We start from the raw sequence: 72,089 nt of genomic DNA on the forward strand, positions 1-72,089 counted from the left end.
AATGTAAGTGTTTGAGTATGATGGTGGGAAAGGACCCATGAAGTCAATACCCATACATCAAACAACTCAATCTCTAAGATCTCTTGTTGAGGCATGGCATAACCATGAGGCAAGTTGTCAGCTCTTTGGCAACTGTCACAGTTACGCACAAACTCTCGGGCATCTCTGTGGAGAGTAGGCCAGTAGAACCCATATTGGAGGACCTTAGTGGCTGTTCGCTCACCGCCGAAATGTCCTCCATACTGTGATCCATGGCAATGCCATAGGATTTTCTGTGCCTCTTCTCTAGGCACGAATCTGCGGATCATTCCGTCTGCACATCTTTTAAAGAGATATGGTTCATCCCATAATTAGTACTTTGCATCAGAAATTAGTTTTTTTGTTTGCACCCTGCTGTACTCCTTGGGTATGAACCTCACAGCTTTATAATTTGCAATGTCTGCAAACCATGGTGCTTCCTAAATGGCGAAGAGTTGCTCATCCGGAAAGGTCTCAGAGATCTCAGTAGGAGGGAGGGACGCCCCTGCTACTGGCTCTATCCGGGACAGGTGATCAGCTACCTGGTTTTCTGTCCCTTTTCGGTCTCTTATTTCTATATCAAACTCTTGCAGAAGCAACACCCATCTTATGAGACTGGGTTTTGAATCCTGCTTTGTGAGTAAATATTTAAGAGCAGCATGGTCAGTATACACAATCACTTTTGAACCTAATAAATAGGATCTAAACTTGTCAATGGCATAAACCACTGCAAGCAACTCTTTTTCTGTGGTTGTGTAGTTTTTCTGTGCGTCATTTAGAACACGGCTAGAATAGTAAATGACGTGCAGAAGTTTGTTATGCCTCTATCCTAATACTGCACCAATGGCATGGTCACTGGCATCACACATTAGTTCGAATGGTAATGTCCAGTCTAGTGCAGAAATCACTGGTGCTGTAACCAGCTTAGCTTTTAGAGTTTCAAACGCCTGCAGACACTCTGTGTCAAACACAAATGGTGTGTCAGCAACTAGCAAATTGCTCAGAGGTTTTGCAATTTTTGAAAAATCCTTTATAAACCTCCTATAGAATCCGGCATGCCCCAGAAAGCTTCTGATTGCCTTAACATTGGCAGGTGGTGATAATTTTTCAATTACTTCCACTTTAGCTTGATCCACCTCTATTCCCTTGTTTGAAATTTTATGCCCAAGGACAATTTCTTCAGTCACCATAAAGTGACATTTTTCCCAGTTTAAAACTAGGTTGGTCTCTTGGCATCTTTTCAGAACAAGTGCTAAATGGTCAAAACAGGAGCTAAATGAGTCTCCGAATACTGAAAGTCATCCATGAAGACTTCCAAAAATTTCTCTACCATATCAGAGAAGATAGAAAGCATGCACCTCTGAAAGGTTGCAAGTGAATTGCACAGACCAAAAGGCATCCTTCTGTAGGCAAATACTCCAGATGGATATGTGAATGCTGTTTTCTCTTGGTCTTGAGGATCTATTACAATTTGGTTGTAACCTGAATAGCTATCCAAAAAGTAGTAATAATCATGACCTGTTAGTCTCTCTAGCATCTGGTCTATGAATGGTAAAGGAAAATGATCCTTTCTGGTAGCTGTATTGAACCTTCTGTAGTCAATACACATACGCCACCCTGTAACTGTTCTTGTGGGAACCAGTTCATTCTTTTCGTTGTGAACCACTGTCATACCTCCCTTCTTGGGGACAACGTAGACAGGGCTCACCTAGGGACTATCAGAAATAGGATAAATAATCCCAGCCTCTAGTAACTTAGTGACCTCTTTCTGCACTACCTCTTTCATGGCCGGATTTAGCCTCCTCTGTGGTTGAACCACTGGCTTAGCATCATCCTCCAATAGGATCTTGTGCATGCATCTTGCTGGGCTAATGTCCTTAAGATCACTTATGGACCACCCAAGAGCTGTCTTGTGTGTCCCAGTACCTGAATTTGTGCTTTCTCTTCCTGTGGATTTAAAGCAGAGCTTATGATCACCGGAAAAGTGTCACCTTCTCCCAGAAATGCATATTTCAGGGATGGTGGTAGTGATTTGAGCTTGGGTTTAGGAGGCTTATTCTCTTCCTGAGGAATTTTCAGAGATTCTTTTATTTCCTCTGGTTTCTCCAGATCAGGCTGAACATCTTTAAAGATGTCCTTGAGCTCTGATTCGAGACTCTCAGTCATATTCATCTCTTCCACCAAGGAGTCAATAATATCAACGCTCATGCAGTCATTTGATGTGTCTGGATGCTGCATAGCTTTGACAACATTTAACTTGAACTCATCCTCATTGACTCTCAGGGTCACTTCCCCTTTTTGGATATCAATGAGAGTTTGTCCAGTTGCTAGGAAAGGTCTTCCTAGAATGAGAGTTACACTCTTGTGCTCCTCCATTTCTAGCACTACAAAGTCAATGGGAAAGGCAAATGGCCCAACCTTGACAATCATGTCCTCAATTATGCCGGATGGGTATTTAATGGAGCCATCAGCAAGTTGAAGACATATCCGGGTTAGTTTTACCTCTTCAGTCAAGCCAAGCTTTCTGATAGTGGATGCAGGGATTAGATTGATACTTGCCCCAAGGTCACATAGAGCTGTCTTGGTACAAGTACCCTCTAATGTGCACGGTATCATAAAGCTTCCTAGATCTTTAAGCTTTTCTGGTAAGCTTTTCAGAATGACTGCACTGCATTCTTCAGTGAGAAACACCTTTTCAGTTTCTCTCCAATCCTTCTTATGACTTAAGATCTCTTTTATGAACTTAGCATAAGAGGGTATTTGCTCAAGTGCCTCTACAAACGGGATCTTTATCTCAAGAGTCCTGAGATAGTCTGCAAAGCGAGCAAATTGTTTATCCTGTTCCGCTTGGCGGAATTTCTGAGGATAAGGCATCTTGGCTTTATATTCTTCAACCTTAGTTGCTGCAGGTTTATTCCCTACAGAGGTGGTTAGAGAAGCCTTCTTAGAGGGGTTACTATCAGCACTTGCAGGTGTCTAATCCCTCATTGGCGTTTGAACGCCAGGATTGGGTGCTGGATGGGCGTTTAACGCCAGCTTCCCACCCTTTTCTGGCGTTTGAACGCCAGAACTGGGCAAGGAATGGGCGTTCAATGCCAACTTTTCTCCCTTTTCTGGCGTTTGAACGCCAGAAGTGGGCATCCACTGGGCGTTTTACGCCAATCTTTCACCCTTTTCTGGCGTTTGAACGCCAGAATTATTCCTCTCTGGGCTCTTGCTGTCCTCAGAGGGATTTTGGGCAGTGGTTTGGTCATCCTCTGTCAGTTGTTCCTTTCTTGGCTTTCTGCTACTTTGAGCTGATTTATTCAATGTCTTCCTGCTCCTTAATTGGACAGCTTAGCATTCTTCTGTTATCTGTTTAGATAGCTGCTGTCTTGTCTGATTCAATTGTGCTTCCATATTCTTGTTAGCATTTTTAGTGTCTTGGAGGATCTCTTTCTGCTAATTGTTTTGTCACAAGGAGTAATTGCTTATTAAGTTCGACAATCTGTTCTTGAGGATTAGGATCAGTAGTTACTGTCCTAGCCTCTTCTTTTATGGAGGACTCACTGCTTGAGTACAGATGTTGATTTCTAGCAACCGTATCTATGAGTTCTTGAGCCTCTTCAATCGTCTTTCTCATGTATAGATCCACCAGCTGAGTAGTCTAGAGACATTTGAGCTCTTTCTGTAAGCCCATAGTAGAAGATGTCTAACTATACCCACTCTGAAAATATTTTAGAGGGACATTTTCTTAGCATCCCTCTGTACCTCTCCCAGGCATTATAAAGGGATTCATGATCCTCTTGTTTAAAGCCTTGGATGTCCAACCTCAGCTGTGTCATCATCTTTGGAGGGTAAAATTGATTCAGGAATTTGTCTGATAATTGTCTCCATGTTTTTATGCTTGCTGTGGGTTGGTTATTTAACCACCTCTTAGCTTGATCTTTTACAGCAAATAGAAACAGTAATAATCTGTAGACATCCTGATCCACTTTTTTATCACGTACTGTGTCAGCAATTTGTAAGAACTGTACCAGAAACTCAGTAGGTTCTTCCTATGGAAGACCAGAATACTGACAATTTTGCTGCACCATGATAATGAGCTGAGGATTTAGCTCAAAACTGCTTGCTTTGATGGGAGGTATACAGATGCTACTCCCATATGTAGCTGTAATGGCGTTAGCATATGACCCCAGAGTCCTTCTGGACTATTCATTTCCACTTATGTCCATGATGGAGAAAAGGGAATTGATATGAATTGCACATAGATTATATTTTTAAAATTTTTTATTTTATTTAATTAAAAGTGACCGAATAAAATAAAACGAAATAAATGAAAAATAAAATAAAAGTTTCGAAAATTAAGAGAAAAAGTAAAAAGATAAATAAATAATTCGAATGCTAAAATGGCTAATTAATTAAAAAGATTTGAAAAATTCTGGATATGATTTTCGAAAATTAGAAGAAAATGGAATAAAAGCAAATTGAAAACTAAATTAATTAATTAATTAAAAAGATTTTGGAAAAAGAATGCTTAGTTAATTTCGAAATATGAAAGAGAAAAGTAGTTAGGTGATTTTTTTTTAAAAAGATTTTGAAATTAGCAATAAAAAAGATATGATTGAAAATTATTTTGAAAAAGATATGATTGCAATTTAATAAAAAAAGATATGATTGAAAAGATATGATTGAAGAAATTAAAAAGATTTGATTTTTGAAAAAGATTTGAAAAGATCAATTTTTGAAATTAGAATTTTGACTTGACTAAAAAAAAAAATATGATTTTGAAAATCTTTGACTAATTTAATGCAAAATTTTGAAATTTATGAGTAAAATAAGGAAAAGATATTTTTTTATTTTTGAATTTTAATGAGGAAAGAGAAAAACAACAAAATGACACTAAACTTAGAAATTTTAGATCAAAACAAAGAGAACAAACAAGAAAACTTTGAATGTCAAGATGAACACCAAGAACACTTTGAAGATCAGGATGAACACTAAGAACAAATTTTTGAAAAATTTTTAAGTAAATAAAAGCACAAGGGACACCAAACTTAAAATTTTTAGAAAATCAAACACAAATTTTTGAAAATTTAAAGGAAAACACAAAGAAGACACCGAACTTAGAATTTTTAAAGATCAAGAAAGAACTAAGAACATGCAAATTCGAAAAATTGAAAGAAAATAAAAGCATGCAATTGACACCAAACTTAAAATATGAAACTATTCTCAAATAAAAGACTCAAATTTAGTGACTCTAAACTAACAAAAATAAATTATTCCTAATCTAAGCAACAAGATAAACCGTTAGTTGTCCAAACTCGAACAATCCCCGGCAACGGTGCCAAAAAGTTGGTGCACGAAATTACAATCACACTTTTGCAATTCCGCACAACTAACCAGCAAGTGCACTGGGTCGTCCAAGTAATACCTTACGTGAGTAAGGGTCGATCCCACGGAGATTATCGGCTTGAAGCAAGCTATGGTTATCTTGTAACTCTTAGTCAGGATATCAATAATTCTCATATTTAATTGTAAAAAGTAAAAGAACATGAACTAAATACTTGTTATGCAGTAATAGAGAACAGGTTGAGGTTTTGGAGATGCTCTGTCTTCAGAATCTCTGCTTTCCTACTGTCTTCTTCTTCACGCACGTAAGGCTCCTTCCATGGCAAGCTGTATGTTGGTGGATCACTATTGTCAATGGCTACCATCCGTCCTCTCAGTGAAAATGGTCCAAATACGTTGTCACCGCACGGCTAATCATCTGTCGGTTCTCACTCATGCTGGAATAGGATCCATTGATCATTTTGCGTCTGTCACTATGCCCAGCACTTGTGAGTTTGAAGCTCGTCACAGTCATCCTATCCCAGATCCTACTCAAAATACCACAAACAAGGTTTAGACGTTCCGGATCTCAAGAATGCTGCCAATTGATTCTAGCTTATACCACGAAGACTCTGATCTGAACCAGGAGGCTAAGAGATAAGCACTCAGTCTAAGGTAGAACGGAGGTGGTTGTCAGGCACGCGTTCATAGGTTGAGAATGGTGATGAGTGTCACAGATCATCACATTCATCAAGTTAAAGTACGAGTGAATATCTTAGAATGGAAGCAAGCGTGATTGAATGGAAAACAATAGTAATTGCATTAATTCATCAAAACACAACAGAGCTCCTCACCCACAACCATGGGGTTTAGAGACTCATGTCGTAGAAGATACAATATGAAACATGTAGAATGTCATGAGGTACAAGATGAATCACTAAAAGTAGTTTTTATAATAAACTAGTGACCTAGGGTTACAGAAAATGAGTAAGCTAGAATAGTTAGTGTAAAAATCTACTTCTAGGGCCCACCTGGTGTGTGCTTGGGCTGAGCATTGAAGTTTTCACGTGTAGAGACCTTTCTTGGAGTTAAACGCCAGCTTTTGTGCCAGTTTGGGCGTTTAACTCCAGCTTTCATGCCAGTTCTGGCGTTTTGACGCCAGAATTTTTATGCTGACTTGGAAAGCCGGTTTGGGCCATTAAATCTCGGGCAAAGTATGGACTATTATATATTGCTGGAAAGCCCAGGATGTCTACTTTCCAACGTAATTGAGAGCGCGCCAATTGGGCTTCTGTAGCTCCAGAAAATCCACTTCGAGTGCAGAGTCTGTAGCTCCAGAAAATCCACTTCGAGTGCAGGGAGGTCAGAATCCAACAACATCTGCATTACTTTTTCAGCCTCTGAATCAGATTTTTGCTCAGGTCCCTCAATTTCATCCAGAAAATACCTGAAATCATTGAAAAACAAACTCATAGTAAAGTCCAGAAATATGATTTTTGAATAAAAACTAATAAAAACATAATAAAAACTAACTAAAATATACTGAAAACATACTAAAAATAATGCCAAAAAGTGTATAAATTATCCGCTCATCAACGTGAATAGTTGAGATTGGTTATATCTAATAAAGATATAATTGAAAAGTTAGGATTGTTTAATAAAGATCGGTATTTTGTTATTTAATCGGCAAAATCCGAATATTGTGATGCTGAATATAAGTCGGCAGGATAACAGCTTTAAGTCGAAAAGAAATAAAAAATGCTTAAAGCAAGATAGAGTAAAAAATATAAGATCCTATATATGTATTAATGGACCTTTGGTTACAAAAGTGCAGGTAGGCAAGCTTCGTTAAAACCTCTCCAAGCAAACCCTTTTTTGGGAAAAATTTTGGTAGTAGAAAAAAGCGTACTCCGTTGCCGAGTACTTCAATAACTCGGGAATGGCCCTCCCAGTTAGCTGCTAGTTTGCCATGGTTTGGGGGTCTTCTAGCCTGTTCGGTTCTTCTGAGCACCAAGTCGTTTTCCTGGAAAGATCTTGGATGGAGTTTCTGGTTGTATCGCTGAGCTATATGCTGTTGCATAGCTCAGTGTGTGATTGCTGCTGAAGATCAAGTTTCTTTAACGGTATCCAAGTCATATTGACGAGCTGTATCTGCTGTACTATGGTCGGCCAATTGAGTTCGGAGTGATGCCTGGAAGATCTCGACAAGTATCATTGCTTCTGACCCATATACCAGTCGGAAAGGCGTTTCCTTTGTTGTTGAGTGGATGGTGGTGTTGTACCCCAATATGACCTCTGGTACTAATTCGGCCCAGAGACCCTTGGCATCGTCAAGCTTTTTTCTCAAGGCATGTAAAATAACTTTGTTTGTGGCCTCGGCTAAGCCATTTGTCTGGGGTGTTCTACCGATTAGAAATGTTGTCTAATCTTTAATTCCTGCAAAAAGGAGGTGAATTTATGATCGGCAAACTGACGACCATTATCAGTGATAATGTGCCGAGGTATGCTGAATCTACAGATAATATTCTTCCATACAAAGGAAACCATTTGTTGTGATGTGATATTTGCTAGAGGCTATGCCTCTATCCATTTGGAAAAGTAATCAATTGCTACTATTAAAAATTTTACCTGCCCTGCCGCCAAAGGAAAAGGGCCGAGGATGTCAAGCCCCCACAGATTGAAGGGCCAACTTACCTCGGTATTGTGGAGGATTTCGGCTGGTAGGTGTGTAATTGGACTGTGTTTCTGGCAGTTGTCATAGCTTTTTACTTTTGTTTTACAATCTTGTTGCAATGTCGGCCAAAAGAAACCAGCTCGGAGTATCTTGGAGGATAAGATGTGGGCTCCGAGGTGTGTTCCACATATTCCTTCATGTGCCTCAGCAAGCACAAGCTCAGCCTCCAACCTGGAAAGACGTTTAAGCAGAGGAAGAGAGAATCCTCTTCTATATAGGCAGTTGTTGTATATTGTAAAAAATGAAGCTTGTTGGTGAAATTGCCAAGTATTTTCAATGTTGTCTGATAATATTCCTATCCTGAGATAGTTTATATAGGGTGCTCCCCAATCTTTTTCCTGCGTGACACTTAGAATTTTGGTTAGATCTATACTTGGTTTAAGTAGTGTGAATCGGTGAAGGGAAGAAGAAGTTGTTTGTGAACTGGTGAGCTTGGATAGAATATCAGCTCGGCTATTATAATCACGAGGTATATGTTGAATTTCAATTTTGGAAAACTTTGAAAATAAGCTTTGAACAATATCAAGGTATTTGGATAATAAAGGATCTTTTACCTGGTACAAGTTATTCACCTACTGTACGATGAGCAAGGAATCATAGTATACCTTGAGTTTGGTAACATTTAGATCGGCAGCAAGTTTGAGATCGGTGATTAGAGCTTCGTATTCAGTTTGATTATTACTCGCTTTGAAAGAAAGGTGTAAAGACTGCTCTATAACGTAACCATTACCATCTTCAAGTAAAATCCCAACACCACATCCTTGGGGATTAGATGAGCCATCTACATACAAAGAATATTGGGTTGAATCATCAATGGAAATTAGGATTGTGAATTTGGCGATAAATTCTGCCAAATATTGTGACTTTATGGGACCTCGCCCCTGGTATCTGATGTCAAATTCGGAGAGCTCAACCGACCATTTAACTAGTCGGCTAGCTAATTCTGGTTTTTGAAGAACTTGTCGTAAAGGTTGATCTGTGCGAACATAGATGACATGGCTTTGGAAATATGGCCGAAGTTGTCGGGATGAGAACACCAAAGCTAAAGCTAGCTTCTCAATCTTAGGATAGCGAAGTTCTGCGTGTTATAAAGTGTTGCTAAGAAAATAGATCAACTGTTGCTGTTTCTGTCTCTCTGTAATAAAAGCAAAGCTTGTGGCCCAATCAGTAATAGATAAATATAAGTAAAGTGGTTCCCCTTGAAGGGGTGTTTGCAAAATAGGTGGTTTTGAAAGAGTGTTTTTTATAGTTGTGAAAATAGTTTCACATTCATTAGTCTAATGAAAAGGTTTTTTCTTTTTTAGTGTTTGTGTAAAACCCGGTTAATTAATGACTAATTAGCCCATAAATGAGAATTTATTTTAGAAAGCCAAAAATGTGATTTTTATGGTTTAATATGATAGAGGAGATTGAGATGAGAATTTCGATACCAATTTTATAGAAATCGGCTCAAGATTGGACCGAACGGACCAAACCGGGCCAACCGGACCCATATTGGGCCCTTGGCCCAACCAAACTAAACCTAAAACCCTAACAAAAAGCACTCTTTCTCCTCACTAATACTCAAACATGCTGAAAATGGTGGAAATGAAGGGAAGAACACTCCTCCAAAGTTCTACCCTTGTTTGATCTTTAAACCACAATAACTTTTGATCCGGAGCTCCGATTGCCACACCGTTTACGGCCACACATTTACCGTGAAGAGCTCTACAAAACCCACTACTTTATTCTTGAGGTAAGCCACGAAATTAGTTCATTTCTTCAACCCTTAAATTCGAATTTCATTAGAAAAAAGTGTTGAGATTTTGGGCTCTTTGATGTTTTAGGGTCCAACTAGCTTGAAGGAGAAGAGTAATCTTGTCTCCTCGATCCTTGGGTGTGGTAAGATTCTCAACCCTAGTGGAATTTGTTGATTTATGATGTTGGGTATTGAGTTGTTGTTTTTGGATGTGATAATTGTGGCTTAGGTAGTGTGTATGTGAATATTAAAGCTTGATTGAGATTTTGAAAAGTTTGGAAAAGGGCTTTGGTGTGCTAAAAATCTGTTCTTGGAGGTGTTGGGACCTTGAGAGCTTGTGGAAAAGTGATTTAGAAGTGCTCCGGGTTGAGCGAGAAAATCGACTAAGGTATGGTCTCGGTTTCCTGTATCTAAAATGTAATGTGGTGTAAAAACTTAGGCTAGAGGCCCTAAGATAGGAATTGAATTATTGATGTTGTTGAATAGTTGAGATATATGGTGTGGTCATATATGTGATTATGAATATTGGTATTTTGATGGTATGATGCATGAGAGATATGCATGTTTGATATATGTTTGATGATTGGTTGATGTTGAATTGTGGGGAAAACTATGTTGATGGTAGGGGTCATATTGATCATATGTAATATTGGTTGATTGGTAATGCTGTTGTTGGAAATTGGGATGAGGAAGAATATGTGACATGTTAATGTATTTGATATTGGGCCATTTGATTGAGATGGGATAAAACAGTGGGATGTTGGTTTGTGATATGTTAAATATGTTAATGTATGAGTAGAAGAGGCTTGAGTTGGATTTTGGTATGTTTTCCTTGGTTTTAAAAAGGGTTGGAATTGGGTTGCTTTGAAAATGGCACTTTATAATTTTGTATGAAAACATGGTTTTTTGGCATACTTTGACAGAGCGTAACTTGGACTCCGGATCCCCGTTTTGTGCCAAATTTATTTAGAAATGAAATTGGATCCGGAGAGGTTATGCCGTTTGAAGAACGGGTGAAAAATAATTTAAAACGGAGAAGTTAGGCCTTTCAAAAGATTAGGGGTTGAATTTGTGAATTCTGCAGCTTTTTAACTTAGTAAAATTTTTGGCAGAACGCACTCCCACGCGTATGCGTGGCTGACGCGCACGCGTCGTTTTCGAATTTTCACTATCCACGCGTATGCGTCGATAGGCGAACTCAATTGGCCCAGCCAAAATTCTCGAGAGTTGTGCCAGAGTTGTGCTGGTTTTGTGCCTGAGGGCACAAAATGCACCCACGCGTACGCGTGGCTGACGCGTAGGCGTCACTGGGCTTTTCTTCCATCCACGCTTGCGCATGGAGGGACGCTGGTGCATGGAATTGTGATCACGCTTTTCACAACTCTGATACAACTAACCAGCAAGTGCATTGGGTCGTCCAAGTAATATCTTACGTGAGTAAAGGTCGATCCCACGGAGATTGTCGGCTTGAAGCAAGCTATGGTCATCTTGTAAATCTTAATCAGGCAGATTCAATTGGTTATGAGTTTAGATAATTAAAAGATAAATAAAATGTAAATTAAAATAAAGATACTTATGTAATTCATTGGTGGGAATTTCAGATAAGCGTTTGGAGATGCTTTGTTGCTTCTGAACCTCTGCTTTCCTATTGTCTTCATCCAATGATGCATGCTCCCTTCCATGGCAAGCTGTATGATCCTCTCAGTGAAAATGGTCCAAGTACGGTTTCTGCACGGCTAATCAACTGTCAGATTTCTTGTCTCGGATGAAAAATACCAGGTACAGATACTGCACGGCTAATCATCTGTCGGTTCTCACTTATGTCGGAATAGGATCTCTCTATCCTTTTGCACACTGTCACTGCGTCCAACATTCGCGAGTTTGAAACTCGTCACAGTGATCCCCTCCCAGATCCTACTCGGAATACCACAGACAATGTTTAGACTTTCCGGATCTCAAGAATGCTGCCATTTGATTCTAGCCTATACCACGAAGGTTCTAATCGGACGGACTCAGTCTGTGGATTAGAGACCCAAGAGATTATACTCCGGCTGTCGTCCAATGACGACGTTGAACATCATGTAGAGCGCTTGTGGTTGTCAGGCACGCGGATCTTGGCTAAGCGAGTAACAAAGATAGTGGGTGATTGTCACGGGTCACCCCTTAATTCTGACTTAACTGAATTAAGTACGAGAGTATATCTTGGAGAAGAAGTAAGCGTGAATTGAAAGAGAAACAATAGTACTTGCATTAATTCATGAAGAACAGCAGAGCTCTACACCTTAATCTATGAGGTGTAGAAACTCCACCGTAGAAAATACATAAGAGAAAAAGGTCTAGGCATGGCCGAATGGTCAGCCTCCCATTCCAAAGGTTCAATAGTGATAAATTGTTTTCTCGATACGAATACAATAGTAAAAAGTGCTATTTATACTAAAACTAGTTACTAAGGATTACAGAAAATAGGTAACTAAGTACAGATAGTGCAGAAATCCACTTTCGGGGCCCACTTGGTATGTGCTTGGGCTGAGCATTGAGTTTTACACGTGCATAGGCTTTTTCTAGAGTTAAACGCCAGCTTGGATGCCAGTTTGGGCATTTAACTCTAGTTCTGGTGCCAGTTCTGGCGTTTTACGCTAGAAAAGGGTCGCTGGCTGGCGTTGAACGCCAGTTTGGGCCATCAAATCTCGGTCAAAGTATGTACTACTATATATTTATGGAAAGCCCAAGATGTCTACTTTCTAACGCAATAGAGAGCGTGCCAATTGGGTTTTTGTAACTTCAGAAAAATGCGTTTGACTGTAGGAAGGTCAGAATCCAACAGCATCTGCAGTCCTTTCTCAGCCTCTGAATCAGATTTTTGCTCAGGTCCCTCAATTTCAGTCATAAAATACCTAAAATTATATAAAAACATACAAACTTATAGTAAAGTCCAGAAATATGATTTTTGCATAAAAACTAATAAAAATATAATAAAAAGTAACTAAAACAAGCTAAAAACTACCTAAAAACAATGCCAAAAAGCGTATAAATTATCCGCTCATCACAACATCAAACTTAAATTGTTGCTTGTCCCCAAGCAACCAAAAGCAAAATAAGATAGAAAGAAGAGAAAATACAATAAATTTCAAAATATCAATGAAGCTTAGTTCCAATTAGATGAGCGGGACTAGTAGCTTTTTGCTTCTGAACAGTTTTGGAATCTCACTTTATCTTTTGAAGTTCAGAATGATTGGCATCCATAAGAACTCAGAATTCAGATAGTGTTATTGATTCTCCTAGTTTAATATGTTGATTCTTGAACACAGCTACTTTATGAGTCTTGGCTGTGACCCTTAGCATTTTGTTTTCCAGTATTACGACCGGATACATAAATGCCACGGACACATAACTGGGTGAACCTTTTCAGATTGTGACTCAACTTTGCTAGAGTCCCCAATTAGAGGTGCCCAGAGTTCTTAAGCACACTCTTTTTGCTTTGGATCACGACTTTAATCGCTCAGTCTCAAGCTTTTCATTTGGACCTTCATGACACAAGCACATGGTTAGGGACAGCTTGATTTAGCAGCTTAGGCCAGGATTTTATTCCTTTGGGCCCTCCTATCCATTAATGCTCAAAGCCTTGGATCCTTTTTACCTTTGCCTTTTAGTTTAAAGGGTTATTGGCTTTTTGCTCTTGCCTTTTGGTTTAAAGAGCTATTGGCTTTTTCTGCTTGCTTTTTCTTTTTCTTTCTTTTTCTTTATTTTTTGCCTTTTTTTCGCAAGCTTTGTGTTTTTCACTGCTTTTTCTTGCTTCAAGAATCAATTTTATGATTTTTCAGATTATCAATAACATTTCTCTTTTTTCATTATTCTTTCAAGAGCCAACAATTTTAACATTCATAAACTTCACTATAAAAAATATGCACTGTTCAAGCATTCATTCAGACAACAAAAAGTATTGCCACCACATCAAAATAATTAAACTATTTTCAAGATAGAATTCAAAACTCATGTACTTATTTTTCTTTTTAAGAAAACATTTTTCATTTAAGAAAGGTGAAAGATTCATGGAACATTCATAGCTTTAAGACATAGACACTAAACACTAATGATCATGTAATGAAGACATAAACATAGACAAAACATAAAGCATAAAAACCGAAAAATAGAAAAATAAGAACAAGAAAATTAAAGAACGGGTCCACCTTAGTGACGGCGGCTAGTTCTTCCCCTTGAAGATCTTATTGAGTGCTTGAGCTCCTCTATGTCTCTTCCTTGCCTTTGTTGCTCCTCCTCTCATGGCCTTTTGGTCCTCTCTGATTTCATGGAGGATGATGGAGTGCTCTTGGTGCTCCATCCTTAGTTGCCCTATGTTGGAACTCAATTCTCCTAAAGAAGTGTTGAGTTACTCCCAATAGTTGTTTGGAGGGAAATGCATCCCTTGAGGCATCTCAGGGATTTCTTGATGAGGAATCTCCTCATGCGCTTGTTGAGGTCCATGAGTGGGATCTCTTGTTTGCTCCATCCTCTTTTTAGTGATGGGTTTGTCCTCTTCAATGAGGATGTCTTCCTCTATGACAATTCCAGCTGAATTGCATAGGTTACAGATGAGATAAGGGAAGGCTAACCTTGCCAAAGAGGAGGGCTTGTCCACCACCTTGTATAGTTCTAGAGGTATGATCTCATGAAATTCTACTTCCTCTCCATTCATGATACTATGGATCATGATAGCCCGGTCTATTGTAACTTCAGACCGGTTGCTAGTAGGAATGATAGAGCGTTGGATGAACTCCAACCATCCCCTAGCCACGAGCTTGAGGTCAAGCCTTCTCAGTTGAACCGGCTTGCCTTTGGAGTCTCTCTTCCATTGAGCTCCTTCTACACAGATGTCCATGAGGACTTGGTCCAACCTTTGATCAAAGTTGACCTTTCTAGTGAAAGGATGAGGATCTCCTTGCATCATTGGCAAATTGAATGCCAACCTCACGGTGTTTGAACTGAAATCCAAGTATTTCCCCCGAACCATTATGAGCCAATTCTTTGGGTTCGGGTTCATACTTTGATCATGGTTCTTAGTGATCCATGCATTAGTATAGAACTCTTGAACCATTAAGATTCCGACTTATTGGATGGGGTTGGTGAGAACTTCCCAACCTCTTCTTCGAACCTCACATCAGATCTCCAGATATTCACTCTTTTTGAGCATGAAGGGGACCTCGGGGATCACCTTTTTCTTGGCCATAACTTCATAGAAGTGGTCTTGATTGACTTTTGAGATGAATCTCTCCATCTCCTCTGACTCGGAGTTAGAAGCAACTTCCTTCCCTTTCCTCTTCCTAGAGGTTTCTCCGGCCTTAGGTGCCATAAATGGTTATGAAAAAACAGAAAGCAAAGCTTTTTCCACACCAAACTTAAAAGGTTTTCTCGTCCTCGAGTAAAATAAGATAGAAGGGAGTAGAAGAAGAATGATGCAATTAATTTTGAAAACTTATTACTGTATGCAAGAAAAATTAAAAAGAGTTGAAAAGGATTTAAAAAGATATGTAAGTTTTGAAAACATTTTGGAAGGAATTGGAAAGATTATTAATATTTGAAAATAGAAATTGAAAGATGAACGTTTAAAATATGTTATGCAAAAAAATTATGAATTAAAAAATGAAAAATTGAAAAAAATCGAATCGGAAACAAAATTACCTCCCTTGTGTCATCCTGGCATTAAAAGCCCAGAATGCTATCCATTCTGGCGTTTAACGCCCACTTGACTGCCTCTTTGGGCGTTTAACGCCCAGCCAGATACACTGGCTGGTGTTAAACGCCAGGAATCCTTCTCTACTGGGCATTTTTCTGAACGCCCAGAATGCTGCCATTTCTGGCGTTAAACGCCCCGAATGCTACCCATTCTCGCGTTTAACGCCCAGAATGCTACCTGCATGGACGTTAAATGCCCATTCTGCTATCCTTACTGGCGTTTAAACGCCAGTAAGCCTGTCCTCCAGGGTGTGCTATTTTTTATGCTGTTTTTGACTCTGCTTTAATTCTGCAGCTATTTTTGTGACTTCACATGATCATCTACCTAAAGAAAACATAACATAGCAATGAAAAACAAATGTCTATAAAAATAAATATAATTAAATAACATTGGGTTGCCTCCCAATAAGCGCTTCTTTAATGTCAATAGCTTGACAGTGAGCTCTTAGAGAGCTTCACAGAGACTTAGAGCTTAATGGTGGCCTCCCAACACCAAACTTAGAAGTTGAGTGTGGGGGCTCTGTTTGACTCTGTATTGAGAGAAGCTTTTCATGCTTCCTCTCCATGGTTACAGAAGAAGATCCTTGAGCCTTAAACACAAGGTAGTCCTCATTCAATTGAAGGACTAGCTCTCCTCTGTCCACATCAATCACAGCTCTTGCTATGGCTAGGAAGGGTCTTCCAAGGATAATGGATTCATCTTCATCCTTCCCAGAGTCTAGGATTATAAAATCAGTAGGGATTTACAGGCCTTCAACCATCACTAAGACATCCTCTACAAGTACATAAGCCTGTTTCATTGAATTGCCTGCCATCTCTAGTGAGATTCTTGCAGCTTGTACCTCAAAGATCCCTAGTTTCTCCATTACAGAGAGTGACATGAGGGTTTATTCCTGACCCTAGGTCACACAGAGCCTTCTCAAAGATTATGGTGCCTATGGTACAGGATATTAAGAACTTTCCGGGATCCGGTTTCTTCTAAGGTAATTTCAGTTGAACCAAAGCATTCAGTTCATTGATGAGCAACGAAGGTTCATCCTCCCAAGTCTCATTACCAAATAACTTGGCATTCAACTTCATGATTGCTCCTAGATACTGAGCTACATGCTCTTCAATAATATCTTCATCCTCATCAGAGGAAGAATCTTCATCAGAGCTCATGAACTGCAGCATTAAGTTCCATGGAATCTCTATGGTCTCTATATGAGCCTCAGATTCCTTTGGTTCCTCAATAGGGAACTCCTTATTGGTCAGTGGACGTTCAGCAAGGTCTTCCTCACTAGAAATCACTGCCTTTTTACTCTCTCCAGGTTCGGCCACTTTGGATATAGTTATGGCCTTGCACTTTCTTTTGGGATTCTCTTCTGTATTGCTTGGGAGAGTACTAGGAGGAGTTTCAGTAACTCTTTTACTCAGCTGACCCACTTGTGCCTCCAAATTTCTGATGGAGAACCTTGTTTCAGTCATGAAACTGAGAGTGGTATTAGATAGATCAGAGACTATGGTTACTAAGTCAGAAAGGCTCTACTTAGAATTCTCTGTCTGTTGCTCAGAAGATGATGGAAAAGGCTTGCTATTGACAAACCTATTTCTCCCACCATTATTATTATTAAAGCCTTATTGAGGCTTCTGTTGATCCTTCCATGAGAAATTTGGATGATTTCTCCATGAAGGATTATAGGTGTTTTCATAGGATTCTCCCATGTAATTCACCTCTTCTATTGCAGGATTCTCAGGGTCATAAGCTTCTCCTTCAGAGGAGGCTTCTTTAGTACTGCCGGATGCAGCTTGCATTCCAGTCAGATTCTGAGAAATTATATTGACTTGCTAAGTCAATATTTTGTTCTGAGCCAATATGGCATTCAGAGTATCAATCTCAAGAACTCCTTTCTTCTGAGTCATCCCATTATCCACAGGATTTCTTTCAGAAGTATACATGAACTAGTTATTTGCAACCATCTCAATGAGTTCCTGGGCTTCTGCAGGGGTTTTCTTCAGATGAAGAGATCCACCAGCAGAGTGGTCCAATGACATCTTGGACAATTAAGATAGATCATCATAGAATATACATAAGATGCTCCATTCTGAAAGCATGTCAGAAGGACACCTTCTGATCAATTGCTTGTACCTTTCCCAAGCTTCATAGAGGGATTCACCTTCCTTTTGTATGAAGGTTTGGACTTCCACTCTAAGCTTGCTCAACTTTTGAGGTGGAAAGAATTTGCTCAACTTTTCCCAAGAGTTCAGGCTTTCTTTAGGTTGTGAGTCTAACCATATCCTAGCTCTGTCTCTTACAGCAAAGGGGAAAAGCATAAGTCTGTAGACCTCGGAATTAACCCCATTGGTCTTAACAGTATCACAGATTTGCAAGAATTCAACTAAGAACTGATGAGGATCTTCCAATGAAAGTCCATGAAACTTGTAATCCTGGTGCATTAGAGAAACTAATTGAGGCTTAAGCTCAAAGTTGTTTGCTCCAATTGCAGGAATTGAGATGCTTCTTCCATAGAAGTCAGAAGTTGGTGCAGTAAAGTCACCAAGCATCTTCCTTGCATCTCCACCATTGTTATTGGGTTCGGCTGCCATGTCTACTTCTTTTTTGAAAATTTCTATAAGGTCCTCTCCGGAGTGTTGTGCTTTAGCTTCTCTTAGCTTCCTCTTTAAAGTCCTTTCAGGTTCAGGATCAGCTTCAATAAGAATGTTCTTATCCTTGTTCCTGCTCATATGAAATAGAAGATAACAAAGAGAGAAGAAAAATCCTCTATGTCACAGTATAGAGATTCCTTTATGTGAATAGAAGAATGAGGTAGAGAGGGAATAAGAGGAATTCGAACACAGAGAGAGGGAGAGGGTTCGAATTATGAGTAGAAGAGAAGTGTTAGTAAATAATTAAATAAATAGAAAGAGAGGAGAGAGAGAGTATTCGAATTTTAAAAAGAGGGAGAATAAAAATATTTTTATTTTTATTTAATTAATTAAGTTAGAATTTGAAATTTAAGAAAAAGAACTAAAAGAAAATTGAAAGCTAAATAAATTAATTAATTAAAAAGATTTTTTGAAAAATTTGTTAGTTAGTTTTCGAAATTAATGAGAGAGAAAAGTAGTTAGGTGGTTTTGAAAAAGATAAGAAATAGTAAACTTTTTTATAATTAAAACAAACAAGTCAAGTGGTTAATTGAAAAAGATTTGAAAGTAAATTTTGAAAAGATAAGAAGTTAGAAAAAGATTTTGAAATTAAGTTTTGAAAAAGATATGATTGAAATTTATTTTGAAAAGTAATTGGAAAAGGAAATTAAAAAGATATGTTTTTTTAAAATTAAAGTTGATGACTTGACTAACAAGAAACTAAAAGATATGATTCTAGAATTTAAAGATTGAACCTTTCTTAACAGGAAAGTAACAAGCTTGAAATTTTTTAATCAAAACATTACTAATTAGTAAAGTTTTCAAAAATGTGAAATAAAAATAAGAAAAAGATTTTGAAAATTTATTTAAGAAATTCGAAGATGTTAAGAAGGAAAATGAAAAAGATTTGATTTTTGAAAAAGATTTGAAAAGATAGAATTTTTAAATTGAAATTTTGAATTGACTAACAAGAAACAACTAAATTTTAAAATTTTTTGACTAAGTCAACCCAAAATTTTAAAATTTATGAGTAAAATAAGGAAAAGATATTGTTTTTTATTTTTTTGAATTAATAAAGAGAGAAAAACAACAAAATGACACAAGACATAAGAATTTAAGATCAAAACAAATAATGCATGCAAGAACACTTTGAATGTCAAGATGAACACCAAGAACTCTTTGAAGATCATGATGAACATCAAGAACATATTTTTGAAAATTTTTAAGAAAAGAAACACATGCAAGACACCAAGCTTAAAAATTTTTAATGTTTAGACACTATGAAATCGAAAATGCATATGAAAAACAAGAAAAGACAAAAGAAAAAAATTTGAGAAATTAAAAAACATGCAATTGACTTCAAACTTAAAATTTGACACAAGACTTAAACAAGAAACACAAAATTTTTTGGTTTTATGATTTTATTAATTTTTTTGTATTTTTTGAAAATTATTTTGAAAAAAGAAAATAAAGAAATTCAAATTTTTTAATAAGAATTCCAGGATTCGTGCAATGTTAGTCTAAAGCTTCAGCCCAAAAGAATTAGACATGGCCAAATGGCCAGCCAAGCTTTAGCATAACAATTACAGACATGTCCTTTCTACAATGGAAAGTGGAAACCTCAGTCCAAAAGATTAGACATGGCTTAATAGCCAGCCAAGCTTCAACATATCTCATGAAGCTCTAGAATTCATTCTTAAAAACTCTGAAGAACAATTTTTTGTTTTTTTTTTTCGAAAATAAAAATAAAAAGCTTAAACATAAAATAAAATTACCTAATCTAAGCAACAAGATGAACCGTCAGTTGTCCAAACTCTAACAATCCCCGGCAACGATGCCAAAAACTTGGTGCACGAAATTTTGATCACACTTTTCACAACTCCGATACAACTAACCAGCAAGTGCACTGGGTCGTCCAAGTATTACCTTACATGAGTAAGGGTTGATCCCACGGAGATTGTTGGCTTGAAGCAAGCTATGGTCATCCTGTAAATCTTAGTCAGGTAGATTCAATTGGTTATGAGTTTTGATAATTAAAAGATAAATAAAATGTAAATTAAAATAAAGATACTTATGTAATTCATTGGTGGGAATTTCAGATAAGTGTTTGGAGATGCTTTGTTGCTTCTGAACCTCTGCTTTCCTATTGTCTTCATCCAATCATGCGTGCTCCCTTCCATGGCAAGCTGTATGATCCTCTCAGTGAAAATGGTCCAAGTACGGTTTCTGCACGGCTAATCAACTGTCGAATTTCTCGTCTCGGATGAAAAATACCAGGTACAGCTACTGCACGGCTAATCATCTGTCGGTTCTCACTAAAGTTAGGAATAGGATCTCTCTATCCTTTTGCACACTGTCACTGCGCCCAACATTCGCGAGTTTGAAGCTCGTCACAGTCATCCCTTCCCAGATCCTACTCGGAATACCACAGACAAGGTTTAGACTTTTCGGATCTCAAGAATGCTGCCATTTAATTCTAGCCTATACCACGAAGGTTCTAATCGCACGGACTCGATCCATGGATTAGAGACTGATGCACGGAAACTTCACTCTTAACAAATCTTCCTCGGCAAGTATACCGAATTGTCGTCAAGTAATAACTCACAAAAGAGTGAGGTCGAATCTCACAGGTATTGATTGGTCAAGCAACTTTAATTGGAAGAATGTTCTAGTTGAGCTAAGCAGAATTTGGTTTGAGAGTTGCAGGAAATTAAATGGCGGGAAAGTAAATAGCAGAAAATGTAAATGCTGGAAATAAAGAGCTAAAAATAAATGACGGAAAGTAAATTACAGAATCTTAAATGGGAATGGGGAAGATGATCATAAAAGTAATTGGCAGAAATTAAAGAGAATGGGTAAGATCAGAAATGGGGAGTTCATTGGGCTTAGGAGATGTTGCATCCTTCGGATCATGTTCGTTTTCATCTCTTCCTCAATCAATGCATTCATTGATCTCCTTGGCAATCTTAAGTGATTGAATTCTAATTCCTTGGTAATTCAATCTCTCAAATCTTGATCAATAGCCAATTCCTTGGTCCAATTGCTCATGAGAAGAGATGAGGTATGGTCACTGATTATACCACATGTATTTCCAAATCAAAGTGTGGTAGGATTATATGTCACTATATCCATCCAAACCCCAATTTGGTCCAACATGAGAAAGCATTTCTAGCATGATATCTTCATTCCTCTTCCAAGGTCCGAAGAGATCCAAGTATGAATAGCTTCTTTTCCAAGATAACTACTCAATTGGATGAAGATTGAAAGCTTTCTAGTAAAATCAAGAGAAAAGAAAGAAGAAGAATAATGAAAACTATTATTGATCCATCAAATTACAACAGAGCTCCCTAACCCAATGAAAGGGGTTTAGTTGTTCATAGCTCTGGGAATGGAAAATAAAGATGGAGAATGCATTCTGAAAAATTAAACTAGAAGTTACAGAGAAAGTAAAAATACAGAGAGCAATTCTAATAGTGCTCAAAAATCTCCTTTCTAGTTCAAAGTTTTCCCTCTTTTATACTATTCTTCTGATCTTCTAGTTGCTTCTTCAAGTCTTGGATATGGGCCTTTAGATCTTGAGTTGAAGCAGTTATCATCTTCAGTGGGCTTAGCTTTACTTGCAGAGAGAGAGTGTAAAGTAGGCATGAAATTTAGCTTAGGACGTTAGTGGCGTTAACGTTAAGTGAAAGTGTGGGTTCGAGAACGTTAATGACAATCACCTTTTTCACTAACGTTCCCAACCCAAGAATGGTCTACGTTAACTTCAACGTTAGTGGCACCAACGTGACTACTAACGTTGCCTCTTGGTCCTTCGCACACGTTATTAGGGTTTACCTTTTTCAATAACGTTGAGAGCCCCCCTTTTCTCACGTTAGAGTTCACGTTAGTATAACTAACGTGGCTCTTAACGTGAATACACTTTAGCCTCGAGAGCGTTAGTGACACTTACCTTTGTCACTAACGCTCCAAAACGCCCCTTTTCTACGTTAGAGTTCACGTTAATTGCGTTAACGTGGCCTCTAACGTGGTATTGGTAGCCATCCCCAATGTTAGTGACAAAGGTGAGTGTCACTAATATTGGCTCATCATTCTCTCCTTCACGTTAGCTTCCACGTTAACTGAGTTAACGTGGCAACTAACGTGGCTCAAAGTGGCTCAAAGTGGCTTAGTCCAACGTTAGTGACAAAGGTGAGTGTCACTAACGTTGGCCATTCCTTGCTTCCCCACGTTAGAGTCAACATTAACTGAGTTAACTGGCTCTTAACGTGGCCCTTATGAGCTTGGTCCAACGTTAGTGACAAAGGTGAGTGTCACTAACGTTGGCTTCATCTTCTTCTTCCACGTTAGAGTTCACGTTAATTGAATTAACGTGACTCTTAATGTGGACAATTGCCACTTTGGAGCGTTAGTGGTACTTACTTTTATCACTAACGTTGGAGTTCTACTTCTCTTCCACGTTAGCTTCCACGTTAACATAGTTAACGTGGCAACTAACGTGGGCTATGATGGCTCACGAAGGCGTTAATGGCGATCACTTTGATCATTAACGTTGCAAGTTAGCCTCCATTCCACGTTAGTGGTCACGTTAGCTAGACTAACGTGGCTACTAACGTGGTTCTTCCTTGCTCCCTTTGTCCTAAAATCAAGCAATAAAGTGCATCAAAGCTCTAATCCAAGTTATGAGATATGCATCATTCAATTTTGTCATTTAATTCATACATAATTCTCATGAAATCATGTAAAATTCACAATGTTTTCTTGAATCAAGATGTAAATGATTATTTACCCAAAACTTGCTTATTTCCTAAGAAAATGCATGAAACTATCCTAAAACCATAAAGAAAAGGTCAGTGAAACTGGCCAAAATGCCCTGGCATCACAACACCAAACTTAAAGCTTGCTTGTCCCTAAGCAAGTACTGGAACAAGAGAATGATGAATGACAAGATGAATGAATCATTCTTGTGGAGGTCATGCCCTTGGTTTTATGGGGTTTCATGCATAGCAACTTAGGTTCATTCCTTTACTGGCTTTCAGACCTTTATCATGCCTTGGAATACTCACTTGATGGCACCCTTTGAGACTGTTATTTATTGATCCCTTTGTCTTTCCAAGGTTTATTACATTCTTAGGCTAAGTGTTCTGTGAGAGGGCGACTCTTTAAGATAAGTTTTCAGCCAACACTCCCGAACCAGTTGGTTCAAGGTGCTAGGTGTTGAAACACCCCTAAGGACTTACTCCCTCAAGTCTCTCTCCCCCATACATACACACCATAGGCACATGGTTTGTTATTTTCTTTCCTTGAGGTCTTAGTGTCCAGCACCTCTTTGGGTTACTAAATGTTCTGTAGCAAGGTTGCTCTTGATAGTGGATTTTCAGTTGATAATCTCGGGTTAGTTAACCCAAGTTACCAAGTGATGAAGCACTCCTAAGAACTTATTCATCCAAGCAGATCCTTGGTACAAGAGCACCACAGACACATCCCTCAAGGTTCAAGCCCTTGGTGCCTAGCCTTATTCTTTATTACCTTTCTTTCTTTTTCAACTCTTAGTGTTCTTTTCCTTTTTTATTACTGGGATCTTAGTGTTTAGCTAGTCTCATGGGGTGTGTTTTAAGTATATAATTCATGACAGATAGTTGCCTTCCCACCTTGTTGGTGAACCAACTTAGCTAAGTGATTACTACCCCACGAATTTAAGGACTTACTCCACAAATTGAACTCCACTATGGTCTTTCATAACATCTCTTTTTATTTAGTTTAAAAAAAAGGACAAACATACAATAAGCAAGGTGAAAATGCAGCATGCAACTTGGACCAGCACACATATGAAAAAGGCAATGAAAACTTAAAGACAGAATTAAAAATTCCTAAGCTACTATGGAATCATGTTCTATTTCATACATGATTTTCCTTATTTAAAACTTGAAAAAGATGGGACAACGAGGGAACTCCACCACCTTTTATTCATGGGATTGCTCATGCTCTCCTTCTTGTTTGTCCCCTTTGTGTCCACTTGTGCTTCCTTGCATTCGTGCCAGTCTAGCTTTTTTCCAATCCTCGAGTGCCTTCCTTATTGATTCATGACTCTTTTCTACCCTCTCTCTTTCTTCTCGCGCTAATTCATCCTTCACTTCTTCATAGCTTGTGATTCCTGGATGCAGTATAGGCAGTTGTTCGACTAAGTATCCGAGTCTGGCCTGAGTGTTCACATGATGTACAGTCTGGTTCATGTAAACTCCTTCTGAAAACACCCTGTATTCGTCGAAGAGTTCTGCCTGTTCTAGCTGTTTCCGATGCATTTCATGTATGTGTGCACCTTGATGTGCTTGGATGTTGATTAGCTTTTGGATGGCCTCTTGTTGTTGATCCTGCCTTTGTTCCAACCTGTGGAAGAATTCACCCCATTATTTCCCTTGTTCCAGTTGCTGCTCCATCATCTGCTTTTGCCACTCTCCCTGTTGATTCCCCCATCTAGAAATTGATTCTTCTTGGCGATTCATCATTTGTAGTTGGAGCTCCTTCTGTGCCTCTTGATTCTCCCAATATTGCCTAGATAAGCCATCAATGGCTTCTTGTAATTGGTGCATGTTCAAGGTGGCTGCGGCTTGCTCCTCTGGGTTCTTCCCTTCCACAGCTTGATGGGATACTCTCTTTCTTATCCTTCGTTGAGAAAGGGGAGAAGCAACAACATGCATACACCGGACAGTAATTGGGATACCAATTTTTATCTATTCGGGGTTTTCGTCTTCGAACACCACCCCAGCCTTGTCACACAGGTGAAAAATGGTGCTGGGGTAGCCTAACCTTCCTCCAGAATCACTTTTCTCAGCCATCTTCCTAATGCCTTGGGCTATGAGTTCATGCACCTTGATCTCTCCTCCTTTAAGTATACATTGCACCATTGTTGCTCTCTTAAGATTCACCTTTGAATTGTTTCCGGCAGGGAGGATGGATCTCCTTATAATTTCGAACCACCCCTTTGCTTCAGGGGTGCGATCACCTCTTTTGATAAATTTGGGCTTTCCATTAGAATCTCTCACCCAGTCCGCTCCTTGTACGCAGATATCTTTCACAATCTGATCATAATTAGGACTACCATCTATTCGAGATTGATAGCTCTCTTCTTCGAATGGTATGGTTCGTAGCTTCAACACCCTCATGATGTTCATGGGGCTAAAATCCACCGTTACTCCTTTCACAAAGCTTATATAAGATTCCTCTTTCCTATCATATCTCACTGCATTTGCGTAAAACTCTCTTACGAGCGTTGTATTTATTCTCGTGGTGACTGGATCGGTGAGGAGCTCCCATCTTCTCTTTTCTACCTTCTCTGTGATTTCGGGGCACTCAGTTTTCTTGACTTGAAAGCCTAGCTTATATATGATCTCCTTATCAGCCATCCATCCAAATTGAAGTGCATGGTAAAAGGTTCTAAACTTCTTTTCATCAAAAGGGCATTGCTCCATAGGCTCCTTCCCCTTTCTTCTTTTAGAGCTTGATGATGTCATGAGTACGAGTTGATGTGTGAAAGTATTGAGGGGTTGTGGATAAATGGTAGAATTTGGTTGGGTTTGGATATGGTGAGATGAAGGGATTTGGGTTCCGAAGGTGTGAAGTATAAAGAATGGGAATTGGAATGTGAAGGGGGTACGGACTGGGAATCACTTATATAGGAAAATGATGAGTGAATGAAAGGTGTGGATTGATGGGGTGGTTGTGTGATGGACGGATGGGGTTTAGCAATGGATGAGCACAAGGATCATCAAATTTATGATGGGGTTGGTTCAGTTTCCAAGCTTGTTCTTCTTCCCATGTTGCATGGCAACAATTCCCAATGCAATCCCCTTGAAGACATGTGTATAGTCCTCTCTTTTTGTGGTGGCCGAATCCTCCTTTAATTGTCCCATCAATTCTCCTACAAAATAAAAGAATTATGATTAATTAGATTTTTGGAAAGTGGCGGCAAAATTAAAAGAAAAAGAATAACTACTTTTTAAAATTTTTTTTGTTTCTAGTTACTAATTGTGATTCATGAGTGAAAATCAACTAACCAACTAAATGTCCATGTATGCAACATTGGTGACACTAAACTTAGTTTGTGGCACTGTGGTGTAAGAAGATTTGTTCAAGGTGCTAAGAGTGACATGCTATGAATTGCATTCATGTTCTCTTAGTGTGCCTTGAACACCAAACCTATTCTTCACTATATGTTGCATTCAAGGATATGTCAAGGTTAATTTGAACTTCATGAACCTTGTTTTATTAACTATTTTAAAAGTGTGTAAAACATGGGTTGCCTCCCATGAAGCGCTTCTTTAGCGTCACTAGCTTGACGTTCTGCCTTTTGTCAGGGTGGTTGGTAGTGCTTCAAATCTTCTCCTCTTGCAGTAAACCTATATCCATTGGCTTCATCAAGGATCTCTACATGTTCTAGGGAGAGAACTTTGTTGATGGTGAAAACCTTGGGTAGCTGAGATGGGATGGTGGGGAGATGAGGTGGGATATCTGGGAAGTAAGCTGAGATTACTTTATCCCCTGGAGAGAAACCTTCTGTAGGGATCTTCTTGTTCCTCCATCTCCTTGGTGCCTTCTTCTTTGTTTCTTTTGCTGTTATCCTTCTCTTTGTGGTCTCTTTTCCTAAGGATATTTTGTTGCTGGTCTCATATGATTCTGGTGGTTTTGGCTCCACTTGAGCTTCCTTTAGCTGTGACATCTTCTGGCTATTTTGTTTATCAACCAAGGGGATTCCCAGGTGTACATTTTGTGCTTCAGTGCTTGTTTCTTCCACCAGTGCTTTGTTGTGATTTTCCCTTGATTTCTCGTGTTCCTGGTCTGCTTCTTGTGAGGGTTTGAAGACATTGAATGCGAGTTGTTCATCATGTATCCTCAGTATTATCTCTCCTCGCTCCACATCTTTGAGTGCTCTGGCTGTAGCTAGAAATGGTCTTCCCAATATGATTGGGTGGATGGGACTCTCTTCCATTTCCAATATGACAAAATCTGTGGGTAGGAAATAGTTTCCCACTTTTACCAACACATTTTCAACCACTCCCACTGCTTGTTTTTTAGTTTTGTCAGCCAGCCTGATGACTACGTCTGTGGGCATCAGCTCATTGATCTGCAGCTTCTTCATTAGAGATAGAGGAATTAAGTTGATGCTTGCTCCCAGGTCACAGAGTCCCTTATCGATCAGTGTTTCTCCTATGGCACAGGGGATGTGAAAACTCCCTGGGTCCTTCCTTTTTGTAGGCAACTCTGTTTGAATGAGAGCACTACACTCCTTATTCATCACTATTGTTTGTCCTCCCTTGAGTGAGCTTTTCCTGGTTAGCAGCTCCTTCATATACTTAATGTATGAGGGCATTTGTTGGAGGGCCTTGATGAATGGTATGTTTACATGGAGAAATGCAAACATATCAAGAAACCTTGAGTATATTCTCTTCTCTACACCACCATTGAGTATTTGGGGAAACGGTGCATAGAGTCTCAGCAGCTCCTTCTGTGTGATTGTGGTTTCTTGATGATTCTCTTCCTGCCTTCCTACTGATGTATCTTCAGGTTGTTCTAATGGTTTGTTCGGCTCTTCCTCAGTCTCCTTATCACTTATAGTAACCATCTTGCAATCTTCCCATCTGACCTTCTTTGCTTCACCTCTCGGATTTTTCTCTGTGTCACTTGGGAAGCTATCAGTAGGTTTGGGGATCTTCTCAGAAAGGTATCCCACTTGAAACTCCAGCCTCTTGATGGTGTCTCCCTGGTTCTTGATATTGGCTCGCACCTCCTCCTTGAACACCTTGTTATCTTGGATCTCTTTGCATATGCCTTCAAGCAGAGTTTCAATCCTTGAGAGTCTATCTTCAGATGATGGTGAGTCGAGATTGGAAGGATGAGAAGGGCCATTTTGACTTTGGTATGGATGCTGAGAGGTGTTGTTAGGTGGGTGTTGATAAGACCTCTGTGTGGAGTGTTGGTGAGCTACATTGTTATTGGGGTTGTGGCGTCTCTGATCCTGGCTTTGATCCTGTTGGTTTCTCCACCCAAAATTTAGGAGGTTCCTCCAACCGGGATTATATGTTTTGGAGTATGGGTCATGGTGCTGCCTAGGTGAATTTCCAATGTAGTTGGCTTGTTCCTGATCACCCCCTGCTTCTTCATTCACTCCTTCTTGAGTTGCTGCTGAGGTGGTGATTGCTGCCACTTGATTCCTCTCCATCTTTTTGGTAAGATCAGCCAACTGCTTGGTAATAACCTTGTTTTGAGCTAGCAGTGCATCCACATTGTTCAGCTCCATCACTCCTCTAGTGTTGCCTCTTTCAGAAGCATAGAAGTAGTCATTCTCTGCTACAGTCTCAATGACATCTATGGCTTCTTCAATGGTCTTCTTCTTGTTCAGAGATCCCCCGGATGAGTGGTCTACTGCCTTCTTTGATTTATACGAAAGGCCTTCATAGAAAATGTACAACTGCACCCATTCATTGAACATATCTGGCGGGCATCTTCTTGTCAGGTCCTTAAACCTCTCCCATGCTTCATATAGAATCTCACCATCTTGCTGCCTGAAGGTTTGTACCTCAGCTCTCAACCTGTTGATTCGTTGAGGAGGATAGAATCTTGCCAAGAATTTGTTCACTACGTCTTCCCAGGTTGCTAAACTTTCCTTTGGAAAGGATTCCAGCCATTTAGATGCTTTGTCCTTGAGTGAGAAGGGAAACAGAAGTAGTCTATAAGTGTCAGGGTGAACACCATTAGACTTCACAGTATCGCATATCCTCAGGAAGGTGGTTAGATGTTGATTAGGGTCTTCTTGGACACTTCCTCCGAATGAACAATTGTTCTGAACAAGGGTGATGAGCTGTGGCTTTAGTTCAAAGTTGTTGGCATGTATGGTTGGCCTTTGGATGCTACTTCCACAGTTTCCTGGATTTGGGTTTATGTAAGAACCCAGAACTCTTCTCTCTTGTCCATCCTGATGCACTGGACCTTCTCTGCCATGGTTGTGAGCTTCTTCTCCATGATGGTTCTCCATGTTCTCATCCATGTTTGGTTCAAAGTACTCCTCCTCTTCCTCCGCACCAACTACTCGTTTTCCTCTTGCTTCCCTCCTTAATCTAAGGAAGGTCCTCTCAGGTTCAGAATCAAAGGAAGTTGAAGCCCCGCTTCTTCTCCCTGTCATACAACCAACAAGGAACAAGCAAGAAAATAGATGCAGAAAGTGTTCCTGTTAGAAATACTGTTAGTGTGAGTGATGCAATATATCAAACAGTTAGTGGGTTAATGAACCAAATATTAAAACAAAATGTAGGTAACACCACTAATGGGTGAAAAGTAAAGGGAACGAAATAACTAAAATTGAAAGTAAATTACTCAGATGAAACTGAATTAAACAAAAGAAAAATGCTATATCTAGCTATCCACCAATTTAATCATTGTTGATACAAAAATCAATCCCCGGCAACGGCACCATAAACTTGATGCACGGAAACTTGTCTCTTAATAAATCTCCCTCGGCAAGTATACCGAATTGTCGTCAAGTAATAACTCACAAAAGAGTAAGGTCGAATCCCACAGGGATTGATTGGTCAAGCAACTTTAATTGGAAGAATGTTCTAGTTGAGCTAAGCAGAATTTGGTTTGAGAGTTACAAGAAATTAAATGGCGGGAAAGTAAATAGCAGAAAATGTAAATGCTGGAAATAAAGAGCTGAAAATAAATGACAGAAAGTAAATTGCAGAATCTTAAATGGGAATGGGGAAGATGATCATAAAAGTAATTGGCATAAATTAAAGAGAATGGGTAAGATCAGAAATGGGGAGTTCATTTGGCTTAGGAGATGTTGCATCCTTCAGATCAAGTTCATTTTCATCTCTTCCTCAATCAATGCATTCATTGATCTCCTTGGCAATCTTAAGTGATTGAATTCCAATTCCTTGGTAATTCAATCTCTCAAATCTTGATCAATAGCCAATTCCTTGGTCTAATTGCTCATGAGAAGAGATGAGGTATGGTCACTGATTATATCACATGTATTTCCAAATCAAAGTGTGGTAGGATTATATGTCACTATATCCATCCAAACCCCAATTTGGTCCAACATGAGAAAGCATTTCTAGCATGATCTCTTCATTCCTCTTCCAAGGTTCCAAAGAGATCCAAGTATGAATAGCTTCTTTTCCAAGATAACTACTCAATTGGATGAAGATTGAAAGCTTTCTAGTAAAATCAAGAGAAAAGAAAGAAGAAGAATAATGAAAACTATTATTGATCCATCAAATTACAACAGAGCTCCCTAACCCAATGAAAGGGGTTTAGTTGTTCATAGCTCTGGGAATGGAAAATAAAGATGGAGAATGCATTCTGAAAAATTAAACTAGAAGTTACAGAGAAAGTAAAAATACAGAGAGCAATTCTAATAGTGCTCAAAAAGCTCCTTTCTAGTTCAAAGTTTTCCCTCTTTTATACTATTCTTCTGATCTTCTAGTTGCTTCTTCAAGTCTTGGATATGGGCCTTTGGATCTTGAGTTGAAGCAGTTATCATCTTCAGTGGGCTTAGCTTTACTTGCAGAGAGAGAGTGTGAAGTAGGCATGGACTTTAGCTTAGGACGTTAGTGGCGTTAACGTTAAGTGAAAGTGTGGGTTCGAGAACGTTAATGACAATCACCTTTTTCACTAACGTTCCCAACCCAAGAATGGTCCACGTTAACTTCAACGTTAGTGGCACCAACGTGACCACTAACGTTGCCTCTTGGTCCTTCGCACACGTTATTGGGGTTTACCTTTTTCAATAACGTTGAGAGCCCCCTCTTTCCCACGTTAGAGTTCACGTTAGTATAACTAACGTGGCTCTTAACGTGAACACACTTTAGCCTCGAGAGCGTTAGTGACACTTACCTTTCTCACTAACGCTCCAAAACGCCCCTTTTCTACGTTAGAGTTCACGTTAATTGCGTTAATGTGGCCTCTAACGTGGTATTGGTAGCCATCCCCAACGTTAGTGACAAAGGTGAGTGTCACTAACGTTGGCTCATCATTCTCTCCTTCACGTTAGCTTCCACGTTAACTGAGTTAACGTGGCAACTAACTTGGCTCAAAGTGGCTCAAAGTGGCTCAAAGTGGCTTAGTCCAACGTTAGTGACAAAGGTGAGTGTCACTAACGTTGGCCATTCCTTGCTTCCCCATGTTAGATTCCACGTTAACTGAGTTAACGTGGCTCTTAACGTGGCCCTTATGAGCTTGGTCCAACGTTAGTGACAAAGGTGAGTGTCACTAACGTTGGCTTCATCTTCTTCTTCCACGTTAGAGTTCACGTTAATTGAATTAACGTGACTCTTAACGTGGACAATTTCCACTTTGGAGCGTTAGTGGTACTTACTTTTACCACTAACGTTGGAGTTCTACTTCTCTTCCACGTTAGCTTCCACGTTAACATAGTTAACGTGGCAACTAACGTGGGCTATGATGGCTCACGTAAGCGTTAATGGCGATCACTTTTCTCATTAACGTTGTAAGTTAGCCTCCATTCCACGTTAGTGGTCACGTTAGCTAGACTAACATGGCTACTAACGTGGTTCTTCCTTGCTCCCTTTGTCCTGAAATCAAGCAATAAAGTGCATCAAAGCTCTAATCCAAGTTATGAGATATGCATCATTCAATTTTGTCATTTAATTCATGCATAATTCTCATGAAATCATGTAAAATTCACAATGTTTGCTTGAATCAAGATGTAAATGATTATTTACCCAAAACTTGCTTATTTCCTAAGAAAATGCATGAAACTATCCTAAAACCATAAAGAAAAGGTCAGTGAAACTGGCCAAAATGCCCTGGCATTAGAGACCCAAGAGATTATATTCCGGCTGTCGTCCAATGACTACGTTGAACATCATGTAGACCGCTTGTGGTTGTCAGGCACGCAGATCTTGGCTAAGCGAGTAACGAAGATAGTGGGTGATTGTCACGGGTCACTAATGCGTGAGCATCTTTCCTATCTTTTCCTAGTGAATTTGCATTTAAATTGTCGAGTTTAATCAAGAATTAATTATCTTTTAGCCACTATAGATGCTACTTTAAGTCTTGTGCAATTATGTTTATTTTAGGTAGCATTTGGCTAGATTTGATGGAGTTTCCGCAGAAAAAGAGAAGAAGGCGAATGATGATGTCAACCCTGACCTCTCTGCACTCAAACCTGAATACCTCGAGCTAAAGAAGTCCAATGGACGTGATTTCAGTGGCGTTGGAAAGCTAACTTCCAGAGATTTCCAACGATATATAATAGTCCATACTTTTCTTCCATCAACTCTGCCAAGGCTGTGCCTAACTTGAGATTTCTCAAGTTAGGCGCAAGAAACAACAACAACACGCAACATGTGCTCTCCTCCAAGTAAGGCGCATTGCTTCCTCTTCAGTGCAAGTAAGGCGCCTTGTGTGGTGAACAGCATGAAGTTAGGCGTAGCTCTTAGCCAAGTTAAGGCGTGGATCCAGTGAAGCCAAGTGGTCCCCACGTTATAAGGCGCAGATTATTTAATTAATTCTGATTTAAATTTAAATTTTATTTTAAAATAGGAAAAGATATTATTTTAATTTTAAAAAGATAGATTTTAAATTAATTAGGATTAGATATAAAAAGGAATTCCAATAGGGTGATTGGAACACAACATTTTTCCATTCCAATTTACAATCCTAGTTTTCTACTCTAAACCATGAGCAACTAAACCTCCACTATTAAGGTTAGGAGCTCTGTCTAATTGTATGGATTGATTTTATTGTTTTTCTAATTTAATTCATGTTTTGATTTATATTTAAGAATTATTTTTTTTCTTTATTTTATAAATTTGGGTGGAACAGAAGTATGACCCTCTTTCTAATTGAGTTCATGTATAACTTGGAAAAGCTCTTTACTTGAACAACAGCTTGAAAACAACTTCTCCTAAATTTTAATTATCTGGATTTAACGGGATACGTGACATATAATCCTTTTATTTTTGGGTAATTATAATTTTTGTGGCATATAAACTGGAATTTGATCATGCAGCTTCTAAATGGAATTAATTGACCAAGGAATTGGCAGTTAATAAATTTTAGAGGAGACTAGAAAGGTCTAAGGAATTAGGGTCTAGTCACATATAGTTTGCCATAAATTAGATCTTACATGATTAAAATAAATTAATAAGAAAAGTCAATCCAAAAAATAGATAACTTTGAAACCTTAACTGTCTTCTCCATATTTTATTCCCAACTCATTTACTTTACTTTTTTACTTTCTGAACGATTGTTTAATGCTCTTTGAATATTCAAACACTCTTTTCTGTTTGTCTAACTAAGCCAATGAATCAATCATTGTTGCTTAATCCTTCAATCCTCGTGGGATCGACCCTCACTCACCTGAGGTATTACTTGGTACAACTGGTGCGCAGAAATTGTGATTACACTTTGATTATGTAAAATTCATCGCTCTTTCTTTCCCTGGTAATGGCGCCAAAAACATGATGCCAATACCATGGTTCACAACTTTGCACAACTAACCAGCAAGTGCACTGGGTCGTCCAAGTAATACCTTACGTGAGTAAGGGTCGAATCCCACGGAGATTGTTGGTATGAAGCAAGCTATGGTCATCTTGTAAATCTCAGTCAGGCAGATATAAATTGATAATGGTGTTTTCGAAAATAATTAATAAAACAGGGATAGAAATACTTATGTAAATCATTGGTGAGAATTTCAGATAAGCGAATAGAGATGCTTTCGTTCCTTTGAACCTCTGCTTTCCTGCTATCTTCATCCAATCAGTCTTACTCCTTTCTATGGCTGGCTTTATGTGATACATCACCATTGTCAATGGCTACTTTCGGTCTTCTCTCGGGAAAATGATCCAAATGCCCTGTCACGGCACGGCTAATCGTCTGGAGGCATCACCCTTGTCAATGGTTTCATCTTATCCTCTCAGTGAAAATGGTCAACGCACCCTGTCACGGCACGGCTATTCATCTGTCGGTTCTCGATTATGCTGGAATAGGATTTACTATCCTTTTGCGTCTGTCACTACGCCCGGCAATCGCGAGTTTGAAGCTCGTCACAGTCATTCAATCATTGAATCCTACTCGGAATACCACAGACAAGGTTTAGACTTTCCGGATTCTCTTGAATGCCGCCATCATTCTAGCTTACACCACGAAGATTCCGATTAAGAGATCTAAGAGATACTCATTCAATTCTAATGTAGAACGGAAGTGGTTGTCAGGCACGCGTTCATAGGGAATGATGATGATTGTCACGTTCATCACATTCAGGTTGAAGTACGAATGAATATCTTAGAAGCGAAATAAGATGAATTGAATAGAAAACAGTAGTACTTTGCATTAATCTTTGAGGAACAGCAGAGCTCCACACCTTAATCTATGGAGTGTAGAAATTCTACCGTTAAAAATACATAAGTGATAATGGAGTTCATTGGTCTCGGCCCCAGAGGGGAACCGGAGTAACCAAGACTGTGAATACAATGATAAAAAGTTCTATTTATAATAAACTAGTCACTAGGGTTTACTGGAGTAAGTAATTGATGCATAAATCCACTTCCGGGGCCCACTTGGTGTGTGCTTGGGCTGAGCTTTAACTTTCCACGTGCAGAGGCCATTTGTGGAGTTGAACGCCAGGTTTTGATCCATTTCTGGCGTTCAACTCTGGTTCTTGATCCATTTCTGGCGCTGAACTCCAGAATTGGGCAGAGAGCTGGCGTTGAATGCCAGTTTACATCATCTATCCTCGAGCAAAGTATAGACTATTATATATTGCTGGAAAGCCCTGGATGTCTACTTTCCAACGCAATTGGAAGCGCGTCATTTTGAGTTCTGTAGCTCCAGAAAATCCATTTTTAATGCAGGGAGGTCAGAATCCAACAGCATCAGCAGTCCTTCTTCAACCTCTGAATCTGATTTTTGCTCAAGTCCCTCAATTTCAGCTAGAAAATACCTGAAATCACAGAAAAACACACAAATTCATAGTAAAGTCCAGAAATGTGAATTTAACATAAAAACTAATGAAAATATCCCTAAAAGTAACTAGATCCTACTAAAAACATACTAAAAACAATGCCAAAAAGCGTATAAATTATCCGCTCATCACAACACCAAACTTAAATTGTTGCTTGTCCCCAAGCAACTGAAAATCAAATAGGATAAAAAGAAGAGAATATACTATAAATTTCAAACTATCAATGAAACATAGCTCCAATCAAATGAGCGGGACTTATAGCTTTTTGCCTCTTGAATAGTTTTGGCATCTCACTTTATCCATTGAGGTTCAGAATGATTGGCATCTATAGGAACTCAGAGTTCAGATAGTGTTATTGATTCTCATAGTTCAGTATGATGATTCTTGAACACAGCTATTTTATGAGTCTTGGCCGTGGCCCTAAGCACTTGGTTTTCCAGTATTACCACCGGATACATAAATGCCACAGACACATAATTGGGTGAACCTTTTCAGATTGTGACTCAGCTTTGCTAAAGTCCCCAATTAGAGGTGTCCAGGGTTCTTAAGCACACTCTTTTTTTGCTTTGGACCTTGACTTTAACCGCTCAGTCTCAAGTTTTCACTTGACACCTACATGCCACAAGCACATGGTTAGGGACAGCTTGGTCTAGCCGCTCAGACCAGGATTTTATTCCTTTAGGCCCTCCTATCCACTAATGCTCAAAGCCTTGGGATCCTTTTTATTTGCCCTTGCCTTTTGGTTTTAAGGGTTATTGGTTTTTTGCTCTTGTCTTTTGGTTTTAAGAGCTTTTGGCTTTTTCTGCTTGCTTTTTCTTTTTTCTTTCTATTTTTTTTTCGCAAAATTTTTTTTTCTGCAAGCTTTGTTCTTTTCTGCTTTTTCTTGCTTCAAGAATCATTTTTATGATTTTTCAAATTATCAAATAACATGTCTCCTAGTCATCATTCTTTCAAGAGCCAACATATTTAACATTCTTAAACAACAACTTCAAAAGACATATGCACTATTCAAGCATTCATTCAGAAAACAAGAAGCATTGTCACCACATCAATATAATTAAGCTAAGTTCAAGGATAAATTCAAAAATCATGTAATTCTTGTTCTTTTGAATTAAAACATTTTTCATTTAAGAGAGGTGATGGATTCATAGGACATTCATAACTTTAAGACATAGTTACTAACTACTAATGATCATGTAATGAAGACACAAACATAGATAAGCACTTAACATAGAAAACGAAAAACAGAGAAAGTAAGAACAAGGAATGAATCCACCTTAGTGATGGTGGCGTTTCCTTCTTGAGGAACCAATGATGTCCTTGAGCTCTTCTATGTCTCTTCCTTGTCTTTGTTGCTCCTCCCTCATTGCTTTTTGATCTTCTCTAATTTCATGAAGGATGATGGAGTGCTCTTGATGTTCCACCCTTAGTTGTCCCATGTTGGAACTTAATTCTCCTAGGGAGGTGTTGATTTGCTCCCAATATTTATGTGGAGGGGAGTGCATCCCCTGAGGTATCTCAGGGATCTCTTGATTTGCAGCCACATGTTCTACCACTGAGCTATAGACCCTTGAGATGAATCTTTCCATCTCCCATGACTCAGAGGTGAAAGCTTTTGTCTTCCCTTTCCTCTTTCTTGAGGTTTCTCTGGCCTTAGGTGCCATTAATAGTTATGAAAAAACAAAAAAGCTATGCTTTTACCACACCAAACTTAGAATGTTGCTCGCCTTCGAGCAAAAGAAGAAAGAATAGAAGAAGAAGAAGAAGATATGGAGGAGATGGAGGGATGTGTGTATTCGGCCATATGGGTGGGATTGGGTGGGAAAGAGATGTTGAATTTTGAAGGTAGGTGGGTGTATGGATGTGAGTGGTAAACGAAAAACAGAAGGGATGACCATGAATGGAGAGAGAGAGGGTGAGAAGAAGTGAGTGGAGGTAGGTGGGGATCCTGTGGGGTCCACAGATCCTGAGATGATCCTATGAGGTCCACAGATCTTGAGGTGTCAAGGCATTTACATCCCTGCACCAATTTAGGCAAGCAAAATGCCCTTGCACACAACTCTGGGCGTTCAGCGCCAGGTTGGAGCCCATTTTGGGCGTTCAACGCCCATTTGTTGCCCATTTCTGGCGTTGAACGCCAGAACCATGCTTGTTCTGGGCGTTCAGTGCCAGCTCTTCTCCAGGGTGCAATTCTGGCGTTCAGCACCCAGATGATGCCCATTTTGGGCGTTCAGCGCCCAGATACTGCCCATTTTGGGCGTTCAGCGCCAGAACCATGCTCTATTCTGGCGTTGAACGCCAGGCAGATGCTTCCTCCAGGGTGTGATTTTTCTTCTGCTGTTTTTGATTCCGTTTTCAATTTTTATATTTATTTTGTGACTCCACATGATCATGAACCTATAAAGACATATAACTAAGAAAAATATAGTTAGATAAATAAAAATTGGGTTGCCTCCCAACAAGCGCTTCTTTATCTGCCATCTCTAATGAGATTTTAGCAGCTTGCACCCCATAGATTCCCAGTTTCTCTATTACAGAGAGGGGCATGAGGTTTATCCCTGAACCAAGGTCACACAGAGCCTTAAAGATCATGGTGCCTATGGTACAAGGTATTATGAACTTTCCAGGATCCTGTCTCTTCTGAGGCAATGTCAGTTGATCCAGATCACTTAGTTCATTGGTGAACAAGGGAGGTTCATCTTCCCAAGTTTCAATACCAAATAATTTGGCATTCAGCTTCATGATTGCACCAAGAAACTTGGCAGTTTGCTCTTCAGTAACATCCTTATTCTCTTCAGAAGAGAAATACTCATCAGAGCTCATGAATGGCATAAGGAGGTTCAATGGAATCTCTATGGTCTCTAGATGAGCCTCAGAGTCCTTTGGTTCCTCAGAGGGAAGCTCCTTATTGATCACTGGACGTCCCAGGAGGTCTTCCTCCTTGGGATTCACGTCCTCTCCTTTCCTCACAGGTTCGGCCATGGTGCTTATGTCAATAGCCTTGCACTCTCCTTTTGGATTCTCTTCTGTATTGTTTGGGAGAGTACTAGGAGGGATTTCAATGATCCTTTTACTCAGCTGGCCCACTTGTGCTTCCAAGTTTCTAATGGAAGACCTTGTTTCATTCATGAAACTCACAGTGGCCTTAGATAGATCAGAGACTAAGTTTGCTAAGCTAGATGGATTCTGCTCAGAATTCTCTATCTGTTGCTGAGTGGATGATGGAAAAGGCTTGCTATTGCTAAACCTGTTTCTTCCACCATTATTAAAGCCTTGTTGAGGCTTTTGATCCTTCCATGAGAAATTGGATGATTTCTCCATGATGAGTTATAGGTGTTTCCATAAGGTTCACCCATATAATTTACCTCTGCTATTGCAGGGTTTTCAGGATCATAAGCTTCTTCTTCAGAAGATGCCTCTTGAGTACTGTTGGATGCAGCTTGCATTCCATTCAGACTCTGAGAAATCATATTGACTTGTTGAGTCAATATTTTATTCTGAGCCAATATGGCATTCAGAGTATCAATTTCAAGAACTCCCTTCTTCATAGGCGTCCCATTACTCACAGGATTCCTCTCAGAAGTGTACATGAACTGGTTATTAGCAACCATGTCAATGAGTTCTTGAGCTTCTGCAGGCGTTTTCTTTAGGTGAATGGATCCACCTGCAGAAGTATCCAATGACATCTTAGTTAATTCAGATAAACCATCATAGAATATATCCAGGATGGTCCATTCTGAAAGCATGTCAGAAGGGCACTTTTTGGTCAGCTGCTTGTATCTTTCCCAAGCTTCATAGAGGGATTCACCTTCTTTCTGTCTGAAGGTTTGAACATCCACTCTAAGCTTGCTCAGCTTTTGAGGAGGAAAGAACTTGGCTAAGAAAGCCGTGACCAGCTTATCCCAAGAGTTCAGGCTATCTTTGGGTTGAGAGTCTAACCACACTCTAGCTCTGTCTCTTACAGCAAAAGGGAAAAGCATGAGCCTGTAGACTTTAGGATCTACTCCATTAGTCTTTACAGTATCACAGATCTGCAAGAATTCAGTTAAGAACTGAAATGGATCTTCGGATGGAAGTCCATGAAACTTGCAGTTCAGCTGCATTAGAGAAACTAGCTGAGGTTTCAGCTCAAAATTGTTTGCTCCAATGGCAGGAATGGAGATGCTTCTTCCATGTAAATTGGAATTAGGTGCAGTAAAGTCACCAAGCATTCTCCTTGCATTATTGTTGTTGGGTTCGGCTGCCATCTCCTTTACTTGTTCGAATTTTTCAGTAAGGTTGTCTCTGGATTGTTGTAATTTAGCTTCTCTTAGTTTTCTCTTCAGAGTCCTTTCAGGTTCTGGATCAGCTTCAACAAGAATGCCTTTTTCTTTGTCCCTGCTCATAAGAAAGAGAAGAGAAAAAGAAAAGAAGAGGAATCCTCTATGTCACAGTAAAGAGGTTCCTTATTGTTAGTAGAGGAAGAGAAGAAGAAAAAAATTCGAACACAGATAGAAGAGGGGGTTCGAATTTGGTAAGTGATGTGAGGAAGAGATGTTAGTAGATGAATAAATAAATAGAATAAGATGAGAGAGGGAGAGGATTTTCGAAAATAATTTTTGAAAAAGAGTTAGTGATTTTCGAAAATAGTTTTTGAAAAAGGTTAGTAATTTTTTTCGAAAATTAAGATTTAAAAATTGAAATAATTAGTTAATTAAAAAGAAATTTTGAAAAAGAGGGAAGATATTTTCAAAAATAAGAGAGAGGGAGTTAGTTAGGTGGTTTTGAAAAAGATAAGAAACAAACAAAAAGTTAGTTAGTTAGTTGAAACAAATTTTGAAAAGATAAGAAGTTAGGAAGTTAGAAAAGATATTTTGAAATCAAATTTTTGAAAAGGATAAGATAAGAAGATATTTTTTAAAAGATATGATTGAAATTAGTTTTTGAAAAAGATTTGATTTTTAAAATCACAATTAATGACTTGATTCACAAGAAATCACAAGATATGATTCTAGAACTTAAAGTTTGAATCTTTCTTAACAAGTAAGTAACAAACTTGAAATTTTTGAATCAAAACATTAATTGTTATTGTTATTTTTGAAAATAACTAAGAAATTTGAAAAAGATTTGATTTTTTGAAAAAGATTTTGAAAAAGATAAGATTTTCAAATTGAAAATTTGATTTGACTCATAAAAACAACTAGATTTTTAAAAATTTTTGAAAAAGTCAAATCTAATTTTCGAAATTTTAAGAGAGAAAAAGGGAAAGATATTTTTTTTATTTTTGAATTTTTAATGATGAGAGAGAAAAATAGAAAAATGATGCAATGCATGAAATTTTTAAATTAAAACAATGAAAGCATGCAAGAATGCTATGAATGTCAAGATGAACACCAAGAACACTTTGAATGTCAAGATGAACACCAAGAACATATTTTTGAAAAACTTTTTAATGCAAGGAAAACATGCAAGACACCAAACTTAGAATTCTTTAATGCTTAGACACTAAGAATTCAAGAATGCATATGAAAAACAAGAAAAGACACAAAACATGCAAATGCAAAGATCAAACAAGAAGACTTACCAAGAACAACTTGAAGATCATGAAGAGCACTATGAATGCATGAGAATTTTCGAAAAATGCAAGATGCACATGCAATTGACACCAAACTTATAACATGACTCAAGACTCAAACAAGAACACAAAAAATATTTTTGATTTTTATGATTTTCTAATCCTTTTGTTTTTTTTTTTTCGAAAATTATTTGAAAAACAAAAATAAGGATTCCAAAATTTTTAATATGAATTCCAGGAATCTTATGCTCTTTAGTCTAAAGCTCCAATCAAAGGGTCAGGCATTGCTTAATAGCCAGCCAAGCTTTAGAATGGATTTACATCCATTGCGGTGATTAGTTGAAGACCAATCCCAAAGGAGTTTGGGTATGGCTTTTCAGCCAGATAGAATTCAACATGTTACCACGAAACTCTAGAATTCATTCTTAAAAGTTTTGAAGCCATAGAATAATTTATTTTTGAAAACATTATTTTTATTATTTTTTTTTTTTCGAAAACAAAAGAAAAAGTTTTGAAAGATTTTTGAAAAATTTTTGAAAACAAAGGAAAAAGAAAATTACCAGATCTGAGCAACAAGATGAATCTTCAGTTGTCCAAACTCGAACAATCCCCGGCAACGGGGCCAAAAACTTGGTGCGCAGAAATTGTGATTACACTTTGATTATGTAAAATTCATGGCTCTTTCTTTCCCTGGTAATGGCGCCAAAAACATGATGCCAATACCATGGTTCACAACTTCGCACAACTAACCAGCAAGTGCACTGGATCGTCCAAGTAATACCTTACGTGAGTAAGGGTCGAATCCCACGGAGATTGTTGGTATGAAGCAAGCTATGGTCACCTTGTAAATCTCAGTCAGGCAGATATAAATTGATAATGGTGTTTTCGAAAACAATTAATAAAACAGGGATAGAAATACTTATATAAATCATTGGTGAGAATTTCAGATAAGCGAATAGAGATGCTTTCGTTCCTTTGAACCTCTGCTTTCCTGCTATCTTCATCCAATCAGTCTTACTCCTTTCCATGGCTGGCTTTATGTGATACATCACCATTGTCAATGGCTACTTTCGGTCTTCTCTCGGGAAAATGGTCCAAATGCCCTGTCATGGCACGGCTAATCATCTGGAGGCATCACCCTTGTCAATGGTTTCATCTTATCCTCTCAGTGAAAATGGTCAACGCACCCTGTCACGGCACGGCTATTCATCTGTCGGTTCTCGATCATGCTGGAATAGGATTTACTATCCTTTTGCGTCTGTCACTACGCCCGGCAATCGCGAGTTTGAAGCTCGTCACAGTCATTCAATCATTGAATCCTACTCGGAATACCACAGACAAGGTTTAGACTTTCCGGATTCTCTTGAATGCTGCCATCATTCTAGCTTACACCACGAAGATTCCGATTAAGAGATCTAAGAGATACTCATTCAATTCTAATGTAGAACGGAAGTGGTTGTCAGGCACGCATTCATAGGGAATGATGATGATTTTCACGTTCATCACATTCAGGTTGAAGTGCAAATGAATATCTTAGAAGCGAAATAAGATGAATTGAATAGAAAACAGTAGTACTTTGCATTAATCTTTGAGGAACAGCAGAGCTCCACACCTTAATCTATGGAGTGTAGAAACTCTACCATTGAAAATACATAAGTGATAATGGAGTTCATTGGTCTCGGCCCCAGAGGGGAACCGGAGTAACCAAGACTGTGAATACAATGATAAAAAGTTCTATTAGTCACTAGGGTTTACTGGAGTAAGTAATTGATGCATAAATCCACTTCCGGAGCCCACTTGGTGTGTGCTTGGGCTGAGCTTTAACTTTCCACGTGCAGAGGCCATTTGTGGAGTTGAACGCCAGGTTTTGATCCATTTCTGGCGTTCAACTCTGGTTCTTGATCCATTTCTGGCGCTGAACTCCAGAATTGGGCAGAGAGCTGGCGTTGAACACCAGTTTACGTCGTCTATCCTCAAGCAAAGTATGGACTATTATATATTGCTGGAAAGCCCTAGATGTCTACTTTCCAACGCAATTGAAAGCGCGCCATTTTGAGTTCTGTAGCTCCAGAAAATCCATTTTGAATGCAGGGAGGTCAGAATCCAACAGCATCAGCAGTCCTTCTTCAACCTCTGAATCTGATTTTTGCTCAAGTCCAATTTCAGCCAGAAAATACCTGAAATCACAGAAAAACACACAAACTCATAGTAAAGTCCAGAAATGTGAATTTAACATAAAAACTAATGAAAATATCCCTAAAAGTAACTAGATCCTACTAAAAACATACTAAAAACAATGTCAAAAAGCGTATAAATTATCCGCTCTTCAACGACCCGGTGCACTTGCCGGTTAGTTTGTGGTTAGAAATTCTGCATCAAGTTTTTAGCGCCGTTGCCGGGGATTGATTGTGATTGACAAGTACTCGTTGTTTGATTTCTTAGATTAGATAATTTTTCTTTTAATTAATTTTATTTTATTATTATTAATTTTCATTTTTCATTTTTGTTTATTTTCATTTTCGTAAAATTTTGTTTCTTTTTTTTTTTTTTTCGTTCTTTCGTTCGTCCCCACCCTCCTGTTTCGTTTATTTCTTTTTTTTTTGCTTTTATATTTTTTTTACTGTAGTCCATTTTAATTTTTTATTTATTTTATTTTTATTTTTATTTTCTTTTATTTTCGTTTTTGTTTCCTTCCATTTTTTTCTATATTCTATTAGTTTTGTTTTATTTTGTCTTTAATTTTTTTTAGAAAATAAAATAAAATAAAATAAAATAAATAGCACTAGTGTTTTTCTTAATTTCTGAAATTAAGTTTGGTGTTTCCTAGTTAGTCTTATTTTAATTTTTTTTTTAATTTGCCTAATAATTTTGATAATTTTTAGTCTTAATTTTACTAGTAATTTTCAAATTTTAGTGTTTGTTTGTTTTATTCAATATTTTTATCTTTTTACTCTGGTTACCTCATTGGAATTCTCTGCACTCTGACGTAGAGAGTTCCATCTTTTCTTGTCTTCTGTTTGTTTATGCGTAGGAACAGAGACAAAGAACATCTCTTAGACTTTGATCCTGAACCTGAAAGGACTTGTAGGCGACGTTTACAACAAGCAAGACTTTACAAGGCTGCAGAATCCACTATGGATAATAATAATGCTGTTAATGCCAATGTGGTAAATCCGAATGGGGATGAGCAACAAAGGAGAGTGCTTGGCTCTTATTCTGCCCCTACTGCAGATCTTTATGGAAAGCATTGTGGTGCCTCCTATAGCTGCGAACAACTTTGAGTTGAAGCCACAACTGGTCACCCTGGTGTAACAAAATTGCCAGTATCATGGACTTCCTCATGAAGATCCAAATCAATTTATATCTGATTTTCTGCAGATTTGTGATACTGTGAAGATAAATGGAGTGAATCCTGAGGTGTACAGACTCATGCTTTTCCCGTTTGCTCTGAGGGATAAAGCAAAGCTATGGCTAGATTTCCAACCAAAAGAGAGTTTGAATACTTGGGAAAAGGTTGTTACTAAGTTTCTCACTAAATTTTTCCCACCAAAGAAGCTGACTAAGCTTAGGTTAGAGATTCAGACCTTCAGGCAGAAGGAGGGTGAAACTCTTTATGAAGCTTGGGAGAGATACAAGCTGCTGACCAGGCAATGCCCTCCGGACATGTTCTCCAAATGGACCCAACTAGATATCTTTTATGAAGGTTTGGGTGAGATGTCCAAGATGAGCTTAGATACCTCTGCAGGTGGTTCATTGCACAAGAAGAAGACACAGAGGAGACTATTGAGCTTATTGAATTGGTGGCTAGCAACCAATATTTATACTCATCTAACAGGAATCCTGTGAACTCTAAGACCTCTCAGAAGAGAGGCGTGTTGGAAGTGGAAGCTGTTAATGCTCTTCTTGCTCAGAACAAGCTTATGTCTCAGCAAATAAATCTACTTATTCAATAGATGGGTGGCATGTAAGTCTCAGCTATCAACACCCAAAATCCATCTCAAGAGACCTTCTATGACATGGCAGGTAATTTTGTGCAAAATGATAATTATGATTATGCTCAACCCTCTTCTGAACAGGTCAATTACATGGGGAGTGCTCCTAGAAATCCCAATAATGATCCCTATTCTCAAACCTACAATCAAAGGTGGAGAAATCACCCAAATTTTGGATGGAGAGACCAACCTCAGAGACCTCAGAACTTCAACAATAATTCCCAAGGCGGCTTCTAACAGAACAATTACAATAACCGCCAATTTCAGTCTCAGCAGGCAAACTCTAAATCCCAAGAAGATTCTAACTGGGAGATGATGAAGAGTTTTGTGCAGGAAACCAGAGCATCAATCAAGAATTTGGAGATTCAGATGGGTCAAATAGCCACAAGAGTTAATGAAATTGATCAGAAGACCACTAATAGCCTTCCTGGTAACACAATTCCAAATCCAAGAGAGGAATGGAAGGCTATCACCTTGATAGATGGACAAGTGGCAAGTATGGAAGCACAAGTTAGTGAGGAGCCCATTGAAAAAGAAGCTCCAGAGGAGAAGAAGGAAGAAGTAGAGCATGTCCCTCCAAAGCGTGTAGACAACCCATTCCCAGACTCTTTTGACACTTATCCTACATTGCCAAAGGCTCTTGAGTACAAGCCTAAAATGCCATATCCTCAGAGACTTCAAAAGGAGACCAAGGACAAGCAGTTTTCAAAGTTCTTGGAAGTCTTCAGAAAGTTGCAAATCAATATTCCTTTTGCTGAGGTTTTGGAGAAAATGCCTATTTATGTCAAGTTCATGAAGGAGTTGTTGTCAAAGAAGAAGCCTTTAAAGGGAGATGAGATAGTGGTCTTGACTAAAGAATGCAGTGCCATCGTTCAAAATCACTTACCAAAGAAGATGCCAGATCCAGGGAGCTTTCAAATTCCATGCACCATTAGGAGCACAACCTTTGAGAAAGTGTTATATGATCTGGGAGCAAGCATCAATTTAATGCCGCTGTCTGTGATGAAGAAGCTGCAAATCCAAGAGGCACAACCCACGAAGATAGCATTACAGAAGGCATACAAATCTATGAATCATGCATACGGATTAGTGGAGAATATCTTAGTCAAAGTGGGTAAGTTCTTCCTCCCAGCAGATTTTGTGATTCTTGACACAGAAGAGGATGAGAACGCCTCTATAATTCTAGGAAGACCATTCCTAGCCACTGGAAGAGCTCTGATTGATGTAGAAGTGGGTGAATTAGTACTTAGAGTGCATAATGAGCAACTGGTCTTTCATGTCTTCAAAGATATACATTCAACAGGTGAAGAAGAGAGGTGCATGCAGACTGAGCTTATTGATCCAAACCTCAACAACCCCCTGATGACGAATAGCAGAATCTGCAACTCAACCCTCCTTTGGTGACAATCAATAAAATTCCTCCTGACATCAAACCTAAGTTTGGTGTTGGGAATGCATCATCCACCAAGGAGGAGGTTCCCAAAAAGAAGAAAATACCCAGGGGATGGAGAAATAAAGAGATCCCCACTGAAGGTTTCTCCCCAGGAATGAAGGTGGTGTTGACTAGCAATCCAGTGCGGACTTATACAGTAAACAGAATCCTCTCTCTAGAGCATATTGAGATACTTTATGGAGACACAGGAAAGAAGTTCAAAGTAAGGGGTGAAGAGCTGAGCCCCTATGATCCTCCTCCTTAGAGGAGCTGACCGTCAAGCTAGTGACGTTAAAGAAGCGCTTGTCAGGAGGCAACCCAATAATTTCGTATCCTTAGTTATTTTTTGAAGTAGTAGTTTTCTTACTTATTTGATTTTTATTGAGTTTTTATTGTTTTTCTAATCATGCAGCTATTTTATCACAGGAACCGAACACTTCAGAAAAAAAAACAAAAAAAAAATATATATTAAAAACAATAAAATAATACAAAAAAAACTATATATATATTAATTATTTTTACTTCTCTTGCTCTTTTATCCTTTTATTCTTCTTTCATCACACTATTTGTTTTTGTTTTCAGTTCTTCTTTGCTTGAGGACAACCAAACCTTTAAGTTTGGTGTTGACGCTTCGCTTATGAGTTTTCTATTTATTTTTAATGGCACCAAAGGGAGGCGAATCATCTTCACGGAGGAACACAACATGAAGAATAAAACAACCGCTAGGATAACTAAGGTGGTTGAGTTCCTTTCATTTTTTATTCCTCCGCTCTTTTCCTATGTTATGTTCTGATTTTCTGCTATTTTACTTTGTTTGTTGCATGATCCTTTATTAGTTAGAATCTTAGGTCTAGTTTAGTTTTCTCTTAATTGCTTTAATTCTGAAAAGATGTCTCATGTATTACTCACTGAGCTTGAATTCAAATAAAAAATACAGAAGTGATGTATGGCATGAAAAAGTGAGTTTATATTGAAGAATAGTCTTATTTACTTAGATGTAGTGGTATTTTCTGTAATTTTGAATGCATGACATGAACAGTGCATAGTTAAATTTGAATCAAAAAATGTTGATGTACAATGAACAGGAATTTAGAGAATTATTATGATTTCTCTGAAATTAATGAAAGTTTAATCCTTGAAGCAAAAGAAACAGCAAAAGAAAAATAAGAGCAGGGTCCAAGGCTCTGAGCATCAATGACTAGGGAGGTCAGACATGATTAAAAGCTCAAACAGTTGTTTCCCTAGTCACATGCTTGTGGTGTTTCTGTGTCAAGTAATCCTTGAGACAAAACATTTAGAGTCGAGATCAGTTGCAGAGTACGCCAAAGGCTTTGAGCACCACTGTTTGGGAGTAACTAAAATAAATAAATAAATAAATAAATAAATAATATTTAATTAGAACCTAAAGAGAGTTCCCCAGTTAAGTGCTTGTGGTGTTTCTGTGTCAAGTAAAGCTTGAGACAAAACATTTAAAGTCACGACTAGACTCAAGGTGCAAAGCACCAGAAAAAAAATAGCTGTGTTCAAGGATTAAATTGAGTTACAAAAGATCAGAGAATTCATAATATTATCCGGATTCTAATTCCAAATGACAGTAACATTCTTCCGATTCAAAGGTGAGTGAGATGCCAAAAGTATTCAGGATTGCAGTTGTAAACCCCACTATAAAAAGAGACATGAGCTTAATCGAACTCTCATTCTCATGCAAATTCACATCCTAAGCCTATATTAATTTTGGTTGCTTGAGGACAAGCAACAATTCAAGTTTGGTGTTGTGATGCGTGAGCATCTTTCCTATCTTTTCCTAGTGAATTTGCATTTAAATTGCCGAGTTTAATCAAGAATTAATTATCTTTTAGCCACTATGGATGCTACTTTAAGTATTGTGCAATTCTGTTTATTTTAGGTAGCATTTGGCTGGATTTGATGGAGTTTCCGCAGAAAAAGAGAAGAAGGCGAATGATGCTGTCAACCCTGACCTCTCTGCACTCAAACCATAATAACTCAAGCTAAAAAAGTCCAATGGACGTGATTTCAGTCGCGTTGGAAAGGTAACTTTCAGAGCTTCCAACGATATATAATAGTCCATACTTTTCTTCCATCAACTCTGCCAAGGCTGCGCCTAACTTGAGATTTCTCAAGTTAGGCGCAAGAAACAACAACAACACGCAACATGTGCTCTCCTCCAAGTAAGGCGCATTGCCTCCTCTTCAGTCCAAGTGAAGCGCCTAGTGTGGTGAACAGCATGAAGTTAGGCGCAGCTCTTAGCCAAGTTAAGGCGTGGATCCAGTGAAGCCAAGTGGTCCCCACGTTATAAGGCGCGGATTATTTAATTAATTCTGATTTAAATTTAAATTTTATTTTAAAATAGAAAAAGATATTATTTTAATTTTAAAAAGATATATTTTAAATTAATTAGGATTAGATATAAAAAAAATTCCAACAGGGTGATTCGAACACAACATTATTCCATTCCAATTTACAATCCTAGTTTTCTACTCTGAACCATGAGTAACTAAACCTCCACTGTTAAGGTTAGGAGCTCTGTCTAATTGTATGGATTGATTTTATTATTTTTCTATTTTAATTCATGTTTTGATTTATATTTAAGAATTGTTTTCGTTCTTTATTTTATGAATTTGGGTGGAACGGAAGTATGACCCTCTTTCTAATTGAGTTCATGTATAACTTGGAAAAGCTCTTTACTTGAACAACAGCTTGAAAACAACTTCTCCTAAATTTTAATTATCTGAATTTAACGGGATACGTGACATATAATACTTTTATTTTTGGGTAATTAGAATTTTTGTGGCATATAAACTGGAATTTGATCATGCAGCTTCTAATTAGAATTAATTGACCAAGGAATTGGCAGTTAATGAATTTTAGAGGAGACTAGAAAGGTCTAAGGAATTAGGGTCTAGTCACATATAGTTTTCCATAAATTAGATCTTACATGATTAAAATAAATTAATAAGAAAAGTCAATCTGGAAAATAGATAACTATGAAACCTTAACTGTCTTCTCCATATTTTATTCCCAACTCATTTACTTTACTATTTTACTTTCTGAACGATTGTTTAATGCTCTTTGAATATTCAAACACTCTTTTTTGTTTGTCTAACTAAGCCAATCAATCAATCATTGTTGCTTAATCCTTCAATCCTCGTGGGATCGACCCTCACTCACCTGAGGTATTACTTGGTACGACCCGGTGCACTTGCCGGTTAGTTTGTGGTTAGAAATTCCGCATCAGTCACCCCTTCATTCTGACTTAACTGAATTAAGTACGAGAGTATATCTTGGAGAAGAAGTAAGTGTTAATTGAAAGATAAACAATAGTACTTATATTAATTCATGAAGAACAACAGAGCTCCACACCTTAATCTATGAAGTGTAGAAACTCCACCGTAGAAAATACATAAGAGAAAAAGGTCTAGGCATGGCCGAATGGCCAGCCTCCCAGTCCAATGGTTCAATAGTGATAAAGTGTTTTCTCGATATGAATACAATAGTAAAAAGTACTATTTATACTAAAACTAGTTACTAAGGATTACAGAAAATAGGTAACTAAGTGCAGATAGTGCAGAAATCCACTTCTGGGGCCCACTTGGTGTGTGCTTGGGCTGAGCATTGAGCTTTACACGTGCATAGGCTTTTTCTAGAGTTAAACGCCAGCTTGGATGCCAGTTTGGGCATTTAACTCCAGTTCTGGTGCCAATTCCGGCGTTTTACGCCAGAAAATGGTCTCTGGCTGGCGTTGAACGCCAGTTTGGGCCATCAAATCTCGGGAAAAGTATGGACTATTATATATTGCTGGAAAGCCCAAGATGTCTACTTTCCAAAGAATATAGAGTGCGCCAATTGGGCTTTTGTAGCTCCAGAAAAATGCGTTTTAGTGCAGGGAGGTCAGAATCCAACAACATCTGCAGTCCTTTCTTAGGCTTTGAATCAGATTTTTGCTCAGGTCCCTCAATTTCAGTCAGAAAATACCTGAAATTATAGAAAAACAAACAAACTCATAGTAAAGTCCAGAAATGTGATTTTTTCATAAAAACTAATAAAAATATAATAAAAAGTAACTAAAACATGCTAAAAACTACCTAAAAACAATACCAAAAAACGTATAAATTATCCGCTCATCAGACGCGTACGCGTTGATATGTTTTGCTGCGTTTCATGGGTGTGCATGGGCGACGCACACGCGTGACCCTGTTTTCATTCCAAAGTTGATTTTTGAGATTTCAAAGTCAAATTTCATACTTTTAAGCCTCCAATCTCAACCCTTATGTCTTAAAACTTGATGATAAGCCTAGCAATGGGAAGGGCTAGAAAATATGGTAACTTGTGAATGAAGAAATGGGAGAATAAATGATTAATGATGATCAAAGATCATTGTATGAGATTCGGAGGATGAATGTGGAAGTGCTTGATATGCCATGAGCCGAAGGGCTGTAATTGTTAATGAATTGGCTGATTATGGATTGTATTATGAGCTGAATGGCTAAGATAAAGCCGTGTTACGGCCGAGCTATTTTTGAAATGTGGCTGAGTATGATGCATATATGCGTATTGAATGAAATGTGAATGTTGCACTTCCACTATCTGAGATACGAGTTTCCCTAGGAGAAAGCAATGGCTAGCCACCATGTGCACCAGGTGGAGACTCGATACTCTGCTGACCTTATGTCGTAAGTGTGGCCAGACACTGTGAAAGTTCTAGATGAGCTCGTCCCCATGAATATACACCAATGAGGGTGTTGGATATGAATTATGACTTATGTTGTGAATAACTCGAGTTGGGGATGCACGATAGAGGGACAGTCCAATGGTTAGCTACCAGGACTTGGCATTAGGACAGGCATTCATCATATGCATACTATGTAAATTATTTGAAATTGCCTAATTGACTGCATATTACCTGCTACTTGTCTAAATGTCATATCTGTTCCTATTGGTATATCTTCTTGTCTGATATAATTGCGTTTGCCATATTATACTATTGTTGGTGGTTGGGAGGACTACAGGATTTGGAAAGGAGAATGTTAGTTAGACTGAAGATCTTTAGTCAGTTACCATTTATGGTTTAGTCTGTTTATAAGCTTTGAATTATCTGGTGGAAGTTCTAGGATTGCCTTCGGCTTTCCCAGGACATTGCATGTTAGATATGTGGGCACTGTTACCATACTGAGAACCTCCGGTTCTCACCCATGCGGATTTTGTGGTTTTCAGATGCAGGACGTGAGGCTTCTCACTGAGGCATGCTGGAGACTTTTGGATTAGCGAAGATCCTTGGTTCTTAGGAATTTACTTTGGTTTTATGTTTTTGCTTAGATACTTTTATCTCCACTAAATAATGTATATAAATATACTGTTTTGACTCCTCTTATAGGTTGTTTTGGAGAATAGGTTTTGTATTTCACCCTTTGGGTTTCTCGCTTTCTATATATTGTATATACTTCTATGCTCGGACCGGTTATCTTCGCAACCGGATTTTGAGTTTTGGATATTTGTGTTTTTGGAACTCTTTATATATTTTTTGCATTGGTTTACCCTTGATGTATTTCGTTACGTTATCGTTCAAAGTATTGCGATTTTCAATTTAACGGTTTTGTTCTATCCCTTTTCTTCAAAGGCTCCTAGTTATAAACATTCTTCACAATACTATATGTACTAAATTTTATTTTTAGAGGTCGTAATACCTCGCCACCTCTGTCTTATGACTTAAGCATAAGGCTTTGTGTGGTAGGGTGTTACAGTTTGGAATAAACAGAAAGATTTAGAAGCTAGACAAGGTAGGAATGTAGAAAGTGCAGTGATGAGTGGATAATTTATACGCTTTTTGGCAGTGTTTTTACATAGTTTTTAGTATGATTTGATTAGTTTTTAGTATATTTTTATTAGTTTTTAAATAAAAATCATATTTCTAGACTTTACTATGAGTTTGTGTGTTTTTCTATGATTTCAGGTAATTTCTGGCTAAAATTGAGGGACCTGAGCAAAATCTGATTCAGAGGCTCAAAAAGGATTGCAGATGCTATTGGATTCTGACCTCTCCTCACTCGAAATGGATTTTCTGGAGCTACAGAAGTCCAAATGGTGCGCTATAAATTGCATTGGAAAGTAGACATACAGGGCTTTCCAGCAATATATAATAGTCTATACTTTGCCCGAGTTTAGATGACGCAAACTTGCGTTCAATGCCAGTTCTCTGCCCTATTCTGGCATTAAACGCCAGAAATAGGTTACAAGTTGGAGTTAAACGCCCAAAACAGGTTACAACCTGGCGTTTAACTCCAGAAATAGCTTAGGCACATGTAAAGCTCAAGTCTCAGTCCCAGCACACACCAAGTGGGCCCCGGAAGTGGATTTCTGCACTATCTATCATAGTTTACTCATTTTTTGTAAACCTAGGTTACTAGTTTAGTATTTAAACAACTTTTAGAGATTTATTTTGTATCTCATGACATTTTCACGTTTCATATTGTATTTCTGACGGCATGAGTCTCTAAACCCCATGATTGGGGGTTAGGAGCTCTGCTGTGTCTCGATGAATTAATGCAATTACTTCTGTTTTCTATTCAAACACGCTTGTTTCTATTCTAAGATATTCACTCGTACTTAACCATGATGAATGTGATGATCTGTGACACTCATCATCATTCTCAACCTATGAACGCGTGCCTGACAACCACTTCTGTTCTACCTTAGATTGAGTGTGTATCTCTTAGCCTCTTGATTCATGATCAGAGTCTTCATGGTATAGGCTAGAATTATTGGCGGCCATTCCTGAGATCCGGAAAGTCTAAACCTTGTCTGTGGTATTTCAAGTAGGATCAGGGAAGGGGTGACTGTGACGAGCTTCAAACTCACGATTGTTAGGCGTAGTGACAGATGCAAAAGAATCAACGGATTCTATTCCAACATGAGTGAGAACCGACAGATGATTAGCCGTGCGGTGACAGCGCATTTAGACCATTTTCACTGAGAGGATGGATGGTAGCCATTGACAACGGTGATCCACCAACATACAGCTTGCCATGGAAGGAGACCTGCGTGCGTGAGGAAGAAGACAGTAGGAAAGCAGAGATTCAAAAGGCAGAGCATCTCTAAAACCTCAATCTGTTCTCCATTACTGCATACAAGTACTATTTAATTTATGCTTTTTACTATTCATAAATATAATCACTCTTATTATTGATCTCCTGACTAAGAATTACAAAATAACCACAACTTGCTTCAAGCCGACAATCTCCGTGGGATCGACCCTTACTCACGTAAGGTATTACTTGGATGACCCAGTGCACTTGCTGGTTTGTTGTGCGGAATTGCAAAAGTGTGATTGTGATTTTGTGCACCAAGTTTTTGGCGCCGTTGCCGGGGATTGTTTGAGTTTGAACAACTAACGGTGAATCTTGTTGCTTAGATTAGGAAAATTTTGTCTTTTGGGTCAGAGTCTTTTATTTTCTTTTCAAAAATTTTTCAAAAATTTTATTTTTCTTTATTAATTTTTAGTTTTCTGTGAGTTTAGTGTCATGTTCTAAGTTTGGTGTCAATTGCATGCTTTTCTTTGTCTTTCAATTTTCGAATTGCATGTTCTTTGTTCATCCTTGATCCTCAAGTTGTTCTAGTCTATTTTCCTTGTTTGATCTTTGGTTTGTCTTGTTTTGTGTCTTTTCTTGTTTTTCTTGTACTTTTTCAAATTTTTAGTTTTCAAAAAATTTTTATTTATTAAATACCTTATTAAAACACGTTAAATTTATAGCTCAATTGGCTAGAGTATTGTGCTTATGGTAATTGGCTATTTTCTTTCTAAAATCTTTTCAAAAATAATTTTTCTTTGATTAAATCTTGTGTCAAGTTTTAAGTTTGGTGTTTCCTTGTTAGTTTTTATTTAATTTTCAAAAATTTATTTTTGATTTTCTAAAAGTTTTAAGTTTGGTGTTCTTTTTTTATGTTCTTGAGTCCTTTGAGTCTTTGAATTTTTGTTCTTCGTGTTCTTGTGAATCTTCAAGGTGTTCTTGAGTCTTTCTTGCGTTTTGATCTTAAAATTTTTATGTTTGGTGTTCCTTGGTGTTTTTTCTCCAAATTTTCGAAAATAAGGAGCATTAGATCTAAAAATTTTAAGTTTTGTGTCTTTTTATTATTTTTCTCTTTCCTCATTGAATTCAAAAATATCTTTTTCCTTTATTTTAATTGATTTTACGAATTTTCCTTTTAAAAATTCAGATTTTATTTTAAAATTTTTTATTTTATCTTATCTTAGTTTTAAAATTTCAAAATTCAAATCTTTTTCAAAAAAAATTATATCTTTTCAAAATCTTATCTTATCTTATTTCAAATTTCAAATTTCAACTTCCAAAATTCAAAATTCAAATTTCAATTTTTAAATCTTTCCAAAATTTAAATCTTTTTCAAATCCTTATCTTATATTGTTGACTTTTTCGAAAATTCAAAATTCAAATTTCAAATTTCAAAATTAATTTTCAAATTTAAAATTTAAATTTCAAAACTTTTTAATTTAAATTCCTTATCTTCTCTTACCTAGCTTATCTTATCTTTTCTAATCTCAAATCTTAAAATCAAATCTTTTTCATATCTTTTCTTTTTTTATTTTATTTTATTTTCTTACAAGTATCTTTAATTTTAAGACATATCTTTTTCAAAATTTTCTAACCAATTTCTCTCACTTCATTTTTTTCGAAAATCCTCACCCACATCTTTTTCAAATCTTTTTAATTAATTAATTTAGTTTTTAATTTTCTTTTATTTCTTTTGCTTCAAATTTTCGAAATTATAGTCAATTTTTCATTTATTTTATTTTATTTTATTTTATTTTAATTTTGTTTTTTTAAAAAAATATTTTATTTGCAATCCGTATCATCTCCCTTTCTCCATCATGGACCTAAGTGAAAATGAACAGTCCAGAAGGACTCTGGGGTTATATGCTAACCCTACTACTGCTGCATATGGGAGTAGCATCTGTATACCTCCCATCAAAGCAAGAAGTTTTGAGCTAAATCCTCAGCTCATTGTCATGGTGCAGCAAAATTGCCAGTATTTCGGTCTTTCACAGGAAGAACCTACTGAGTTTCTGGCGTAGTTCTTGCAAATTGCTGACACAGTGCGTGACAAAGAGGTAGATCAGGACGTATAGAGGTTGTTACTATTTCTGTTTGCTGTAAAAGATCAATCTAACAGGTGGTTAAATAATCAACCCACAGCAAGCATAAGGACATGGAAACAGTTATTAGACAAATTCCTGAATCAATATTTCCCTCCAAAAAGGATGACACAGCTAAGGCTAGACATCCAAGGCTTTAAACAAGAGGATAATCTTTATAATGCCTGGGAGAGGTACAGAGGGATGCTAAGGAAATGCCCCTCTAAAATGTTTTTAGAGTGGGTACAGTTAGACATCTTTTACTATGGGCTTACAGAAAAGGCCCAGATGTCTCTAGACCACTCAACTGGTGGGTCTATACACATGAGAAAGACAATTGAAGAGGCTCAAGAGCTCATTGATACGGTTGCTAGAAATCAATATCTATACTTGAGTAGTGAGTCCTCCATGAAGGAAGAAGCTAAAGCAGTATCCACTGAACTTAGTCCTCAGGAACAAGTTGTTGAACTCAATCAGCAACTATCTTCTATAACAAGGCAGTTAGCAGAAGTTAAGGAGATGCTACAAAAAACAAAAATGCTAACAAGGATATGAAATCACAATTGAATCAGACAAAACAGCAGTTATCAAAACAGATAACAGAGGAGTGCCAAGCAGTTCAATTAAGAAGTGGAAAAACATTAAATACCTCAACTCAAAGCAGCAGAAAGCCAAGAAAAGAATAGCTGATAGAGGATGAGAAACCTGCTACCCAAAATTCCTCTGAGGACAGTAAGAGCCCAGAGAGGAATAAGTCTGGCGTTCAAACGCCAGAAATGAGTGAGAATCTGGCATTCAACGCCCAATCCATGTTCAGTTCTGGCGTTCAAACGCCAGTAAGGGATCAGACACCAGCAAGTGCTGATAATAACTCCCTCAAGAAGGCTTCTTAACCTGCCTCTATAGGAAATAAACCAGCAGCAACTAAGGTTGAAGAATATAAAGCCAAAATGCCTTATCCTCAGAAACTCCGCCAAGCGGAGCAGGATAAGTAATTTGCCCGCTTTGCAGACTATCTCAGGACTCTTGAAATAAAGATTCCGTTTGCAGAGGTACTTGAGCAAATACCCTCTTATGCCAAGTTCATGAAAGAGATCTTGAGTCATAAGAAGGATTGGAGAGAAACTGAAAGAGTTCTCCTCACTGAAGAATGCAGTGCAGTCATTCTGAAAATCTTCCTAGAAAAGCTTAAAGATCCCGGGAGCTTTATGATACCATGCATATTAGAGGGAAATTGCACCAAGATAGCTTTATGTGATCTTGGGGCAAGCATCAACCTAATACTTGCATCCACTATCAGAAAGCTTGGTTTAACTGAAGAAGTCAAACCAACCCGGATATGTCTCCAACTTGCTGATGGCTCCATTAAATATCCATCAGGCATAATTGAGGACATGATTGTCAAGGTTGGGCCATTTGCCTTCCCTACTGACTTTGTAGTGCTGGAAATGAAGAAGCACAAGAGTGCAACTCTCATTCTAGGAAGACCATTCCTAGCAACTGGACGAACCCTCATTGACGTCCAAAGAGGGGGGATAACTCTGAGAGTCAATGAGGATGAGTTTAAGTTGAATGTTGTCAAAGCTATGCAACATCCAGACACATCAGAAGACTGCCTGAGCGTTAATATTATTGACTCCCTGGTGGAAGAGGTCAATATGACTGAGAGTCTCAAATCAGAGCTAGAGGATATTTTTAAAGATGTTCAGCCTGATTTGGAGGAACCAGAGGAAATAAAAGAACCACTAAAAACTCCTCAGAAATAGGAGAAACCTCCTAAACCCGAGCTCAAACCACTACCACCATCCCTAAAATATGCATTTCTGGGAGAAGGTGACACTTTTTCTGTAATCATAAGCTCTGCTTTAGAGCCACAGGAAGAGAAAGCACTAATTCAGCTGCTAAAGACACACAAGACAGCTCTTGGGTGGTCCATAAGTGATCTTAAGGGCATTAGCCCAGCCAGATGCATGCACAAGATCCTATTGGAGGATGATGCTAAGCCAGTGGTTCAACCACAGAGGTGGCTAAATCCCGCCATGAAGGAGGTGGTGCAGAAAGAGGTCACTAAATTACTAGAGGCTGTGATTATTTATCCTATTTCTGATAGCCCCTGGGTGAGCCCTGTCCATGTTGTCCCTAAGAAGGGAGGTATGACAATGGTTCCTACAAGAACAGTTACAGGGTGGCGTATGTGTATTGACTATAAAAGGCTCAATACAGCCACCAGGAAGGATCACTTTCCTTTACCATTCATAGACCAGATGCTAGAAAGACTAGCAGGTCATGAATACTACTGCTTTTTGGATGGCTATTCAGGTTACAACCAAATTGCAGTAGATCCTCAGGACCAAGAGAAAACAGCATTCACATGTCCATTTGGAGTATTTGCATACAGAAGAATGCCTTTTGGTCTGTGCAATGCACCTGCAACCTTTCAGAGGTGCATGCTCTCTATCTTCTCTGATATGGTAGAGAAATTTCTGAAAGTCTTCATGGATGACTTCTCAGTATTTGGAGACTCATTTAGCTCCTGTCTTAACCATCTAGCACTTGTTCTGAAAAGATGCCAAGAGACTAACCTGGTTTTAAATTGGGAAAAATGTCACTTTATGGTGACTGAAGGAATTGTCCTTGGGCATAAAATTTCGAACAAGGGAATAGAGGTGGATCAAGCTAAGGTAGAGGTAATTGAAAAATTACCACCACCCACCAATGTTAAGGCAATCAGAAGCTTTTTGGGGCATGCATGATTCTATAGGAGGTTTATAAAGAATTTTTCAAAAATCGCAAAACCTCTGAGCAATCTGCTAGCTGCTGACACGCTATTTGTGTTTGACACAGAGTGTCTGCAGGCGTTTGAAACTCTAAAAGCTAAGCTGGTCACAGCACCAGTTCTTTCTGCACCAGATTGGACATTACCTTTGGAACTAATGTGTGATGTCAGTGACCATGCCATTGGTGCAGTATTGGGACAGAGGCATAGCAAGCTTCTGCATGTCATTTATTATGCTAGCCGTGTTTTAAATGATGCCTAGAAAAATTACACAACCACAGAAAAAGAGCTGCTTGCAGTGGTTTATGCCATTGACAAGTTTAGATCATACTTAGTAGGATCAAAAGTGATTGTGTACACTGACCATGCTGCTCTTAAATATCTACTCACAAAGCAGGATTCAAAACCCAGGCTCATAAGATGGGTGTTACTTCTGCAAGAGTTTGATATAGAAATAAGAGATAGAAAAGGGACAGAGAATCAAGTAGCTGATCACCTGTCCCGGATAGAACCAGTAGCAGGAGCATCTCTCCCTCCTACTGAGATCTCTGAAACCTTTCCAGATGAGCAATTATTTGATATTCAGGAAGCTCTATGGTTTGTAGACATTGCAAACTATAAGACTTAAGGTTCTCCTTCTGTAACCATGGAGAGGAAGCATGAAAAGCTTCTCTCAATACAGAGTCAAACAAAACCCCCACATTCAAACTCTAAGTTTGGTGTTGGGAGGCCACAACCAAACTCTAAGTTTGGTGTTGAGAGGCCCCAACCCTGCTCTGATTATCTGTGAGGCTCCATGAGAGCTCACTGTCAAGCTATTGACATTAAAGAAGCGCTTGTTGGGAGGCAATCCAATGTTATTTAATTATATCTATTTATTTTCCATTGCTATCTTATGTTTTTTTTAGGTTGATGATCATGTAAAGTCACAAAAACAACTGAAAAATAAAAAATAGAATGAAAAACAGCATTAAAAACAGCTCACCCTGGAGGAAGAGCTTACTGGCATTTAAACGCCAGTAAGAAGCATCAGACTGGCGTTTAATGCCAGAAAGAAGCATTAAGTTGGTGTTTAACGCCAAGAAAGGGAGAAAATCTGGCGTTTAACGCCAGAAACAAGCAGCAGTCTGGCGTTAAACGCCAGGATTGCACACTAAGGACGTTTTTGCACGCCTCAATGGAGCAGGGATGATAAGTCCTTGACCCCTCAGGATCTGTGGACCCCACAGGATTTCCACCTGCCACACCTTTTCATACACACTTCCCCCACCCTTGGCAGAACCCACCACACATCTCCATCTCCTCCTTTCCTCCTTCTTTTGCTCGAGGACAAGCAAACATTTTAAGTTTGGTATGGAAAAAGCATTGCCTTTTTTTTGTTTTTCCATAACCACTAATGCCTCAAGGGATGCACTTTCCTGTACAAAACTATTGGGAGCAGATCAACACCTCCCTAGGAGAATTAAGTTCCAACATGGGACAACTAAGGATGGAGCACCAAGAGCATTCCATCCTCTTCCATGAAATTAGAGAAGATCAAAGAGCTATGAGGGAGGAGCAACAAAGGCAAGGAAGAGACATAGAGGAGCTCAAGAGCACTATTGGTTCTTCAAAAGGAAGAAGATGCCACCCTCACTAAGGTGGACCCATTCCTTAATCTCCTTGTCTATTTATTTTTTCTGTTTTCATTCTCTATGCTTTATTTATGTTTGTGTCTTCATTACATGATCATTAGTATCTAGTGTCTATGTCTTAAAGCTATGAATGTCCTATGAATCCATCACCTTTCTTAAATGAAAAATGTTTTAATTACAAAAGAACAAGAAGTACATGATTTCGATCATCCTTGAAACTAGTTTAATTATTTTGATGTGGTGACAATACTTTTTGTTTTCTGAATGAATGCTTGAACAGTGCATATGTCTTTTGAATTTGTTGTTTATGAATGTTAAAATTGTTGGCTCTTGAAAGAATGATGAAAAGGAGACATTATTTGATAATCTGAAAAATCATAAAAATGATTCTTGAAGCAAGAAAAAGCAGTGAATACAAAAGCATGCGAAGAAAAAAGAAAAGAAAATGGCAAAAAAAAGAGAAAAAGAAAAAGTAAGCAGAAAAAGCCAAAAGCTCTTTAAACCAAAAGGCAAGAGCAAAAAGCCAATAGCCCTTAAAACCAAAAGGCAAGGGTAATAAAAAGGATCCAAGGCTTTGAGCATCAGTGGATAGGAGGGCCTAAAGGAATAAAATCCGGCCTAAACGGCTAAACCAAGCTGTCCCTAACCATGTGCTTGTGGCGTGAAGGTGTCAAGTGAAAACTTGAGACTGAGCGGTTAAAGTCAAGGTCCAAAGCAAAAAAGAAAAGAGTGTGCTTAAGAACCCTGGACACCTCTAATTGGGGACTTTAGCAAAGCTGAGTCACAATCTGAAAAGGTTCACCCAGTTATGTGTCTGTGGCATGTATGTATCCGGTGGTAATACTGGAAAACAAAGTGCTTAGGGCCACGGCCACGACTCATAAAGTAGCTGTGTTCAAGAATCAACATACTGAACTAGGAGAATCAATAACACTATCTGAATTCTGAGTTCCTATAGATGCCAATCATTCTGAACCTCAATGGATAAAGTAAGATGCCAAAACTATTCAAGAGGGAAGAAGCTACTAGTCCCGCTCATCTGATTGGAGCTAAGTTTCATTGATATTTTGGAATTTATAGTATATTCTCTTCTTTTTATCCTATTTTATTTTCATTTGTTTGGGGACAAGCAACAATTTAAGTTTGGTGTTGTGATGAGCAGATAATTTATACGCTTTTTGGCAGTGTTTTTACATAGTTTTTAGTATGATTTGATTAGTTTTTAGTATATTTTTATTAGTTTTTAAATAAAAATCACATTTCTGGACTTTACTATGAGCTTGTGTATTTTTCTGTGATTTCAGGTAATTTCTGGCTGAAATTGAGGGATCTGAGCAAAATCTGATTCAGAGGCTGAAAAAGGACTGCAGATGCTGTTGGATTCTGACCTCCCTCCACTCGAAATGGATTTTCTGGAGCTACAGAAGTTCAAATGGCACGCTCTTAATTGCGTTGGAAAGCAGACATCCAGGGCTTTCCAGCAATATATAATAGTCCATACTTTGCCCGAGTTTAGATGACGCAAACTGGCATTCAACGCCAGTTCTCTGCCCTATTCTGGCGTTAAACGCCAGAAACAGGTTACAAATTGGAGTTAAACGCCCAAAACAGGTTACAACCTGGCGTTTAACTCCAGAAACAGCCTAGGCACGTGTTAAGCTCAAGTCTCAGCCCCAGCACACACCAAGTGGGCCCCGGAAGTGGATTTCTACACTATCTATCATAGTTTACTCATTTTCTGTAAACCTAGGTTACTAGTTTAGTATTTAAACAAATTCTAGAGATTTATTTTGTATCTCATGACATTTTCACGTTTCATATTGTATTTCTGACAGCATGAGTCTCTAAACCCCATGATTGGGGGTGAGGAGCTCTGCTGTGTCTCGATGAATTAATGCAATTACTTCTGTTTTCTATTCAAACACGCTTGTTTCTATTCTAAGATATTCACTCGTACTTAACCATGATGAATGTGATGATCCGTGACACACATCATCATTCTCAACCTATGAACGCGTGCCTGACAACCACTTACGTTCTACCTTAGATTGAGTGTGTATCTCTTAGCCTCTTGGTTCATGATCAGAGTCTTCGTGGTATAGGCTAGAATTATTGGCGGCCATTCCTGAGATCTAGAAAGTCTAAACCTTGTCTGTGGTATTCCGAGTAGGATCAAGGAAAGGATGACTGTGACGAGCTTCAAACTCACGATTATTAGGCGTAGTGACAGACGCAAAAGAATCAACGGATTCTATTCCAACATGAGTGAGAACCGACAGATGATTAGCCGTGCGGTGACAGCGCATTTGGACCATTTTCACTGAGAGGATGGATGGTAGTCATTGACAACGGTGATCCACCAACATACAGCTTGCCATGGAAGGAGACCTGCGTACGTGAGGAAGAAGACAGTAGAAAAGCAGAGATTCAGAAGGCAGAGCATCTCTAAAACCTCAATCTGTTCTCCATTACTGCATACAAGTACTATTTAATTTATGCTTTTTACTATTCATAAATATCATCACTCTTATTATTGATCTCTTGACTAAGAATTACAAAATAACCATAGCTTGCTTCAAGCCGACAATCTCCGTGGGATCGACCCTTACTCACGTAAGGTATTACTTGGACGACCCAGTGCACTTGCTGGTTAGTTGTGCGGAATTGCAAAAGTGTGATTGTGATTTTGTGCACCATGCAGCAAGTGTCCCTGTTAACTATTGGACTTCCTTGATTGTTTGCGGGCTCGCCATATCCAAGACAGCTCAGCATTTTTCTGGATTGGCTTCTATTCCGCGGTTGGTGAGCATGAAACCGAGGAATTTGCCTCCTTGTACGCCATAGGCACATTTCTCAAGATTAAGCTGCATATTATATTTTCGGATTTGGTTGAATATTTCTGTAAGGTCGTCAAGATGATTGTTGCCGAGCTTTGTTTTGGATACCATGTCGTCAACATAAACTTTGAGGTTTCTGCCGATCTGTGCTGCAAATACCTTGTCCATAAGGCGTTGGTATGTTGCTCCTGCATTTTTAAGTCCAAATGGCATAACTTTATAGCAGTAATTTCCATATTTAGTAATAAATGCAGTCTTACTTTAATCAGATGGATGTATTAGGATCTGGTTATAGCCAGAATATGCATCCATGAAACTTGGTGTTTTATAACCTGAAGCATTGTTTACTAAGCAATCAATAAATGGTAAGGGATAGGAATCTTTTGGGAACGCTTTGTTGAGATCGGTGAAATCAACACACATGCGCCATTTACCGTTATGTTTCTTTACCATGACGACGTTTGCCAGCCATGTTATGAATCTGATCTTTTTTATGAAGCCAGCACTGAGGAGTTTCTTAGTCTCTTGCTAAGAGGCTTGCTTTCTTTCGAGTCCTAGATTTTGCTTCTTCTCTGCTATAGGTCGGACAGAAGGGTCCAACGCCAGCTTATGAGAGATGATTGATGGGTCAATGCCAGGCATGTCTGCAGGTGTCCATGCAAATAAGTCGGCATTTTGTCGTAGGAATGATTGAAATGAGGCTTTCTCTTTCGAGCTTAGTGTAGTTCGTACATAAATGATTTTTTCCGAGCTATCTGCAAAATAGATTTTTTGTAAGTCCTCTGTTGGTGTTGGTCTTTCGAGAACGTCTGCCCTTGTATTAAGGTCGGCAAAAACTGGGAGGTTGTCTTGACTGCTGATGTTGTGTATATGTGCATTTATACTTCGGTGGGGTATTTTGAGACTATTGTTATAACATTGTCTGGCGTCATGGGTGTTACTGTGAATTGTTGCAATAGTATCATCCTGTATAGGAAACTTAACACAATGATGAATTATGGAAACGATTGCACCGAAATTATTCAAGAAAGGTCGGCCAATTATCAAATTGTAAGGGCTAAAATAATCTACAACTAAATATTGAACATCTGAAGTTTTTTATAAAGGAGGCTCACCCAGTGTGGTTTGCAACTACACAGATCCCAAAACTGGTACTCATTCACCTGAAAATCTGACCAAATCTCCAGTGGAAGGTTGTAGTATGTTGTTACTTAGTTTCATCTTCTGGAATGTTGAATAGAAAAGAACGTTAGCACTACTCCCTGGATCCAGTAGTATTTGTTTGACCAAAAGATCTCCTAACTGGATGGAGATTACAATAGGGTCATCTAGATTTGTTGTAGTTGTATCGAAGTCGGAGGATTGAAACATCATCTGAGGAAAGCGAGAAAGCGTTTGAGGATTGTTTGGGCTGGCTTCTATCGATAACATAGCTCGGTAAGAACATTTCCTTGCCAGGCTTGTTGTGCCTCCACCTGCAAAACCTCCAAAAATATAGTTAATAATTCCTCTTGGTTGTTCAGGATGACTTGTGCTCGCCCTTTCTTTGTCTCGGTTGTGCTGTCCTACCGAGGTATGGTCGCCAGAGGAAGGGGAACGATGTTGTATATGGCTGCCAATGTATTTATCAAGATGGCCTTGCCAAGCTAGTCGCTCTAAGAGGTCTTTGGCGATGACACATTCATCAGTGGTATGTCCATGCTTCTGGTGAAAAGTGCAATACTTTGATTTGTCTACACCCTTTGAATATGGATAGTTGCCAACCTTCTGTGGAGGCTTGATCAATTTGGAATTTAAGATCTCCTTGATGATATCCTCGCACTTTATTTTGAACTGAGTATAGGATTCATAACGAGGGAATTGTTTAAAACTTTTCTTACTATCCCGTGGTTTATCTTCTTCTTTGTACCAGGATTTTTCTATTTTTCGAGCTTGTCGGGGTTCTTCAATGTCAATCTGACCTTTTGCCTTTTCATAGAACTTGGCCAAAGTTTTTGGTTTGGCGACAGCAATAGCCTCTTGGAATTTTCCTGGTCGGAGTCCGCTTTTGATGGTGTGTAAATGCACCTCGGGGTGGAGGTCGGGTATGCTCATAGCCACCTTTGTGAAGCGAGTCATGTAGTCTTTAAGGCTTTCGTTCTAACCTTGTTTGATTGTGTTTAGGTAGTTGGAGTCGTACAGGTAGATAGCTGATCTAGCAAAATGCTCATCGAATAGCTTTGATAGGTCTCGAAAATGAGAAATAGAATCTGCAAGCAAAGAATAAAACCAATCAAGTGCAGGACCGTCTAGATAAGATGGAAAACAACGACATAAAACTTTATCTGATACACCGTTTACTATCATTATGGATTTGAAATTCTTGATATATTTCTTCAGATCTCCTAAACCATCGTAAGGGATTAATGTAGTCGGTAAGGTGAACCTTCTGGAAAGCTCGAAATTCATCACCTCGGCCATGAATGGTCCAATAGAATTGTCGGGCTCAACGTTTTCATTTTCTGGCAGAGCTTCTTCATTTTTTTGAGGTCGACCTTCTTAATTTTGAGCGGATTCGGATACGTGTGTTAGGCCAGATTGGTGTTCTTTTGTTCGTTCTTGACGAGGATCATTGTTTTTTATCTTAGCATTATTTAGCTCGGCAATTTGGTTTGCCATTATTTGATTCTCTTTCGCATGCGCTGGTTGGCTTGTTGCAACTCAGATACCATCCGGAGAAGCTCGAACAGTATAGGTGGAGGGAAATCAGCCATGGGCGAATGTAGAGGCCGATGAAAAAGAAAAGAATTATGTCTTCGGCCCCACGGTGGGCGCCAATTGTTCTTGTGTGAATAACCTGGATGTAACATCGGCTATGAGAGTCAACGCCGAGCTATTGCCTTTAGCACCGAGCTGTAGGCTAGGAGGATCCGAGCTCTTTGTCCAGGAAGATGTCACGTTGTGGAGAATACAAACAAACAAAGGGGGAGTGTACCTGTAAAGGCACTCTGATGCTTAAGTTAGTATCGTGAAATCAGTATATCCTTTGAGGATAAAATACCATACCTTTATATGTGAGGTGAAATAGGTCAGTTACGTTTCTGTTGATCATCTGAATTAAAGAGCAATTATTAGGTTTTAATAAGTGATAATGCCTGGTCAGACGTTTTTATTCCAAGATGTAATCCGTTGATTCTAACTGTAACGTATAACGCCGAGTTATAACGCAGAGTCCCAAGTTATAACGTAAAGTGCCGAGTTATGGTATATGATACCGAGTTATGACATCGGATTTGGAATGGCCGTATCACTATGTAATTTGTGTTATTGAAATTTGAAATCTAAAAACGAAAACCATAAAAAATGTAGTTTTAGTGTAATACAGATAATCTAGAAATCAGTTCTTGTGTTGCCGCCTCCCACTCTCTGAACCAGCATAGGGATCAATAATAACATTGATAACGGCCGATTTCTGAGCTGAGAAGGATTCTGAAGGAATAGGCTTCAATTCATCAGGTGTCCCAACAAGATAGCCCTTTCCATCAAAAGCTTCAATCAAAGCATGGTAGCTTGCTTTTGGCAATACATGCTACAAAGCTAGCATACATAGTTTGTTAACTATATAGGACACACTCCAACTTTCTTTTCTTTCCTTTACTTCCCAAAAGCAGTAAAAGAATACTCATTCTGATCCAAAAGATCAATGAGAATACATCAACATGTAGAATCATAATGAACTCCTTATTTGAACAAAGCTATAAAAAATTACCACATTTTCAGTAACAACTATCTCATCTTAAATCGAACTCAAAATTATTCATGGTTTATAGACAGAGAAGTTTCTGAATTTTATATCAATCAAGATGCCTCTAAATCTAAAGACATATACCAAAAAAGAGACGTAGTTTGTTTTGTTATCATGTTCACGATTACTTTAAATTTAAAAGATCTGTATCATCATGGTAATACAATTGGTCATCTTTTACATTATTACACCATCAGCCATAGTAGACTTTATGAATCCATGACAAGAGTTTCCAATAAGTTTCTCTTAATCTCTCCCATGTATTAATACTAACATATCATAAACTAAGTCCTTTGCATGTAGCATCAACCATAAAAAGACTTAACAATTCATTAAACTATGGACCCTCAAAATGAAATGGCCCTATCCTAAAAGACTTAACCATTTACCGAACCTTTGCCATGCCTTTGAATGATAGAATGATACATATAGCAAATACGCCATCAAGACACTTTTAATATCAAAAGCATCTAGATTTCCAACCATTTACAGCCAGCATAAAGCAGTAACAAGATATCCACAATATATTGAGTCAACTAAATTCTCCAGAGCAACATTCATGCATGGCTAGAGTCAGTATCACTCATAAGCTACCAGTCAGAAGTCAAAAATCAAAACCTTCCACTCCTAGTTCATATATACAATAAATTTCCAAGACTATTTACCCATCAAAACCTACCTAAACGTTAAATGTTAGCAGCATATCATGTTAATTTCCTTCTAAAGGACACCAATAAGCCCAACAGCTGCAACCAAGGTCAGACTCAGAGATAAAGCCTTATATACTCATCAATTTTTGTTGTTACTTACATATATTATGGATATCCTTAATCCCCCCTCATATTTTTTTCTAAAATATTATTAACCCCAAATGTAATGGGAAAATAGAGCAATTCCCTCTCTAAACCCTCCTTTTATGTTTGATTCCTTCTCCTTCCCTCTAAAAACCTAAAGCTACCACCAAAAATCCGTTCCACATGGAAAGAGCATAACCAAACTGAGGTAAAAAAGATAAAAAGGAAAGTACAATTGAAGGTGAAACTGACCAATTGCGACCGAGGACCTCAGGCAGCAAGGCGAGGTGCGGCTAGGCGAGACGTGGTGCGGCGACGCCGAGGCGATCCACAGCAAGGGAACGCGACGGAAGCGACACAGCATCATCACGAAGCAGAGTAGAGCAGTGCAGCGCAGACCAAAAACGACGGACGACGACGACGACGGATGCTCACGCCACTAAGGACGACGACGACGCAGATGGATGATGACACCAACGAACGGAGGAAAAACGCCATTGACTTTGGAGAGTAAGTGCCGGCTAGGGTTCTTTACTTTTGGAACAAAATGCCAAGGATGGTTTTGGTATTTTTAAAGAATGGAGGTGATTTCAATTAGCTGTTCTAACCTAATTAGGAGAATATTTGATTTTTGAACAGAATATTCTGATATCTCAAACGGTTTCGTCACGGCAGGGACTAAATTTAAAAAAAAAATAACACCTAGGAACTCAATTAAAAAGAAAAAAAGTATAGGAACCTAGTTGAAAATTTGAAAAAACTATAGCAACTTATAGAGTAATTAAACCTTTATTAAATTGTAATCCAAACATAAATATTGATTTATAAGTAAATTTAAATTTTATTTTATATAATTGATTCCGATCCAAAAACAAGAATTGATTTTCAATTCAATTCATTTTAAATAAAATCAAATCAAATAAAAAATACTTTGTTTTGATATGGCCTAGTTTGTAAAAAAACACTTAAATAATGAGCTATAATGTCTCAATACAAAGTATAACTTGGTTATGGATATTTCATTATTTCCTTATTAGTTCTGAATTGTAGCAGAATATTTTATATTCAGTAACTGACTATTATGAATATCAATATAAGGTCATTATGTGAGGCAAGAAAAGGTAAAAAAAGAAAAAACAAAATTCTCATTCTTAATTACTACAGAGAGATTTTAAAAAAAAAAAAAAATACTGACTTGGGTGTTAGAATATGTTTCGCATTTATCACACCGCTTGAGTTGTTGCATATGAGTTATTGAAGATCAACTAGCTAGTGGATTTCCGACTTAATTTTATTTGTGTACAGAGGTGTATGCATGCAGAGATAGAGAGTATACCACTAAAACTTTTTAGAAAGATTTAGGCATTAATAAAAATATTTTTTGGAAGATCAAAATTACAACAATATTATTTCAAAAAATTTAAAAATGTGACATTTTTTTTATAAGTAACAAATGACTTTGTAATTTGTATTTAATAAAACTTGCGTATTTGATTAGAATTTTTGTGAAAATTTTGAATAACTATTTACAATTAGTTTCATTTTAAAAAAACTTCTTGAGTATTCACAAAAAATCACAAAAGTTTCACTAGGTAGAAAATCATCAAATTTGAAGGGTAAACAATATTTATTTTTCTAATTACATTTGAAGAAAAAACTTTGAAATCTTATCTATAAATCTTTTTTTTAAATATATATGAAATTTAATTATTTTTATTTTTTTATCATATTTTCAAATATTTTAGAGAGGTTTTTGTTGTTCTAATCTTTAGAAATATTTTCGTGGTATCTAAATCATTTTTTTTACGCTCATCTTTTTTTATATATATAATTTAGTCGTAGAGAGATCAGTGAAATTGGGGACCCGATGAGCTGACGGCAGGCTTGATTTTGATATCAAAGTAAACTAACTTGCAGACGGTTAGTGTTGAAACATGACTATGTTGGTTTGGTAATGTTTTGTTGTTTTGGACGAATTGGTCTGGTGTTGTAACATGACTTGATTTGTTGGATCTTCCATGTTTTGGGTCTGCACTACGGCCTAACCCAATTTATGGAGCCTCTTTATTTAAAGCAGTGGCAATTCTGACCAAAAAAAAAAAAGCAGCAGCAATGTAAATTTAAATATAAATTGAAATTATATATATAAAGGGGACAACTTTTACCGAAATGCCATAGGTACAGTCGGCCGAAGAGATTAGACTCCCGCAGAAAGGTCAAAACTCAAAAGGACAAAAGTCCTCGTGGAGCAAAGAGATCATACTTCCATAGACGACCAAAAAAAAAAAAAAATTAAATTATAAATTTTTTAGTTTATTATTTTTATATAAAAATTTTATTGACTTATTTAATTTATTATCATGTAAAAAATTTTAATTTTTTATTAATAATTAAATTATAATATTTATTGTCTAATCGAAAGAGTTTAATATATATACTTTTATATTTAATTAGGTATTAAATTTATTATATAAATAAAAATAATTATTTTTTATATTTATTATTTTAAATTTTTTTTCTTTTTATATATATAAAATATTAAATACTAGTATAAAAAATTTATATTAATAATTATGAAATTAAATCAAAATTAAGTTTTTTTGGAACAATAATCAAATTTTAATTTTAATCAAATTAATCGTAGTGTGGTATTCTCTCCAAATTAAATTATATGTAAAAATATTTAAAGAAAAAAAAGACAGTATAAATTGAAAAGATAAGTAATAAAAGTTTGAAACTAAATAAAAAAACTGAAAAAATTCATAAAATAATTATATATTTTTTTATATGAATAATATTATGAGATCATCTATTTTAATTATATTTTATTATAAATTTAATATGTCTCTTATAATTTTATGAATTTATTTTAATTTTGTTATTTTATTAATTTTACTTTTTGTAGAGTAAAAAAGATAAAAAAAGATAGAGAATGACAGAGAAAAGTAAAGAAGAAAAAGGAATGGAACTCATTAATTTTGAAGGAAAAGATTTCATTTTAATCAAAGAGTGTCCAGGACAAATTTTGATTATCAATATAGTAATATAAATTATAAATTATAGATAGAATAAGAAGGATAGACAGAAATAGAGAAGGGTAGAAAGAGAAGGAAAAAGAGAGATAGAGAAGAGGAGAGAAAGAGAAAGCTCATTAATTTTGGAGGAAAAAATTTTATTTCAATTGTAATAAAAAAGTGATATATGCTACATTTTTATTGTTAAATTAGTAGTATAATAATATAGAAACATAGATATATTTTCAATTTGAATTTGAATTTCAATATTTTGACTTTAATTTAATTTCATTTATGATTAGAGAATGTTATATTGTATATTATGGTTGTTAAATTTGTAATTAGTTATTGGTAATAGATATATATATAAGAGAGATAGAATAGGTGAAGGAGGTAGAGAGATAGAGGAAGGGAAGAAATGGAGGAGAGAATTTTTTAAGTTTAAAGAGAGAGATTTTATTTCAATTAGAATAAAAAAGTGACATGTAACACATTTTAATTATAAAATTAGTAATATATATACACAGAGAAGAAATTTTAAAAGAATCTGGATTTGTTTTATATGTTTTGACTAAATAGTAAATTGACTAAATAGTAAATTGCCATTGGATTTAATGTTGGACAATATCTAACAAAAATAATCCTCTACGCAAACATCTTGTCGTCAGATTTTGGAATTCGACGCAAAAATTTTGTATATTATCTATATGCGTTAATAAAATTCCAATTTTACAAAAATCTAATGAGTTTATCTTCGGATTATTTCTGACATTAATGTGACTATATTTACCATTATATTATCCAACTATAAATTCGATAGTAAAATAATTATATAATTTATTTTTTAAAAACTAAGTAAAACTAATTTTCGTTTAATTATCCCACACAAAATCTGAGGCTAAATAATAAAAATTTTCAATTTTTCATTTCTTTTACATATATTTTTTTTCAAATCTTATATTCAAAATTTACCTAAAGATTATTAGACAAATCAAAAAATAAATAGTACTTTAAATTAAAACAACCAACAATATTAAATCCAAATTCTTAAACGCAAATGGATGTTATGGGACAACGTTGTACGACATCGGTGATATTGGTGCTGATGATGAGCCACCGCCAGTTGATTTGTTACTACATGAACATGCTGATATACACAACAATGCCCTTCACCATCTTGTGGATCTTCTTCCGTTCCCTCAAGATTTTGGCACGGACTGTTGTGATAGCGTATCTATCCTAAGAGCAAATTGGGTCCATGAAAATTAGTTCTTGAAATTATGTTAATTTTTTTTATCTAAGAGTAGTTGTACTAAAAGGTATCTTGTGCAGGTGAATTAATTGCAAGAATAGTTTTGCCAACTAGTTAAAGAAGAGAAATTAGTGTAGATAAATTGTGTTGAGATATGTCTAGATTAGAGGCAGAGTTAAACTTAATAATAGATGGTAATCCAGTAGAACTTTTTTTTTTTGAGATAAAAATAGTGAATTATATGAATAAGTTGTCCTATCAGACTTAACATTTCGAGATATGTTATTTTACCAAAACAAGATAATCATCTGTATCCTATATGTTGAGAAGAGTAACCAAGAAAATCAAATTGTTGAGAATTATAATCAAACTGTTTATTATTGTAAAGTCTCAAGTGTTGATAACAAGCACTTTCAAAAATTCTCAAAAGAGTGTAATTTAGTTTTTGATAAGATAAGACTTCATATGGAGATTTGTTATCCAATATTTCAGTGAGAAATCAATTAATAAGATATGTAGAGGTAAGAAAAGCATCACCACAATACAATAGTGGCATGGAAGCAGTAGATAGCATATTCTTCCTCTTTGCTCATGAATGTATGTATAAGAAAAACAATAAGATATCCTAGATTAAATAAGAAAATCAGTAAAGACATGAGATGTAAATTTCTTACCATTGTCTGTTTGAAAGAACTTATTTGCATGTCTACTAATGTGAAAT

The 72,089-nt window shown here is 37.6% G+C and overlaps 1 protein-coding gene and 4 non-coding genes across 5 annotated transcripts; 3 read left to right on the top strand and 2 right to left on the bottom strand.

Moving 5' to 3' along the window:
- Positions 1 to 17,618: 17,618 nt before the first annotated feature.
- Positions 17,619 to 17,726, top strand: LOC148576123 (small nucleolar RNA R71). The gene has a single exon (XR_015903752.1). It is a non-coding gene; the product is annotated as a small nucleolar RNA R71 (small nucleolar RNA).
- Positions 17,727 to 28,633: 10,907 nt separating this feature from the next.
- Positions 28,634 to 28,740, top strand: LOC148576124 (small nucleolar RNA R71). The gene has a single exon (XR_015903178.1). It is a non-coding gene; the product is annotated as a small nucleolar RNA R71 (small nucleolar RNA).
- Positions 28,741 to 38,876: 10,136 nt separating this feature from the next.
- Positions 38,877 to 38,984, top strand: LOC148576125 (small nucleolar RNA R71). The gene has a single exon (XR_015903660.1). It is a non-coding gene; the product is annotated as a small nucleolar RNA R71 (small nucleolar RNA).
- A 5,267-nt stretch (positions 38,985 to 44,251) lies between these two features.
- LOC148576126 (small nucleolar RNA R71) lies at positions 44,252 to 44,358 on the bottom strand. Its single transcript, XR_015904345.1, has one exon. It is a non-coding gene; the product is annotated as a small nucleolar RNA R71 (small nucleolar RNA).
- An 18,094-nt stretch (positions 44,359 to 62,452) lies between these two features.
- On the bottom strand, positions 62,453 to 64,642 carry LOC107605000 (uncharacterized). The gene is made up of 2 exons (XM_016306736.1): positions 63,688 to 64,642; positions 62,453 to 62,712 (listed from the first exon to the last, which is right to left on the bottom strand). The coding sequence occupies exons 1-2, from the start codon at positions 64,640 to 64,642 to the stop codon at positions 62,453 to 62,455; spliced, it is 1,215 nt and encodes a 404-aa protein (XP_016162222.1).
- Positions 64,643 to 72,089: the final 7,447 nt, after the last annotated feature.

This window comes from Arachis ipaensis, chromosome B1 (genome assembly GCF_059453495.1).
Source record: "Arachis ipaensis isolate K30076 ecotype BB chromosome B1, ASM5945349v1, whole genome shotgun sequence".
Classification (NCBI taxonomy): domain Eukaryota; kingdom Viridiplantae; phylum Streptophyta; class Magnoliopsida; order Fabales; family Fabaceae; genus Arachis; species Arachis ipaensis.

Coding starts and splice junctions, on each gene's coding strand:
- LOC107605000 (XM_016306736.1), bottom strand. CDS start 64,642: ATGACTCGCTTCACAAAGGTGGCTATGAGCATACCCGACCTCCACCCC. Junction 62,713..63,687: donor AGATTTGGTCAGATTTTCAG/GTGAATGAGTAC, acceptor TTAAAAATGCAG/GAGCAACATACCAACGCCTT.